General features: G+C 38.2%; 1 protein-coding gene across 1 annotated transcript; it reads right to left on the bottom strand.

Moving 5' to 3' along the window:
• Window positions 1–29,943: 29,943 nt before the first annotated feature.
• Window positions 29,944–65,900, bottom strand: mgat4c (mgat4 family member C). The gene is made up of 4 exons (XM_038307397.1): window positions 65,784–65,900; window positions 38,878–39,029; window positions 38,166–38,313; window positions 29,944–31,416 (listed from the first exon to the last, which is right to left on the bottom strand). The coding sequence occupies exons 2-4, from the start codon at window positions 39,004–39,006 to the stop codon at window positions 30,260–30,262; spliced, it is 1,434 nt and encodes a 477-aa protein (XP_038163325.1). The 5' UTR covers window positions 39,007–39,029; window positions 65,784–65,900; the 3' UTR covers window positions 29,944–30,259.
• Between the last annotated feature and the right edge of the window lie 6,189 nt (window positions 65,901–72,089).

Here is a 72,089-nt window from a genome sequence, read left to right as displayed (position 1 = left end):
CATGATCTTGGTGTTGATGTCTGGTGTGATTACTTATTTCACTTGCCTATATCCGCTCAGTTCTCTTTACCATTCATCTGATCCACCTGCTTCAGCCTCCATTTAACCAGCCTTCAGACCAGACATCAGTGCCAGATAATACAAATCTTTGTAAACCAAACTACTGTATAGTTCAACCAAGATTATTAATCTAATCTGTGTAGAAAGCAAAATATAAGAGTTACTGCCACAGAATGATTCTAATCTTGAAATTTTGGATCCTATTGCAAAACATAAATGGTGAAAAAAATTGGAAACAGGAGACACTGAGCATTTGGCTGGTGAAGTAAAGCATGACTGAATATTGAGCAAGGCATAACACATTTTTAGAAATTAAAATTTTCTGTGTAAAATGTTATTTTCCACACTGATAAACCACATTTTCTCCATGTCTTCAGAGATGCCACTGACCTTTCCATTAAAAAAAACCACTCTATGGTTGAGAAAAGAATTTAATACTTTGTTCATTTATTTGGATTCCTTACAGTTATTTAATAAATTACTAAATATTCAGAGAATCCAACAAGGACAGCTGCAGTTTATGTATGGGTGATCAGGTATTCTATAAAAGAGAGCAGGAAGGTGAAAAATGAGATAGAATGGGTTTCAAAAAGTATTAGTTAGTTATTGGTGCTAGTTATTTTTCATTTTGGCTGTTCACTTAAATTCCATAAATATATTCTACCTAGAACAAGTTCTGAAGTGACTTGTCAATGTCTGATCAAATGATTAAACATAGTATGTATTTTTTTCTGACTAGGTGTAAAATTCCGCACATGTGAAAATACATCCATACATGACTGCTTACCTTCCATCTGCCCAAAATGATGATTGAACGCCTGATATGCTTTCATCCTCACCCTAAGCCATTTTCATCCCAGGGTTGGCAGTTAAGAATACATCCCTTTCATTTCTCATCACAGGGCTGGTTCAACACCCAATGGCTCCGGCTGGCTCAGGCGTCTGGGCACCCATTGTGACTGGCTTCTCATCAAGCTTAGAGCCGCAGAATACTGAGGGGCCCCCTCCATCATTGGTAGACACACAATCACAGGTTGCTGGCCACGTTATTAGGAGTCATTCATCTTCGGTGTCTGGCTCATTTTACCTGGCCTTCATTTTTTCTTCAGCTTCAGTACTTTTAATTCCTCGTACTTTAGAAGCTGTTTTTAAGCCCCTTTTATAACGCCACCATTTGCTCCCCCTCAGCCTGTACACCTTGCTAATGCAGGCTGGGTTCCATCAGCTTCACAAACGATACAGGACATAATAGACCCAATCAAAGGCTATTGATAGACTCTGATGCTGCGCTGACGGCATGCTGTGTTTGCACCAGAGGAAATGAGGTCTCCCTTCTTTGGAAGAACTTGAACAGGTCACGCTTATTATTCGTTTGATTGGCAGCAGCTCTTCAGGAGAAAGAGAGTAAATGTGTGAGAATTAAAATCCCCCCATAGAGACGAGCTCCAAGCCACAAGAAAGCAGGTCGGATCAAAAAAAAAAAAACGAGGAACTCCAAATTTCAGCAAAGTATCAGGAGGGTTCCCCTCTGGAGAACAGATGTGCTGCCAGCTCTGTGGCATCCACCGCTATTGATTGGCCAATACCTCCCTGCTGTGCAACGAGCTGTTCCTCTTATATGGGACGTTGTTTTTCCTTTCTTTTTTTCTCCTCCACTGTAAACCTGACACTTTCTACCCTAAATGTGTGCATTCGTCACGGTTTTGGAGGAGCAGAGTATTCATATAGGCCACTTTCCATTTTGTTCTGGATGACTTTGAAGGACAGAAGATGGTTGGGGGGGGGGCTGGAACGAAACCATCAAGGGCTTCGAAGTGGCTCAGTGTGAAGCTCTACATTATCAAATGTAGTTATAATTAAGCATGGAGCCAATCCATACTGTTTCTGCACTCAACTTGTGTTTTAAAGGAAAAATGTGGGTCCTATTTTTTTATTTTAAGCTATAAAGTAACAGAAATAATTTGGTTTCATACCTTAAGATCTTTTTAGTTGGTAAATTTCTTGTCATTCTGTATTATTCACAGCACTTGAGTTACAAATGTAACACAGTTATGTTCAGAAAATGATCAAAACAGCTAAAAAACTGAGTAAAGCTCAGATATTTCATAGTAGCTTGTTAATGTATTCCATTTATATTATTAATTTCAAATCAAACAAACTAACAGTTCTTGCTCACCTGGAACCAAGATTATGTTCCCTTACAGAAGTGGTCAATTTATGTTTAATGGCTGCCTACATGAGCCAGGGTAGTTTTTCTCTGCAACCACGATATATAAAGACAGCATCCAAACTGCTTATTTTAATCAATTAATACTGTAATAAATTCAAATTCAAACCAGGATTTAAAAAGGCAGCAGACAATAGTGTTTTAGTCTCCTCTTTTTGTTTGAGCTTTAACCAACATAGGTGATTGTGTGTTGTTGAGTAGGTTTTTGTATGTGAGTGATCATATGTATAGAAATCTATGTTTTGATGTTGATGTAAATGCAATCTTGCAGCCTGGGTATGTTTGTCAGTTATCAAGTTTAGAAACTGAATAGAATGCTGCCATGCCGTTCATCATTGCTGGTGGTGGCCATCTTAGGACAATGTTTTATGTTTTTTTGTCTCGGCTTGGCCCCGTTGCGTAGCCTGGTCTCCTGATGTCATCTTAGTTTATCCATTTTTCTCCAGTGCTTATGCATTTTAATGCATTTCCGAGTTATCATTCATTTTTCACTGTAAAAGCGTTTTTGATTGCATTTAAGATCTCTGCATCAGTTTTTATTAATGTTTATCTGCTGCTATTTTAAAGACAATTTAAAAAAAACCCAACTGGATTAACCCACCAGGCCATAACTTGTACAGTCCTTAAAGACTCTTTGAACAGATTCTTAGACCCCCTTTTTCACCCTTTCATTAGCTTTTCATGTATCTTGTACTTTACCCATGGAAGCACTTAGACATTGTACACTTGATGTTGCCGTAGGTGCAGTGCTCTTCAAAAATACAGGGGGAAAAACTCAATACAACCAGTGGGAATGCATTACAAAGAGAAGGTACAACTGACACCACAAAAGCATTGTACACAATCATGATGAATAGTTGGTGTATTTGTGGCAGCTAAACAGATTTAAATGGATGGCTACAGACATAAAAGGTGAGAGTATGTTCACCCGTTGCATACAGAAAGAAGAAAATGGGGAATATAGCCTGTCTGTAAACACCCAAAAAAATTATTTGCTTTAATAAATTAAAGCTAATAGCTTTATATACTATGTGTTGTCCTTTTACAATCGATTAACTTGGCAAGTGTTGGAAACAGAAGTAAAAATTCCTTCTTTGTGCTTGTGATCTTTGCCGATAAACTTACGATAAACTTAAAGTATACCACTCATTTTTGTATGCCGTTTTAAGTCACAGAATAAGGAGTAACAACAAAATGTTAAACTAAATCTTGCCATTTAAAACTTCTTAGCAATTAAATAAAAGTACAGCAGAACCTATTTGGCAAAGGCTCGTTTGATGCCACCCCTCATTTTGAGTCCTTCACCATGGTCCATAGTCACGGTCCACGCAATTTACAAAAATTTGCTGGTACACGAACTCTCTCATTGGCGGGGACAGCGGGGTTGTGTCACTTTTGGCACAATTTGGTTTAATACAGAGAGTATAAACCAAGCTTAACCACTTAATGAGATGAATATGTCTGACATGTGAGAAGCATCCCCCTCAGTAACATTCCAGAGCCTCCGTGCCTTACAGAAGGCATGTTTTTAGCTCAGCATTTGTAAAAATAAAACTTTTGACTACATAATTCATATTTCATAATTCACAAACTATATACTTCTTTCTAACCTGGCATAAGCTAGACTAATACTGTATAGAATTCAAATTGAACTACAGCCGATCTGGGAAGTATCCTGTAGAAAGTGTTTGCTAAAGGTAGAGACATTCGGTACAATTCTGCGGACCGATCGGTACCTGCCTCCCTTGTCAAGTTTCAAGCATATCACAGCAGCAGTAGAATTTTGATTTTTTTTTTTTACAACTAGTTAGGAGTTAAATGATAAATAAAACTCTTAAAAATCTGGTTGCACAGGAACTTGCAACTATCTTTCCATCCCTTTTGCTCATTTAAAAAAACAATAATTAGAGGTTATTCCAGCTAAAACTGATGTAGGTATCCGTACCACGGCAGTCATGTTTGTTTAGCTTCAGTCTTCCGCCTCTGGTTGTTTACTGGTCTGAAAACATTTCGGTATTGAGGCAAACATCTCTGCTGCCTCATGGCAAGATGTATTTTCGGGAATTTGTGAATTTACAAATCTTGCAACAATTCATCTTGCTTTAAAGGAAAACTGCTTCCTGCTAGCTACAGTTTTACCTTATTTTCAAGGTTTTTTCATACTTTTGCCTCATAGTAATGTGTTCAGCATATTTCAGTTCAGTTTGTTTATATAATGCCAATTCACAACACATGTCATCTCAAGGCACTTTACAATTCAACCAGATCATACAATCAAATTGATTCAAAGTTTTCTATACATTAAAAACCAGTTGATTGTTTCAACTGATTGACTCGAAGGCAATCCCTCACAATAAGCATGCTTTTAGCGACAGTGGAGAGGAAAAACTCCCTTTTAGCAGGAAGAAACCTCCAGCAGAACCAGGCTCAGCGTGAGACTCCATTACATGACAGTGGAAGTTCATCTGGCTATGTTTTTGTTCCAAAAGCTTGGCATCCAAATATAAACCCCTATGGAACTAATGCTAGTACAAGAAAAATGTCACAAGTTACCCATTTGCAAAACGTCTCGCCATGCTTACACTTGACCTTGGGTCTCAAACTCTAGTCCTTGAGCGCTGGTGTTCTTCAACTTTTAGATACATCTCTCCTTAAAGACACCGGTACCAAACAGCTGTGTGTTTTGCAGGATCCTGTAGGAAACAGCTTTATGCTAAAGGGTTAGTCATTTGAGTAAAGTGTGATGGAACAAAGATACACGTTGCAGAGTGGCCCTTACGGGTATCACGTTTGAATCCACTTCATTATGCAGGTTTTCTGTCTACACCTGTGAATATTCACTCACCTTAACACAATGAGTAGTTTCAAATGTCATATTCTGACTGTCTGATGAATTCAAACTATTTAAGAAGTTATGTATATGGAGTCAATTTTGTTCCATAATTGTTACAACCAAAGAACACGTTTAAAAACAGGAATTTGAAAATAAATTGTAATCCACAAATAAACAGAAAAAATATATAAATTAAAAAGGTTCTCTGAGTAACTTCACTAAATTTAGATTTTATTTTTTTAATAATATTTAGGTTTGTTTTCCCCAAAAAAGTCTTTTGTTTAATATTTTAGTTTTTTTCTAATTAAATTGAATTTAATGATAATTTTATATTTATTCTTTTTTTTCAAATGTTTTTTTTTTAGCTTCATTTTTAAATTGATCTCTCTTAGCATCTGGAGGCGGGCTTTCCTCTATAATGAGGAGCGAAGACTATTGGTCTGCATGGACATCAGCAACATTCTTTTTTTTAATTATTAATGTGTGTCCAGATGGATGAGAGTTTGATCTGTAAAACTCAGTTTAAAAAGAATACAATTTATAAAACTCAATCGGAAAAAAGAAAAAGAAAACTTTCAAAATATCAAATCCATTTAAAAAATTTGAAATACTAAAATCTAAAAATTTGAATGAAAGATAACAGCTGTGAAAATATCACACAAGTTACACTCAAAACAGTTTTTCAATCAAGAACCTTTTAATAGTTTTGTTGCTGAATTTTAAATATTCATTGACAAAATGTGCTCTTTGCTGGAACAAAAGGGGACAAAATGTACTTACCGGTAATACATTCATGAGGTATTAAAGATTACTCACTTATCATTAGATCATTAAGAATACAAATGAAAAATAGATGATCTCAAAGGAAATGTAATATACACTGTCTTGAAACAGTAGAACTTCTGTTCTCTTCTTCCTGATAGATAAACTATAGAAAGCAAAGGTGAATCAGCAGCAGCTGTTACACGATATGACAGGACTTAATCCACAAAATGTGCTTCATTATCTCAGCACATTTCAAAGGTGCTGACAGCTATAAGCAATCAAACCTTGCAGCATATATAATGAAGCTGGGCCAAAGGGCTGACAGAGACTGAGTAATGGAGAAAGAGAGGAAATATTAGACATCTTAACTAGGAGTTCAATTTGCTTTACTTGGATTAGCTAGAAATCTGTTGAGGAGCGAAACTCTTCTGATGAACTGGTAAAGAGTAGCTGCAGAACTCAATATCTTAAGCAAGAAGAGGATAAATGCTGAATAGAAAATAGGCACCTCTTATCAGGAAGTAGGATTTAACCTTGGTGCATCCAAATTTGTGTTGTATTAAAGCAATCAGGGCACAAGGTCGCAAAGGTTTGTACACAATTTCAAATTCACACACGTCACTTAAGATTTTTTTAGAATTTGTAATTTTGTTTATGAAAAACATAAGTTTAAAAGCTACATAATAATTGCTGCTTTCATTCTGAGGTAAAATGTATTACATTCTTGATTAATAACAATGAGGTAGCTTTTTCTGCATTTTAATGTTTAATTTATTTAGATGAACAACCTGTATATACAGTATTTAACCACATATATTAATTGCAACTACAATCCCATCTCAAATGAAAAAAGAATAAGATATAAATTGTGTTTTTTTGTGTGTTCAGTGTGTTTAGTGTGTAGTAGATCAGTCCCTTAACTTTATCTGTTACTTATTGGTCATTTGGTCTCACATTGTTATACTATTGATATTATATCTAACTGATCAAATTTTGAGTTGAGGTTTTATATGAACTGTTTAAGCTTTTTGTATGTTTTTAATGTCAAACCAAATGTGATTTAAGCTGTGACATGTTGTGAGACAGCTTGAAGTTGGTACTTAAAAATTCATCACATCTGTTTTGAGTGTGGGTACTTTCTAGATTCCCCTTTACTGATCTCTGCCATGTCAGTCTGTTCTGTCTGTTATTTGCACTTTACACTCAGCAAAGGAGCATCATTAATGTATGTCTGAGAAGCAGGTGGACTGCTGAGTCTGAACTTTGCTGTAACTGTATAGGTAACGATGCTCTCCTTGCGTTTGGCTGTTTCATCCTTGGGCTGAGCAAATTTTGTTTAAAGGGTTTTGAAGTTTCAAGTTCGCCAGGATGTTGAAATTCTTTAACATTTCTAAGACACTTCAGCCATGTATGGAATGATAGTATTTTTCTCTTTTCCCTTTGTTCAGTCCAGCCAGGTTTTCTCCCACATCTCTGCTGCACTGACAGAGAAACAGAGCTGTGTATTCATTAGTCCAATGTGCTGTAAGGTTTTTTTAATATGGCTTTATGCCCAAGGCAGCCTGGCCTGGGGGCACCATGAGGCGCAAAGACATTAAAAGGTTCACCGTCTGCTATCCTGAACATTTTTATTTATTTATGCTTACTTACAAGGAAATGGGAGTTCCTTTTGGTGTACACAAACACAGCAAGAATATATTGCTACACAGCTGTCTAAATACTAGGAAGTCTAAAGTTGCACAAAGGCAGAAGTTGTCATGATATTGGTGCTGATGACTGGCCTGATTTCTCATTTTACTCACCTGCTTATCTCCACCCACGTCTCATTACCGTTCATCTGATCTACCTGCTCCAGCCTCTATTTAACCAGCCTTCAACAAGTGATCAGTGCTATATTATTTAAGCCTTTGGTGAGAGTTCTCTAGCATACCTGATTGTTTCTGATTGCCTGATCCTGACCCATTCTGCCTCTGGACCTCTGAGGTTGCCTATTCCTGTTGTGATCTGTTTGCCTGGCCTGACATCAGACTCCTACTGGATTCTGCCTGTTACCGAACCTGGAACTGATTCCTGATACGTGCTGGATTACCATTCGGTACCTCTTCGCATTTCTGATCTCCTGGCTCTGACTCCTGAGCTTGAAACCTTATTTGGCTTCCCACTCTGGATTATCCTGCCTCATTTCATCTGCTCAGTTCTGATAACCTGCCTGTTCTTCAACATTCGGGACTTCAGCAGCTGGGACTCTCTGGGTGGCGCCCAGAATGGCAAGCGATTATAAACTGATAACTGGTTACACTTTCTGTACCAGAGATGTAGCAAGCCGTACTGGCTGTGTGTCAGAACAACAAATGAAAGTGGGAATCAAACTGAAATCAAGGTCAAACAGATAACTCTACACACCTATAGAATAAATTCACCACAATTTTGATTGGGAATATGAGTTAACTAACAAGGGGTTTCAATCCTCCAGCTTCTTATGGGCATCTGAAAGTCCTGGAACGCAGAGAAATATTCTGCAACAGTCTGTTTTGTAGCAATTTGTTTCTGACGTCAGCCACCAGGTCCCACAAGACAAGAGTATCACAGAAAAGAGAAAAAAGAAAACATGGGAAAGTTGCTTTGTTCTCAAAGCACTGTGGGGGCAAAGCAAAGGAGCGTCTTGTGCAGTGTTGTTTTTGACAGCTATCTTGGATTTAGTCTTAGTTTTAGTCTTCAGGATGAAAACTATTATTAGTTTTAGTTTTTGTCATTACTATATGCGATAACTACTGTACAGTCGGTTATAGTCGACTAAAACTCAAAATGGTGCTCTAGTTTAGAAACTAAATAGAATGCTGCCATGCAGTTCATCATTGCTGTTGGCAGAAAACTTTGATTCCTAGAATTAAAAAAGATGTTTTTATGAATTATTGCTCTACTTTATGCAAGAGTGTTTTACAAATGTTGTGAAAATAGCATGTCTAGTTCAACACATCATTTTGGTTATTATAGCAGACAGACAACATCAAAATGTACAATAAGGGAATGTTTTTGACATATAAGGATTATATATTCAAAGATCCATATACCTTTTCATCTGGGTCTTTATCCAAAAATAAACTGAATACAGTAAAAGGTTTGCTTTGAATACAATGTAGGGATTCCCTTTGGTAAAAATTAAAGAAGGTTTAGCATAACCTCTTGTGAGCTGGAAGAAATAAAATCCTGATAGACAAACAGATTTTTATGCTTGGCAGAGGATGATTAGCCACATATAGTTTATTAAGTAGCAAGGGCAGGAAGAGACATACTGTTGAGAGCGAACCATCAGTGTGGAGTGTAAAGTGGAGCCTTTTTCTTTAGTCTTGTCTCAGCAACGATTAATTTGTTCATCATCATCAAAGATCAAAGTTTATCTCATCAGTTTTCGTTATCGTCATTAAAAAAAAAGAAGCATCAACAAAATAATTTTGTCATCGTTGACGAAAACCAAACTGGTATTGTGATATTGTCCTGGGCTGGGGGAGGGTTGCAGTTGCTCGAGTGACTCAACAGCCAGGAAACTTTAATCCTCCTTACCCGATAATCATGTGAATATGAGTACTAGCATTGGTTCTCCATGTCGAAAATTATTATCATGGTTTATGGCTCAACGCTACCCTCTCCTGAGCTTTAACTGCCTGACGCTTCAACCAAGCTAATCAATTTCAGACTAGATATTCTTTAACATCATTAGTGTTTTCATTACAGAAAATTTAGCTAGTTCAAAAAGTTTTCTGACTCTAACATCACCACATCGAGATGGGTTTTTTGTTAGATATTAATCAGGTAGGATATTCGTGTTAAAAATAAGCCTGTTATTCAGAACCACCTCGTATGTCCTGCTGCATGATTTTAATGCAAAATTACATAAAATCAATATCACATTATTAACTATTTCCATTTCCATACAAACAACAAACACAACCACAACACTAATAATACGTACCATAGGTATTGGGAAATAATCAGGGTATGATAGTCTGATGCTTGGGATTCTGTGTTCTTATGGGTCTGTCCTCTGTTTCTGTCCTTCTGAATCTTGAGCCATGAATGACCTATTGTTCCTCTTTGTAAACCCTAACTGAGACATATTTTATGATTTTCTTCGTCCTCATCTCAACTGACATCCCCAGGGATTTGGTGAGGAAGTGGTGGAGCTCAGCTGATGGGAACCCACCAGGACAATTTAGATTTCTTTAGTAGCTCCTGCGATTCATCATATTTTTTTGCTGTATTACAGTAAGTGTTGATGTAAGTTTGACAGACACATCTTTCTGACATTTATGAAAATAAACATCCCTTACTGGTAAAATATGGAATGCAATGTTTAACTGCATTCTAAGTGAGGGGTGGCAACCCTAAATATAGATTAGTTTAAACACTAATTTCATTTCAAACTCTCCGAGTCAATGTTGGTTCTCAGGCATAACATGCATATCAAACTGTGATATAACTATATATATTTATTCATTATAGTTTTCACTAATTTGCATGTATCTTCTATGTGCACATAGTAGCTTAGTTTGGTTGAGTTTAACTTGTTCAGTTAATAATTTTTAAGTAAAATATGTTTGACTACAAGTTGAATAATTTTTGTTCATATACATTATTTGTATTTTGAATGGGAGTGGTGAATTTATTCCATATGTGTGCAGAATTGACTGTTGACCATGTTTTTAGCTTGAATCACATTTCATTTTGTTCTCCTAACATGTAACCGGTTGGGCATGTAGTCACAGAACATATGACAGTCTGATAGCTACTTGAATAAATAACAAAAGTTAAAACAACTTTTAATTGCACAACAGCTCCAAACAAGAGATGAAGAATTTGCACGATTTTGGATGAAATCACCAATCTTATTTGTCCTAATCAACCCTTAAATGCATTTTCCTTTCAAATGTAGGACCATTAAAAAAGAAATAGGCCTTCTTATTGTAATTGTAATAAAAAAAATCCTTAAAACCAAACACAAATTTAACTTCTTTTTGTGCCCTATGTTAATACTGGTAAAACTGGCGCAGCTTTTTACTTCACGATTGTTTTAAAGCACATCTTGCCAAATAAAAGTCTTAGGTTTTATTCCTATCTATATGTAAAATCATTTCCTTTATTTCTATATGTTTATGATACGTTAAAGGATACAAATACTTATTTTAAGAAGGCTTGGGTTTGGGTGTTGGGTGGGTCATGGCCCCATTTAGACTGTATCAAATCAGATTTAAAACTAGCTTAATATTGATTTTATCCTGTCATTGTCTGACATGTGCTGACACCAGAACTTTCTGCTTCTGAGATGAGTTTCACAGGTGAAGGTGTACTTAGTGTTTCTGATGGACCGCTGGTCACACTTGGCTGAGTTGGTAGGGATCTGTCAGGAACACTAAAGAGGGACAATGATTGACATTTACTCAACTGGCTCCTCTTCCTTTGTTGAAGCAGTAAGCAGGTACATTTGATGGCCCTGAACTACACACTCATTTACTGGTTTCAGTTGATATTTGTTAAAATTTCTGGTTTCTTTTTTCTCTGCAAGGGAAATAATCCCATTCAGTTTTCGCATGATTTTGAGAATTGAAGTTCATTCTGAAGTCAGCTACAACCACGAACCAGGAGACAAGTTTAAAGGTCTCTTCTTAATAAGGAAAAACAAACATTTTTTAAAGGGAAGGTGGAACTGGGAACAAGGAGACACTTTTGGATCTTCTGCAAAGTGGAGGAGATGAAGGTAACCTGGTAAAGGGAAAACTATTTGTTCTATGGTTTGGTTTACTTTCTATATACATCTACCTTGATGAAGCCAGCTTGAGGCAACTTGCCTCATCCAGGAATCAAGCTTTTGGAGGAAGCAAATCATTTGTTAACTTCGACTCAACTGGATTTTTTCCGAAAAAAAGATTAATGTTTGATTAACCTTTTACATTGCATAAGGAAATTATAAACAGCACTTCACTTTCTCACATTTAGTGATGGAAAAGCCTTAATCCAAATGCTATTACATTTCAATTTTTCTTTAAAATTCTACATACAAGACACCAATGCGTCTACGTTACTTAAAGGTGCGTGGTCACACTATTTGACTTTTTTTTTTATCTATACAACAGTAGCTCACTCTAAATACAAAGATTGCAGCATTCCTACTGGATATTATTTGTTATTTTCAGTTTTATGGTTTGTTTTTGTTTAATTTTGTATTAAATACAGTCCTTTATGTTTATTCATTTAACAAGGTAGGGGTGATACTGCGCATGTGCTTGGGGGTAAATCTGGAGATCTGAACATTGTTGTTCAATGAAGCGGAAACTGTAGAGGCATCCATGTGTTGCTGTTAAGTTCTTTGATCTGTGATTAAATGTCCTTCTTAATGCTTATACTAAAGATAGCAATGATATTATTAGTCTCTCTAGATTAAGAGTATAGACAATATAATGGATAGACAGACAGACGGAGGGAAGGATGGACAGAGGGCCGGGCATACACTGTACCATATTTTCAATCACTGCACGCAGCTACAGCTCACACTGTACTGTAACAGCAGGGTTTCGTCGTACAGTGTGTTCACAGCTCAAGATACATATGCAGCGTGACACTCTGATATGATCTACCTGCTCAAACTTTACGTCTAAACACCACGTCAGACTCAGCTCCACAATGAGATGGCGCAACTCGGACTCGTCTATCCAGAAGCCAAACCAGTAGAAGAGGAATATGAAGCTCACTATAGTGAAACGCGCTGCCTTGGCAATTTGTGCAATTTTATGCTGAAAGAAAGACATGGCTGAGCAAATGTGGCTACTATGGTCTGTTAATTTTGCAGAAAGAACTCCATTTCACTCGCACCCCCCGCTATGCTTCTGTGTTTTCGTCTGAGGAAGGTGAAGAACCCTTGTTTGGGCATGCCCACTGAGCGATTTTCCCATGAAAGCCGACTGAATTTCAAACATGTTTGACTTTCTTCCGACCTTACGATTCCTGATTGGGAGGTGGTCGTGAGAGGCTGATCACCCCTCGTTAGTTCCTGTACGCTACATGACGCAGGATCAAGCTGAAAGTCGGCCCAATCGAAAAATTCTCTTACAACTAGAGAATCGGCCCAAAAAGGGCAAAAATTTGTAGTGTATGCCCGGCTTTACACCCTGAATGTCTCTGTACATTGCTGCATTAATCTTACACACTATTCTGCATTATTTTACCCCTGAGCCCATAGCACAACTGAAAATGGTGGTAGCAAGAGCATGATGTTGCTACCACCATGCTTCACTTTAGGGATAGTGTTGTTTTGGTGAAGCAATGAAACATGAAGCCCGACATTCACACCAGAGAGATCAATCTGTGTCTCATTAGACCAGAGGATTTTGTTCCTCATGACCTGAGAGTCCTTCTGCTGTCTTCTGGCAAACAGACAATCTGCCAGATGCCTTTTTTTAAGGAGTGACTTTTTTAAAGTTTCTTTATCCTTCCCAAGCTTTGTGTCAAGGGCAATCCTGTCTCAGAGGTCTCCAACTCTTTTGACTACATGCTTGGTGTTTTGCTCTGACATGCACTGTCAACTATGAGACCTTTTATAGACTGCTGTTTGGGTTTCCTAATCATGTTTAATTCGCTCAATTTACCACAAGTGAAATCTATTTAAGGTGTGCAAACATTTCAAGGACAGCCAGTAGAAACAGGATGCATCTTAGCTCAATTAGATTTTCATGGTAAAGGCTGTGAATAAATATGGTAATGCAGTTTCATAGTTTTCTGTTTTGAGTAAATGTATAACAATCTTTTAAAAAGTACTTTTCACTATATCATGATGAGGCTAAGAATCATGGCAAAATAAGAATTAGAAGAATCAGAATAAGGCTGCATAACAACGATATGTGATGAAGTGCATGACAGTAAATACTTTCTTGTTTCACCTAATTTCATTTATCTTCTGAATTCCTCATTTAGGCATCTATAAAGACATAATATCATCAATTCTATCACTGCTGTTATCCGGGGCAACCTGAGAGCCAGACACATGCTTGTTACGAGCACAGGAACCAAGGTCATCAATAGCCAAAGGCCTTTTCACTAAAGCTAAGAGACACTTGTTTTTGAAATACAGTAAACTCCCTACAGCTTCCCAATCCTACTGGGCAGAGATCCAGAATCCTCAGTAGTTGTAAATTAGAGGGTTTGTGGGGGACAGAACAATATTTTATAGAATTCAAAGTAAAGGTTTCAGCATTTAGTTTAATATTCATAGATTATAATCTTCTCTCAATATTCACTTTAATGTTCTCACACTGGAGAGTGACGTTCCTCGGTCCACTCTACAGAGCAACTATTGGTTCTTCTTCCTTTTCTTTATCTTCTGTTCAACAGGGAGTTGTTGTAATTCATGTCTGTTGTAAACGGTCTATTCGAATATTAAGTTAACTTAAAGGTAAAGAAGAGGATGTTCTTTTTCCAGGTGGATCTTCTAAATAATTAGTCCTCCTAATTCTCAATCATTCTGGTGATATGTTTACGTAAGGCTGTACCACGTGTTCGTCCCCATCTTCACTTCCTGTGGTGAGTCTGGCAATGTGGAAAAATTGCAAATCTTCTTTTGGAAAGCAAGGTTGCATGAGCGATGCAAACAGCAACTTTTAAACAGCATGCAGGAGGAAAATGTGCTTGTTTGCTCATGCAAACGGGAGTAATGCCCATTCGGCCGCCTCGTCATGGAAATGTTTGACTTTTCATGAGCCTGTAGGAAAGCTAATCATGTGACTGCTGCATCTGCTGTCTGGTTGGTGATTATGGGGCCCACCACATTCTATTAATTTCTGCTTCTAGTATCACAGATTAGCATGCAATGTCTTTCTACCAGCATAGTCACAGGCATTACCACAGTGCATCGTTTCTATCTGAACCTCTGCACCACGTTAGATGTGGCTCATCGCAGTGGGTGCTTTATGGCGCCCTCTTCCCATTGCAGCGGGCACTTTATTGTGCCCTTCATCCACCGTGGCATGTTGCGTCCTTGGGTCAGCATGGCTTGCGAGTCGAGTCTTGGCTCATCATGTCCCCAACTCATGTCCTCAACTCATTGCTGCACATGCAGTGTGTCCTCTGCTCATTTCCTCAGGTTATCATTGCGTGGAGCTTGTCTCAGCTCAATGTGGCGGGCACAAAGCACTCAGCTCATCACGTCAGTGTTTATGACAGGTCTGCGCCACAGCTTATCCCCACAGTTATCACCACATAGTTATTTTCAAGTCTCAGATGCTCTCCTTGCTTGGTCACCTCAAATGTGCCATGCACATCATCCCCTGGGTCCCTCTTTCATTTCCAGGTTGTTTGATTTGGCAAATTCTGTTACCTTCCTCCTTGACTAGGTTACACTGTATGAGGGCTACCGTTCTGACCATTTCTTTTGGTCTAGACTGCTTCTCTATTGGAACGGAAAAATATTTTTTTTACGATTACATTATTCTGTCTGCAGCCATGCTTCAATTTTTATGGAAATACTGCCCGATCCATAGGTTTTGGGGGGTTCTTTCAAAATAGTTGGTTCGCATATTCATGGCCTACTCCCTCCATCAATTCACAATTCTTTGCTCTGTTAGGTTTACCCAGTAGTTGTGGCTTGACCTCCGTCATGTTATTCATTCAGAATAGGGGCAGCCACAACAGCAGCTGTTTGTGGTGTCTCCGTGGCTTATCTAAGCATTCATCCATCCTTGCAGCCAAACCCTCTCTCAGCCTTTGGGGTAAATTAACTGCAAATACTAGTGGTTGCACTATGTCTGATTTTGACTCAGGTGACTCTGATTCAACCCACCTCCATCTCCTTCTCCACCATCGTAGCTAAGCTCCATCTGGCTTTTCCATGGTGCTTTTTCAACCCCGTCCCTATGAGACTGTAATTCCTCCCAGAGTCTTATTGTATTCCCCCGTTGCATCTCAACTGTCAGAAGACTGACATTTTGGTGGTTCTGCCCGAGGTTTCTGCCAGTGTTTAATTCCCAAGGGGGGAGTTTTTTCTCTCCACTGTTGCTTTATGCTTGCTCATCATGGACAGGTTCATGCAAACCTGTATTTTTCCAAGCTGGACATCTATCTTTCAGGTCCCCGAGTGAAGCACTAGTATCAGCTCACATACTGTAATGTATCTCACCAAAACAGCTGAAGCAGATTGCCTAGGATAACATTCCTGTTCTCATACAACTGCTTACGCATAGTAAAGCGAAATTCAGCGCCAATGTTTGCTGCAGAGGTCTGAGCGTCAAAGTCTTAAAATGATAGTATCATTAAAATTCTTCTAATTGTCTCTTTCTCTTCATGTGAGTTATTCAGGTTGAAATGGTTAAACAATACAATACTGTACAAGTATGAGTTTTTTTTAAATAAATTCTTCTCATCAGGGTCTCCCTAAATATAGCAGCTTTACCACCTGACATGGTTGGTTTTGTCTTAGCAGGAAGTACATAGCAGTTTTAATGATGTCTGAATTCCACTTAGGAGAACATCCTGCTGTTTTTTATGCTGCTTTATTATAAAGATTTACTGGAGGACTGAGAGGAAATTAGCCACTTTTAAGTTCATCCCTTTTTAAAGCTATAATTTTTCATGCTGTGAAACATAAAATTTTTGCTGTGAAAAATGTCAGTTATCCTTGTCAATCCAGATCTTATGGCACCTTGAATGTTGTGAGAGTGAAAGTGAGTTTTATCACATCAGAACACTGCAGAACACGACATGATGTTGTGACCTATGCCTGCTAATCCCCCAGCGGCAGATTGATCTCCCTGATTCGACAGTAAATACTGTCATTTTGTCTGAATATCAAAAAGTTTTTTTTTTTTTCAAGACCAAGGATCAACCAACCCTGCTTTTATTATTTATTTTTTTTTTGCTCGTACCATATGACTGTATGGTTCAGTCTGCCTTGACTCAGACCTTGAACTTGTGGATCCAAATGCGACACTGCTGGAATATCGTTATGCAGTGTGTTAATGAGTCCTTGGTCGTCTCTGAGTGTGTTTTTTAAACCTTCTATGTGTTTGAAAACAAAACAGCTTTAACCAGTGGCTTGTCTATTATTTAACAGCAGCATTGGTTCTAAATTAATACCATTGTAAGGTGTTTATAAACTCAAACAATTTATACCGATACATATAGACCTGAAATGGTTAGAAACATTGTAAATTGGAGGTACCTATTTCCTTTTAAACAGATTGCAAATGTCATAAATGTATAGTTATATCTCTAAAAAAATCCTCAAATGCAAAATGGATAGCAACAGGTTGGAAGCTTCAAAAGACTTAATGCAGGCATGTCCAAAGTCAGTCCTCAAGGGTTGCTATCCTAACCCCTGAATCCCTTAATTACTATATAGAGTGGGGACTCTATACATGGCTTTATAGTGAACTCAGTTAACTGACAGTTTGGACAGATGATCACTACTTTTAGCTCACCATTGGAAACAACAATATGCCTCCCAGCACGGTGCATGCACCATCTTTGTTATGTGTCACCGCTGTCATACATTGGACCAGTCACAAAAAATCCCATGATGCTGTTCGAGGAGAGCTCTCACATAGAAATCTGGGATATATCTGCTTGTCTTGTGACCATTAATGATCACTACTTTTTGAGGTGCATTGTGGGAAATTTCATGTCCGCTACTTTTTTATCCACTCAACGTTTTGGACACTCATTTAAAATGGCGGAACCTCTATATTGTGCTCTAAATAGTAATGCCAATGTTTCTTGGCTTTAGCACAGTTGATTCTGATAAAAGCAGTTCAGGAAAAGCCTGTTAATCACCTATTAATGGAAATCAGCTGTTCTTAAGCATGGAAACCTCTAATACCTGAAGGGCAGAGACTGTCACGAGATCAGAGTAACAGAAAGAACACAAACAAAATGACCAAAGATAATTCTACCATCTACTTTCTGTTATAATGGAGGAACATCTGTAGTCTTTGTCCAGTGAGAGGAAAGAGAAACAAACCAAAGAAAGAAAAAAGGAGTAATAACTGGTAGAAAAAGAGTCCGCAATAACAAAGCGTTGGCCAGGTGGACACAATTTATGAAGAGGCAGAGCTTTGAAATAGACAAAGAAGTTTCTGGCTTTCTGTTGGACAGGTAAGTTAACTGATTATTTAACAAAAAGTCAGGGTAGTCCAGTAAGTAGCCTGCCCTCCCAGAAGAGGTGAGAAGTTGCCTAGACTTAATGTGCTCCGATGCATCAAATATCAGCTGCTTTTGTTCTTCAAAGAGGTCAGACCAGCTACTGTAACCAGCTTGAGATTCTTTCTTCCAGTCCTGTTTTCAGACAAATGTTCCGCATGTTTCATTGGTAATTCTAGCTAATATGACAAGAGTGATGGAGGTTGATGTCACCCCTCCATTCAGAAGAGTAGAATGTCCCACATGCTTGATGGGTATGCACCAGTTTGTCGTCCCTCTACTAATGGGAAAAACACCAACCTTCCAGAGGAAGTACCCCAAATCTGCAGTTAGCTGAAATTGCTTTGATCAAACCACCAAAGTTAAGACTTTATTGGGGTAGGATACTTCAGGCCCTACAGGTTGCTGTTTACAGATCATTTCCTTTTAATCTGTTTGAGCTTGATCAGAATTGGCTAAGAAATTGTCACTACATGCATGCTCGTTGTGAGGGATTATTTTAGAGTCAATGATTCAATGCAATCAACTGGTTTTCTGTTGATAGAAAACTTTGAACAAATCTTAATGTATAATCCCAGCTGAATGATGTGTAAAGCACCTTTTTACATACAGTATGTTTTGAAATGCGGTTATATAAATAAACTGAAATGCATTCATCCCACTGTTCTTGTTTTTACTGTCAAACAGTTTAGAAAGCATATATTTCACAATTTGCTTTACAGTTATGGGCTGCATGGTGGTGCAGTTACCTTAAAGATCCTGAGTTCCAGTTGTAGCCTTGGGTCTTTCAATTTGTTCTCCCCATGAATGCATGTCTTCTCTGTATATAATAATACTACTGCCTCTCGGAATTCCAATAACATCACTGTTAGGTTAATTGGTCTCTCTAAATTTCCTTTAAATTCTTCCAATACCTACTGGAGACAGGTAACACCTTGCTTTTCCCCCATGATTCAAGGACAAACAGATAGACTGTAGTTTCAGTATTTTCTGTTCCTAAAGATGTTATATCTAGGATTGAAAAATAAGGTATAAAACACAGATATTTATTATAGCTATATAGCTGTGACAAAACACTTTAGATTTACAGGAATCAAAAGTTTTAAATATGTTGGACATTTTTCTTTAGGCTGAGCACTTACATAATATAAGCGTTACGCACAAATTTAAACACCTACTCACCACATCCAACTTTATGTGCATTTACAGAGTGTGGGTATAGAATATAATACCTGTAGCAGATAAACAGCCTTATCAACAACACTACTGTAGTTGTCTGACAGAGCACTTTAAGAGAAAATATGACCCCTCTGTTGGCAAATACACAAACAGCATCCAGCTTTAAGCAATACAGCATCCCTAAAGCAATATTCTCACTTCTTTATTAAGTATGCAGGGAGAAAAAAAGCAGAAGGCATATGAATACTGACATAAATAATGTATGAATTTTGCTTTTAGCTACAGTAAGATGTAATTCATGTAGGCTGCAGGTTTAAAAAAAATTGAAAGGCCATAAATCTGTTTTCATCATATTTTAAAAGTAGATCTTTGCAACTCTTATCAGGACTTTAAAGGGATCCTCAATAGTTTGAACTCATTTAAATTTTCCAAATACATTTAAAAATGTCATTTAGGATACATAAAAAAACTCATAATCACTTCATGAAATTATCCTTTGTTAAGCAGTTGGAGGTCAGATTTTTTTCACCAGTGCAATGCATGCTGGGTTTATGACGGGGTTAGGTTTTATTGGACTGAAAGTAAATAAACACAGGAAAGTTAACATTGCCAGAGTTGTTTAGGCCTTTTCATTGTGTTGCTTTTGACAGGTGTAAATTTAGAAAATGCCACATTGTGTTACTGCCTCAATTTATGAGCTTTTATACGTGAGATATCTGTTGAATCAAACACATGTCATCGCTTTGTAATCTCCTGTCTATTATATTAGCCTGGGCTAACACCATTAGCAGAAGCTAACACGAAGACAATCAATTTTGAAGATAATAAACAACTTTCTAATATGACACTGAAGAATCTTTCAGTCATTGTAAGTCATTGTTCCGATATATCTGGGTCATCGTCAACTTCATTAAGTTTTTTTTTATTTCTACACTGTTATCAGTTTTTTGAAAAGCTCTGATTTAAACTGAAGAGATTATCATTATTTACTGGTGTTTTGGACCTGGTATACATCATTTACCTACAATGCGACATGCAAACAACATGGAATCGGCTGTGCAACGAATATTTAATCTAAATTTATTCAAACTAAACTTACAGTATATTTACTGAATTGCATTTTTATTGAAAGTAAATATTTCTAAAAAAAAGTCTGTTGTTACAACTTATCATAGATCCCTTTAACGTTGAGATCAAACATTGGAAGGCAAAGACAGCAGGATAACATTTCTGATTTAAGGTCATGTAAACTGTGTTTATGCTCTTTGCCAGGCATTCAAGGCAACATTCTGGAGTTGACACAAATTCAATATGTTGTGCTCCCTTGAGCTCACTCGAGCAAAGCTGAACCTTCACAGTCAATGCAAGGCAAAGTCAGCATTCATTTGTTTTAATATAATTTCACTTGAAATACATTACTTAAAAAAAAAACATTTGAAAACGATAGGCGTAAAAAAAAATTACCGGTATGTCAAACAGTACCAGTCAGCAAACAAAAGGAAAGCAAAAGAGACACAGGAACAACTTCATTGACTTTACACTAAATGGTAGAGGAGTAAGCCTCCACACGCAGCGCCAGTCAGGGGCTGATATGCATTCACACCAGCAGTCAGGGTTAATAAACTGCAATATTGGTTCCAGTAGGGATTGTTGGACAGAATTAAAACAGTTTTTGAAAATTGCATCCTTTTATTCAAGTACTAAACATATATTTCCTTAAGTACATATTCATTTATTTTTGTAACAAAAAATTTTGTTATAACATTAGTTATTTAAACACATGACTTTTTAAATAATCTTAATTTAATTAATATAACCGTGAATCTCATTAATTTGAGCTTTTTAATGACAGCTGAAAAGTTTGTCGAGGTTACAACTTTTTATAATAATAAAAAAAAGGGTTCAGACCTTTAACTTTAATCTACTATTTCTCTTATCTCTTGGGGAATTCAATGAATCTTGCAGTAGTTTTTTCTTTGTTTTATTGATTCATCTAAAAAATTACATAGCAAATTGAAAAAGTGTTGTATCTGAAAAAACAACGAAGAAAATACGCTTTCTAACATATTTGAAAATAAAATTGGCTTTGCAAAAAGTATTTAATATTTAAAAATGTCACTTACTGTAGCAGATTCTGGGCAGTGCTCATTCATAAACAAAGACATTTTTACATTGTAAATGTTAAATGCAAATAGCGACCTACTTTTTTGTATTATTAATGCTTTGTGTTGGTTGGTATAATTTAGTAAACGAGCATTACTCTTATTACTAAATTAGTTGAGAATTATTTTCATAATCATTTATATTTTAATTATAAACTGTATTTGTCTCTTCAATAGTAGGCTACACTATAAAGAATATTTTACCTCTGCCACTAACTCATCCCAATTATTTCAGCCTGTGACCCCGAAAATAACAATGATACTGAATGGAGACCTCCTGAAAACACATCTATTTATTACAATCTATATTAATTTCTTTTTATGAAGTGAAGTACTTTTATCCAATGTTATGGATTAAAAAAGAAAAGAGTATTGTTTAAATCACCTTTTTAAATGTGTTTTTAACTTTGGGACATTTAAATGTTTAATTGTAGATTTTACACTGTCATTGAATATCTAATTGTGAATCATGTATTGGAAGAGTAGATTAATAAATGTTAAATTTTTTTATTTCATTGGACATTCACATGTACTGTATGTATTTTGGCCCTCCATATATCTCAGGAATCCCTTTACAATGATTGTGAAAACCATTTCATTCTGTGATTGTGTGTGTATACATCCCACTAATATTAGGTTTTTAAACCATTTTAAACCTTTTATATGTGACTGGGATAAATGCACTGTATGAATATCTAATTCCGCTGAAAGTTTCATTCATCCAGCTGTTGAGTTCTGAAAAAACTAAAAAACAAATCTTACTTGTTCTATACATTTAGTTTAACGCACCAGTGTGTTGTTTTGGTATATAGCGTGCTCACCTTGATTCCTAGAAAATGTACTTTAAGTCACTGTGGCCTGACAGGGCAATCTTTTCCCCCTTTAATCTTATTCTTTCTTTCTGTAATAATTTTTTCCCTCCATGCTGCAGGTTTTAGATCTCTTATTTCACAGTGATGGTAAACTACTTCACTTCACAGTTGAAAGCTGAGCTGGTGTTTTAACAATGTTCATCTAAAGACAAGTTTAAACCTTGGAGATTTTTGGTTTGTCCCTTAAGATCCTTCATTTAAGCCCAATGGAGGCGTTTGCGTTTGACGGCCACATTGACCAATACAACTACAGCTACTATTCACATACCAATAGAAATACCTCTTCACTTGTCACTCTAGGAGAAAGCCCGCCCCAGACATGAAGAGAATGTGATATAGAAAACAAAATTTGAAAAGAATGCAGTATATGTATATATATATATATATATATATATATATATATATATATATATATATATATATATATATATATATATATATATATATATATATATATATATATATATATATATATTAGGGCTGAAACAATTAATCGGATTAATTGGGATTAATCAGTTATTAAAATAATGGTTAACAAATTTAAAGTAATTGATATAATCATCAGCAATTATACCAAATTGTAAAAGAATCTAGATAAAGTGTTTTTTCTGTTAGTAGGTCTATCCAGAAATGCTCCAGTGGAAAAGTTTTAGTTTCACCTGGTTTAATTTCATGAAAAGTCTTTTTTGAGGAACTGTTGGCTAACCAATTATTAATCAATTCAACGAAAAAAATAATCAACAGATTAATTCATGTGAAATATAGCTGTTAGCTGTTGCCCTAATATATATCTTTATGTAGTTTCTGGATTTCATTTTTTCACATTCATATTTACAAAATATGTTTGTTTTCCAAATTTCTATTTACAAAATGTTTTTCTTTGCGTATGATAATAATTGAACAAAATCCACTCCTTAAAAATCCACATAAAATGAAATCCAATATTAGGCTACATTTCCTGTTTTTAAAAATCACCAAAGTTATATTTTGTTTCATTGTTCCAACATTGAAAAAGACGACTTTAAATGCATTATTAAAAGTCCTTTTTGACATTCATGCCGATGTTGAGTGGATGTAAATATCTAACGGCGCTGTGCAAACCTGATAAATCATAGAACGGGACATATAAACCGAGCTATCTCACTGACTAAAATGCTCTGTTCGTTCATGTACCTTAAACCTGCACCACTGGAAGACAGCTCACATTTTAAATAACTCAGAACCAGACACCAATCGTCACATCAATCAGCTTTCAGGACTGATCCTTTAAAGAGAGATGTAGGTCAGCATGAAGTGTGTATCGAAAAGTCTTCTTCTCACAGAGGTTTGTCGATGCAGTTTTATTCCTGACAATCACATCTGGAGAGAGCAATTTAAAATGCTCAGCTGATTCGTGCACATGGGAGGCTCCGAGCCCTCCAAACATGCCGCTGGTAGCAGAGAGTGCTGTGCACAGCAGTTTGCTGACATGCACTTGAAGAACTTATTCATCCTTTGTTGTTATCCCCAAGATGTAAATCTGTCTACTAAATCTGCAGCATGCAGCTACTTTTTGTTGGCATCTTAACTCAGAAATGATCAAGATGATAATTCTTCTTTCTGGAATATCAGGAAGAAGGAATGCTCTCTTTGGAGACAAGGTGCATGACTGTTTTTATTTCCAGGCGACACCTTTTGCAGTCCGTCCACAGTGACATTGTGTGTTCTTAGTTTCTAAGCAGGTGCAATGTGCAGATTTGGCAGCACTATGTATTAAAACACCACCCGGTTTAGACTTTTTTCAGCCTCTTAACATTAACTTCATGGAAAGAAGCTGATCTGAGCAAGTTATAGCATCCTTCACTAAAATAAATGATGACATTTCAGGGGAAATGCTGAGGAAAAACAATAAGCTCTGTCAGGAGGTGAAGTGCATTCTAATTTCATTTCAGGGATTTTGGAGTGGGTTGGGTTTGTTTGCTGAGGAAGCATTTTGAGGCAGTGGTTCAAGTCAATTTGTAAAAGGTCTCGATCCTAAAACTCCGGAGCGAGACCTTGAGGGAAAACATGGAACAGGTGGCTATCGCAGCAGCAGGAACAAGGCCCTACAAACCTGTCACTGCATGTTTAATGGAGGCTTCTTTCCGACACGTGCTCCTGAAGAATGCCAGTGTCATGTAAACATTTGCCTCTCTATTGCTTCAAGTCATCTCGGTTTAGAGGCTAATCAATCACCAAATATTGCTCAAGAATGAGCTCTGGTTTAACAAACATGGAAAATGTTTTGGTTACTTTCTGGGCAATAATCACAGAACAGGCCTTCTATGATGTTGAGTTCCACTTCAGCTTTTAAAAAAAATGTTATTATGTTTTGGCATTTAACTTGAAAGCATTTCATTGAAATCATAAAGTTTAGATAAAAAGAGGGTTTTAACCAGTGGCGGCTGGGCAATAAAGGGCGCTAGGTTGCAGCCCAACGTTCCCCACAATGATCTTGACAAAGCAAAAAAATACAAAACAAATCAAAATTAGATTATAAAATCTAAATATTTCGAAATATATTTTTTAGAAGTGCAAGATAAATAGTTAATCTTCAATGACAAGTAAGGCTGTTTTGTTTTTTGTCAAATTGGTGACGTATTTCCGCCCTAGGGCGCAAAAATCATTGGCCATAGACTCTCATTAAGAGGCTGACAGGAACTGTCTTCACAGTTGTAGTGTGGCTGATTGACAGGTTGAGTGGCGGAAGTGAAGTCCCTTAAAGGAAACTTACCAAGAGAAGCTGGAAGTGAAACTGTTTGGACCTGATCAGTCGAACATCTAAATCAATCAGCAGACAAAAGACAGATGGAGAGGGTACACTTTTTCTTTTTCCAGGATCTGGCTTAGCTACAAGGCTTGGCTAAGCGCATGTAGCTAACGCTTTATTCTGCTGCCTTGCCTGCCTCCTTTTTCAAACCTCAGGATCTGACCCAGCATGGATAAAGACAGGTAGGACTGATTTAAAGCAATTTTTAGAAAAGGCAGAGAAGAATGGACATTCTGGGATTCACATGGAAAATAATATAATATAGTGTATTCTTTGTAGATATTTGTTAATTTGCATAGCTGCTCTTAAATAAACACATTCTTAGAAAACAAAATTTTTATGTATATTAAAATCTCCATTCTCCATTATTAAACAGGTGAATTATTTTTTTTAGGTTTGTGACTCCATATTGGACCATAGAAAACACAGATATGCCATCACAAAGCCTCGGAAGGGCAACATTTATGTACAAAAAGTAAACCTGTAGATGAAATTATGTATAATGAAATAATTTTTTGTTGTTGCCATTCATATAAATATACCGGTTTGATAACTTAATATACGTTTGATTGGTTTTTGGTATACATCTTTTTTGAATTCATAACACCCCCCCCCTCCCCCCCCGGAGAAGCCGCCACTTGATTAAACACTTTTAAAACAATATATTTCTAGCATGAAATGTGTATTGGTTGGACGTTTTTTTGTTTTTATTAAGTTCAAGAGGAAAATACGATCTTAAAGGGGAAAATAATCTTGAAAGTAAACTAAATATATTAGAATATTAGATTGACAGCTGAACAAAATTCACTCTGTCAAAACCCATTTTGCCAAAACTTCTAAGTATTTATCTTCTCATTTAAAATCATACTCCATATTCCTTCCTTTATTTTAAGAAACAGCTACTCATGTTGAATATATTGCTAAATGGGGCTGTCAGTTCAGAAAAATATCACTTTAAATGAACCGAATCAGCATGGACTGATGCTGGAGGCTCAGTGGGTAACTCCCTCTTCAAGACATTTTTAGAGATTCAAAAAAAAAGCCAAGCTGGATTTTTGTAGCTGAATTAGTTGCTGTGTGCCTCTGCTCTGCTGGGAGAAAAAAAAAAAACTACTTCTATTGGTTAAATTAATATGTTAGTTTGTCACAGTTTTTATAGGGTTTGGAGGTTCTTCCCACAGTTTATTTAATGTAGTTTTATTGACAAAAGAACTGCAGCTCTTCCTTTTCTGTTCAAATAAAATATCTAAACAATTTTCCTGAGTGAACTTTATTATAAAAAGCTTGAGATGAATCACTTATTGATTTGATTTAATAACTGAAATCATATTGTGTGACTCTCCAGTAGTACAAAGTGTTTATCATAAGAGCACATGATTGCAGGTGATTAAAAATGTTCTGAAACCCATTATGGAAACACATCTTTAGGTTTTCCTGCCCTGGCTAAAGAAAAGCTTTACTATAGCCTGATGCAGTCACTCCCATTTTTCACCAGGTGCAGTGATGGTTGATGGGTTAGAGCAGATAAAGAGTAGTTAATGGGTGCGTTGCAAAGTGATCTCCAAAGATTTTAGCCCAGTTGTTAATACGGTGCAATCGTGTCACAGAGTGCTCGATTAAAATGTGGGTTTGGTATTATTTTTCAGTCTAACAGCAGCCCCAAGTCTAAAAGCAGTTCTGAATTGCAGCGGTACTGCAAACTGATGCATTTTTCACCCTTACTGTGAGAAGATGAAGGTAGATACAAACAGAAAGGACCTTCTCTGTTCATCTAGAATAAAATAAAAATTATCGCAACCCATCACCTATAAGATGGGTTGGACTCACAAACAGTAGAGTGGTTTCTTACAATGAAATCATTCCATTTAGTGCTACTGGTGTTAGCATCCTTTTAAGCCCTATCCTCTGAGCCGTGCTCACAGCTTGGTTGGGACGTATTTAGAAGCTGCTTCAATGGCCTCCATCTGGCATTCTGAATTTCAGTGGCACTGCCTGTAGATGGCGCTGTACTGTTTAAATCAGTTAATTTCACTTGGTGCTGAGGTGCAACGTAGGCTAAAATGGACGATTGAAACAACATCTGGATGGACGCTTGAGGTAAATAGCATTTTTTTAAATCATAATCAACAGGATTCTGGTGTTTTTGGTATATGTATAAGAGTAAATTTGGTCCCACACTAAGTAAGAAGTCAGAGTGGGACCGAATGTACACTTAAAGTGTTACTTTAACACTGCAACATTTATTGTGTACTTTTGAATTGTAATTCTATAAATGTTCAGTCTACAAATCTTTTGTATGCTTAGTGATATTCTTTCTAAATGACTTTGAATAGAACCTCTGCTGTTCTTTTACTATACTTCCAACTTCATAGGTACAACCCCCTGTAACCCTGAGAGATATGTGACAGATAATGGATGGATGGGTTACCCCAGATAACAGCACAATAAGACAGTTATGGTAGTATCAGTGCATAATACAGAGTATGCAGTGTCGGGGCTCAGAACGTAGGACCCAGAATTCAAGAAGACAGAACAGATTTTGAAACAAGCGTTTATTGAAAACGGCATGCACCTGCTCGTCAGCTGGGGTGGGTTCACTGGATTCTCAGCAGAAATGGAGACTCAGGTCTGTGACTTCAGAACTCGAGCATGAAATCCACCAACCTGGCAAAGGTCCTTCTGAGCCCAGAAGAAGGAGTGAAGTCCAGAGGACCGGCACTCCGTAGCTTGTTACTGAAACGGAACCAGAGATCCAGGAGAGAAAGAGGAGCTGTGACCAGCAGCAACCAGAAGAGGCAGAGGAACCGAAGGATCTAGAAGGATCCAAGCAGTGGTCAGAAGACAGGTCCAAGGTCAGCAACAGATGACAGTCCAGAAAACAGGACCGGCAAAACAAAGCAGGAGCGGCCAAAACTCAGAATTCTGGGAGGCAGACACAGGTAAGGAACAGGCAGAACTAAACACAACAAGGTACACTAGAATTAGAAGCTGGGAACAGGTGGCTCTGATTAGAGGTAACGAGTGCAGGGCAGAGCAAAATCGATGAGAGAAAAAAGATTCAAACCCAGCCTTTGGTGCGAAGATCATGACACGCAGATATGTTGCTATTTAGGATGAATCATTTTTTTTATTTAAAGTTCAAAAGCTTCCAGCAATTTTTGACAAACAGAAATTGAATGTAGGTTTCCAGGTCAGTTTATGGTCATTTCTAACCCCTCTGGGGTATTCCTTGGTCTTCATAATGCTGTTTGTTCATTAAGCTTCTCTAACTAGCTTCTGAAGTCTTCGCCAGATAGCTGTATGCAGACATTAAGTTACACATAGGTTTATGCTTTATTCTATCCTGGGACAGTGGAGTAAAAAGGGGTGAATAGAAATGCACATCACATTTTTAGATTTACATTTATTCAGAAGTTTTGGAAGGATGGTATATCAACCTGTTGGTCATTCCTCCTTACAGCCAAATAGTGCATTTGTCCTCTAATTGTGGGTGAGTTGCATTATATGAGCATTCATATTCATTACGTTTATTTAAAAAGACAGATAAAATACACTCGGATTTGAGGGCATAGTGTAAGAAAATCTGAAGGTTAGGTTCTGTGAAGGCTTTCAGACATGCTATTTGAGGCATAACAAATGTTAGCTTTGTTCTGGAATACCGTACAACCAGGTCTGTAAACAGCGTCTCTGTACGGGAAGAGCCGAGCAATTTCTTTTTTACAAAAGCAGCTGCAGGTGGTGTGAGATGAGAATCAAGATCACAGAGGGGCAACCACAGAACAGCTGCAACAGTGAAAGGCGTGAGAGCACAACATCAGGGGGAGAACCAATTGAGATCTATAGCTCCAGGGAAGATGTTGTGCTGCTGTAGAAAGTGAGGCAAACACAGACCAATTTACTAGGAGGGAATACTGTTTCTCTAAAAAAAAAAAAAACACAACAACACATAGGAGTAGACCTGGCCCATTCTTCACTCTGCCATCCAATCTCAGCTCGGAAAGATGACTGAAATCATACACAGTTTTGCTGTTAGGAGGGAAAAAAATCCAATGAGTCACAAAAACAACCAATAATGGTGATAGAATAGGAGAAATTTGGCCTGATGTTGTGGAATATTAATAAAAATAACATTTTAGGAAGAAACAGACAAGCTACACATCTAGATCCTCACTTGGTGTAATATCCTGATCATATCCAGGTGATAAATCATACTGTTTAAAGGCTGTTTATTTCTCATAAAATGGTGCTTTATTTGTAAGGAAAACACATTTGTTAATGGAGCAGAGGAGAGGGACATATGAGCAACACAAAAAGCCCCAAACTATCAAGACTTTTCTGCCAATGTCCAACACCTTTTGCAACCACAGACCTTGGTTTGGTGTCACTTTCCATAAAAAGGAATGAAGTTTGAAGAAACAAATTTATGGCTAATCTAGAGTGATTCATTTTACTGACAGGTGGCTCATTTTCCACGAGAAAATGGTCCACTACCTCAATAACCTGGCAACCTCTTTCGATGGTAGTCCAAAGATTGGTCACCAACACGCCATGCCTCAACCAGGATTTGTTGTAAGTGAGCCAAAGTGAACAGTCTGAAACAAGCTAATCCCATAGGTGTCCACAGGCGTTGATGTAGAGCTTAGTGCCAGACACGTTGCCAATTTTTCCACAGGCTGCCCATAATCATCATATTTTCTCCATCCTAATGTTTCTAGCACTGGCAGAGAGGATTTGACAATTTTCTCCTATAGGCTCAGCCTTCTTTCTAGTCCACTTAACTAGATTTTTCAAACATGAAACCTTTCTAGGTGAATTAACCAAATTAACCATAAACGTTATTGTCAAAGTGAATGTTCATGAAAAAAGATACAAGGCCCAAATTCCTCACTTTTACAGCTAAGTTTATTTACTTTAATAAGGTACTGGTCAATAATTTTTTTTATACAAATACAACAATATATGGAATAAGCTATGATTATTTAATAGACTGAGGTCAGGTCAAATGTCCTTGAGAATGCCTGTGAAAATGGTCCACTAAAGTTACAGCATTTTAGTATAAAAACACAAACTGATTTGGCAAGAAAAATAAATCAATACATACAAAATGAATAAATTTAACCTAGAAAACACATTAATAATAATATAAATGATAAAAACTGCCTGTATGGGTCACTAAGAGGGGAGGTTGTACAGTTCTCATTGGCTGGGGGGTTGTGTAGTCCATAAACTGATACTTCTGATAATGAGCCATTCTTTTTGGCTTGCTGTCACCACGATGCGAATGCATTCAATGTCAAAAGAAATCTTGTGATCCACATCTTGAACTTCGATGTTTCCATTTTTAAACTCCCCTAACGTGATGTAAGAAGAGCACTGTTTTCCTTTTTTAGTCCCAACTAATTTTTCCCCTACTTCCAGAGCTCCGTGGTGAAGAAAGTCGTTCTGACGGTCATCAGACCCAGTAGCAATCTTAATTTTGCTAACTTTGGCCGATTTGTTAAAGACTATGACAAAGAAATCTCCAGTAGAGGGAGGCTTTCCCCAAAAGTATTCATCCACCGTGCTGTAGGCTTTGGTTGCGTCATAGTTCTCAAAGACATTTATGTTTGTGTAAATATTGGCAGGGGGGTTGTCAGGAATGTCAATGGAGTCTTCCTCAAAGTCGTCGTCCTTCAGTTTGTTCTCCACTCCTTTATAGGAGGAGTAATAACCCATGTGCTGGAAGAGCGAGGGTTTGAAGCGAATCACATCCTTTTGAGCCAGCAGTCCCCTGAAGTGGATGAGGAGCCAATCACAAGGCATTTCCTGGTAGAACATGAGGAGAAAATGAGCCAGGCGAGGCAGGTCTCTGGAGTGGTAGAGCTTACCGATGTAGCCCAGCTTCGAGAACTCCATCATCACCCAGTAGGAGCCTTCTCTGGAGGTGATCACCTTTTTCAGCGCTGTCAGAAAATTCCTGGAGCAGCGCACGTCGTCCTCCAACATCATGTAGAAGTGTGACAGGTTTGTGCAGAAGTTCAGGAGGAAAGCATAGTCCACGTTCTGCTTGGAACGGAAACGGACTCTGTCGTCCGGGTCATTGTAGTTCCTCTTTAAGCCGTCCAGAGAGGGGTAGAACTCCTCTGGGGCCTGGATGACCAACAGCCGTCCCGCTATAATGTGGTGAGCAAACTTCCTGGTGATTTCCTGAACCACATTCTCACACCAGACCAGATCAAAGTCAGCAAGATGGACCACAACCACAATCTCCTTCAGCTCCTCATAGCTTGATTGGTCAAAGATGGATTTGATGGTCTCCAGAAGGTAGTTTCCTCTTTTTCTTTTAACTGACGACAATCCAATAGTCAGAAACTCTGTGAAGATATTAGAAAAACATATTTTAATAAATCAAGCGAATGTATTGAAATTCTGTTACTCATAACACATGGCATTTGTAAAATATTACTGAATTTTCAATGGTGAGGACTAAGAAAAAAGTTTTAAGTTATTTGTTAAGTAAAAGATTGTTTCATTTGTTTTTGCAGGTCTCCCTGAAACTTGGGAGACTCCTTGTTACCAAACTAAAGTTTATTTTTTAACTCTTCATTAGAGCATAGGGTCTTTGTGTGCAGACGCTATAAGATTACCATCATGGTAAAGACCAAGAATACCACATAAAAGGTTAAGCAGCATTAGATTTAGCTAGTCATTTTCTGAGAAATTTATAACTAAATAAAGTATATGTTTTAAGCAGCTTTCACAGATAAAACAATAACAAAGCGCTCTACATAAACCAATAAAAAGGCAGTTTAACTAGTAATTGTAAATTAAGACAAATGAAATAAATTCACAATAAAAATAAACTTTCAACAATGGGTCTGTTTAAAAAATAAAACTTTACCTCCTTAAGAGTCTACAGAGTTAACTGAATGTAGCTGCAGAGGTAGACTATTCCACAGCCTTTGTGCCATGGACTGAGAGGCTCGATCCATCTATGCTTTCAGTCTGGTTTATAAAACTAACAGAATCTAAGCGTCAGAATAGAGAAAATGAGAGGAGGTATATTTTGTAAAAATAAATACATAAGTAATGTGTGGCGTGAATCTTTAGTGCTTGATGTGCTATATGGACATTTTAAAGTAGATCCTTATCTCTACTGGTAGCCAGAGCATTACAGTAATCTAACAGCAATGATAAAAATACATAAATTATGTTTCTAAATCAGTTTGGGAGACGGCGCAACAAAATGTTCTTTAGGAGACAGATTTCATATGCGAGTGAAAGCTTAAAGATTTGAATAATGCACCTAGCTTTCAGACGCTGGATTTTGGAGTTAAAAGAAGTGAAGCAAGATTCTGATCGATTTATAACAAAGTGCAGGAGATACTTTAATTATTGTCTCAGTTTTTCTGGAGCTCAAAACAAAGTAATTGCTGGAAAGCCAATCGCCAATCCTGAATAAACAGTGAAACAGAGTGGACAGACTGTCCAGCTGATGAGGCTCAAAAGACATATATAGTTTAATGTCATCTGCATAAATGTTACAAAATCATTAAATGATTTAATAACACCGGCTAAAAGAAGTATATGAAATCAATCCTCGTTACTCTCTCTCAGTTGGAGATTTTCTACCATGTTCATAGTTCATTGAGATTATTATTGGTTCCCATTAATCACTCCTAAAGGCCTATTAGGGGACCTAATTCAACTTTAAATAAGTAAAAAAATAAGTTCATGGTTAGGTGAGTGTCTGAAAGGTGCATAAATCTTATTTTTTTCTCCACCACCAGGCATTTTGTATAAACTGGCCGACAAACTCTCATATGGTCACAGCTTTGTAAACAAAAAAGTTCTAGAAGTATCCTCTTTTTTTCCTTATACACAAACTTTACCGTCTCTATTTAAAGAGAAAATGCTTTCTTGTGGTAATTATTTCATTCAAGCAATACTTTGAGTCTTTTTTTAATGGTCCTGTCATGAAGTGTTACTTTCACATCCTCAATGAAACCAGTTATAAGAATTGCATGGTTTTACCATGGGAAGAAAATGACTTAAAAAATCGGCAACACCTTACAGTACATGTTTCTTAAAGGCACACTATGCAACATTTTTCAATTAATTAATGTGTTCCATAACGTTTTGGATGATTAAATGAGTCATTTCAGGTTGAACAAAGGTATTCTCGGCCGCCCTGGTGGTCTGAGGGGGAAATACCGCACTTGCAATTGCAGGAGCCCTCGGCCCGCACCCACAGGCTCAGAAGTCTCGTGAGAGTCGGTCTTGCTTTACGGCGAGAACTGCTACACGCCCCAGTTAAAAGCATGCTCGTTGCTAGCACAGTGGCGATCTTTGTGCAGTTATCATGGCGGAACCAGTGTGAAAACAGCAAAAGCCCATGTTGGAGCAGGCAAGAAAGAGGAAAAGGGCTCCGGACAGAGAGAGGAGTCGTACACGGGTGAACATCGGGCAAGCTTTTTCCGAATGGCGAGAGCTAAAATAAAAAGACGGCTGCAAGGCTGACGCGGACCTCGCGTTTCTGCTGATGCGATTGTAAGTAACATTGGAATGGATTCTCTCTCTCTGTGTGCATGTTCATACTTTCACTGTGTTAGTCATTGGTTGCGTTCGCCTGTCTGCTAAGCTCAAAACAACCGCGCCTGGCTTGACGGAGAAACCAGGAGAACAGCTGAGCATATTTACGACAGTGCACTTTTACTTTCGCCCTCTGGGGGGAGCCTCGCTGGAAAATCAACACCGGTTGCATAGTATACCTTTAATTGTTAATTGCTGTGTTGTAAATGTTAACCTCCATAAGCTGGCCAGTTAAGGATTATAGAAGCAACAGGACATTGGCAAGTGCATTATGGATAGATGTATATCTACATAAAAGGAAGGAACCAGTGGGAGAACAGAATAACCAAAACAGGGCACTGTTTTGGTTATTTGGAAAAAAACAATGGAAAGTGACAGGCAACATGGAAAAAGGGAATCATGAAAACAAAACTGAAAACCAGTTCCAATAGGTGAGGTTCCAAAGAGTCCTATGGGTCAGAAGGCTGACAGTGGTAATGCAGGACGCTTAGGATTGAGGTAAAGTATGATGACCCATGGAATCGTGTCTGGAATTCGACTAAGGAGCATGAGGAACCCACAGAGTCTAACCAATGGGATTGCATGACACAAAAAAAAACTGAATGCTGGAACAAATAGAGGAGTTAGGAAGCCAGCCACTGGTGGGTCTTTGTCCAAGGCCCCAGAAACTGGGGTACAAGGCAGTAGCATAATTTTGAGGTAAGGAGTAATACACTGAAGATGCATTCAACAGGCCGGGGGAATGTGCCTCAGTTACTGATTTTTCAGCTAAGCCAGAAAGCTGCCTCACTGAAATGTTGGAAGCTAACTGAGGGCGTTTCAGAGCAGGTTCAATCAAACTTTGCTAGAAGGAGTGTTGGGCTTAGAGGGAACAAGCACATTACACATGGCATACTACGGACTACCAGATAGCAAGATGGTGTTTTTCTCCGTGGAGGCAGAAAAGAGCCTTAACTCCACAAGCCACTTTCCGAGTTGGAGTTGTGAACAATTTTCAATTAAGAATGACGATCAGAGCTTCAACTCATTTTTTTTATGCACTGCACAGAAAAAGATGCTGTGTTTTTCTTTGCCTGCCAACAAAAGCCCAAACATCTGCGATCCATAGCAAAATGATAGACTTTAAATTGTTTGAAATTAAGCACCCCTTCACAGACAGACCCATAGCAAAATTTGCTTCATCATGTCTTTGCACCTTCATATTATTCTAACACATACCCATATGCTCTGGAGAAAAAAAGTGTTGAAATCCTTGCATCGATAAAGGAGCATATATTTTATTAAGATTTCTATTTAGTGCGCTGTTGAAGTGGTGTTTTTTTCACTTTACAGAAGCTATATCTTGCCTGGGGTTCTGTTCAGCTATGACACTATGTTTAAAGGGATAGTTCGGGATTTTTGACATGAATCTGTATGGCATCCCCATCACCAGTGTCATGCAATCACACTGACTTACCCCTGGCAGCGTCCTGTGAGCAAAGTTCTCGTCCAGCTTTGGTCAAGCCGAAAGTAGTCCGGCAGGTTTGCTAGACCCAGCGAAATAAAACGTTTCTCTTCCCAAAACATTATGTGTTCAAAAGAGTGATATTTTTGCATCCCAAAAACATTGTAGTGGAAAAAGTCACACGTCGTTATCACTTGGTCCTATTTTCTCTCTGTTCGTATCAGTGCGCGCCATGACCTGACAGCTAGGGCCTACTAACCTGACAACAGCCAGATGCATGGGGGGGAGGTCTACCTGTTTGATTCGCGATTGTTTACTCCTGGGGAAGATGTCTGACTACGAGAGCGACGAGGAAAACATCGACTTCCACTTAGAGCCAAAGGGATATCTTTATGAACCCGAGTACACTGACGATGAACTTCGACAAATGGAGTTAGATCGGGCAGAAAGAGAGAGGGTGGACAGAGAAGTGATGGAAGCTGAAGCCGGAGCCGCAGGAGCCTCAGCTGGAGCTGCGATATCCAGGGTGGCCGACAAATCATGGTGCACTTGTTTCAAGTGCGAATTAATGCAGACAGAGGTGGATGCTACTGTTGCCACGAGTGGGATTTAGTAATGCCCGAGATACAGAACCTTTCCATTGATGAGGATGTCGGAGTTGCAGCAGCTGCTGTCTGCATCACTGAAAGCACTGAAATGAGCTGGAAAAGTTGAGCTCGCTGTCAGAATGACGGCGAGAGAAAATAGGACCAATTGATAACGACGTGTGACTTTTTCCACTACAATGTTTTTGGGATGCAAAAATATCACTCTTTTGAACACATAATGTTTTGGGAAGAGAAACGTTTTATTTCGCTGGGTCTAGCAAACCTGCCGGACTACTTTCGGCTTGACCAAAGCTGGATGAGAACTCTGCTCACAGGACGCTGCCAGGGGTAAGTCAGTGTGATTGCATGACACTGGTGATGGGGATGCCATACAGATTCATGTCAAAAATCCCGAACTATCCCTTTAAGGGGGTATTGGCGAGATTGCTACTAGCAAATCCATGTTTTCATTCAATATGGACGATATTCTTGCTCTGGCATTTTAGTGGTTGACTGTATTTCTTCTATCACTTTTGCTCTTTTTCTCCTTCTAGACTCAATCCTGGCTAAGAGCTCATCAGACTATGTTTCTCAAGTCAAAACTTAATGGAATTTGTTGGGTTTCATTAGATTCCTCAAACCTATTAACCATTTTATCTGTATGGTATAATTGAATCAACTCTATCAAGTGCCTTGAGAGGTCATGTGTAAAATATTGCACTAAATAAATACCATGATTTGCTTTAGATATTATGTAATTGTTCTGTATACCGTTTTAATTTCAATACTCCGGCACTAGCAGGTTGTTTCAGTGGCTTCTACTGTTTTCTGAGAATTCTTTTTTTTTTTTTAAATAGACAATAAGCTGGTTTGTGTGTTCTTGTTTGCTATTCGTTGCTCTGTTTCTCTTATTGTTTAACGTGGCTATTTTGTTTAGACACTGTTGCCATTCCTTTATAGTGTACTGTATGTAAGAGTTTAGCTCATAGCTCTAGGTAACTCTACTGGCTCGCTACCAAATCCTAGGGATACTAGCCAGGAGAAACCATTACAACTATTATGTCCACCGTCATGGGAATGTGAGTTTCCTTAACAAGATATATTAAATCACAATGCAACTTGGCAATAAAAAGCATAGGGGATGTTAATTATGCTCACTAAATTGGAATAACAAAGGACATGCACATTAACATGGGAAGTTAATTTTTCGTCTACCTAGGACAAAAAGAGCATCCATGTCATTATTATCACAGTTTTTCCCTTTTTTCTGTTTTTTCTTCTTTTTGTTAAGCATGGTACAGTAAGAGCTAATTTTGAATCAATCTTACTCAAACCTAACTGGACAGTTTTTCTTTTTTTTGATAATTCACTTTACTGACTCTATAGCTATATAAATATCTATGCTGGTGTATTTTTAGGCCACTGAAGGACATAGGGACCGCTTTTCATCATTTTGCTTCATTGTGTCTCTATTCTCCAATTTGGCATTATAAGTTCAACCTCTTACTTTATGTTCTATCTTTTTTTTCTCCTCATGGTAGCTTTATCAGGTCTGCTCATATTTAGTTTTAACACCATCCTGGAGAGAAATATCAGCTGGGCTCCTGCCATTATCACCTTCACTTGAAGATGATAGAGTTTGTTTATCTGTTTTTTTAGTGTTTAGTCCTGTTTTTGCCCTATACATAGCTCTGGGCTCAACTTTTACTGTGACTAACTGTATGTACTAACTCTCTTACCTCAAAAACTGACTTTTCTTTGCTAGACATAGCCAACTGTGGCACTAGATACTGTTATCTTTTCAAATATAGAAAGTATTCATGGATCAGTGCCCCATATTCCCTTTGTCTGTCTTCTTCTGTCTTCCTGAACCTCAGTCAGCCTTGGAAAAAAGGCTGCTGATACTAATCCTGGCTCTGCTGAAGTTGATTTGCCATTAAATGTAAGTTGTTCTCCACTTTGGCTGGCTGAATGCTCGGTCTGAAGGATTGTTGTAAAGTCAACAACAGAATGCAAGTGAATCTCTACTGTGGCCACATGCTCATTAAGGAGGAATCCTGCAAAGTAAATGACTAGGTGCAATCAAAAGTTTCTAAACTGATCAGATTGAATTGTCTCTATAAAGTGCTTTCAGAGAACGAGTTGTAAATTGGTATTATATAAATAAACTGAACTGAATTGAGTCATGAGTGTAGCTGTTTGTTTCCATTTGCCTTTTTATTCTCAATATAATGAAAATCATCTCACCGTGGGACAGTAATTCTCTTTGATTCCATAAAAGGGGTGAACCCATTTCTTCCATTGACTACATGAACATTGATTTTCCATCTTAACAACCCTTATCAGTAGGAGTTATAATTGGAGCATGATTCAGTTGAGGTGGGCTCTTCGCTGAGTTTAATACAAAGACAAAAAAATCCCTTTGAATTATTTATTTTTTTGTACTTTTTCCTGATGGGTCAATGTGAAGTTCTTGTTAGCGGGAAACCATAAAACTTACTCTTGCGGTTCAGAGGCGTCCCAGCGAGATAGCGGTATGTGACATTAATGGTGCCGGAGAAGTTACTGAGGTCTCTGAAGGTGTGAGCATATCGCTCTGAGCTTGGTGGATGGACCGAAGCTTCCCTGAGCTGCCTTTTATCTCCTTCCTGGAACATGAAAAGCACATTACAACAGAAGAGGAAAAAAAAAAAAAAGGGCACACCAAAAAGAAACACCCAAATGAAAGCTTGTATTAAGACTTTGAATAATTTAAAAATAAGAAAAAAAGGCACATTTCTTTTTTTTTTTTTATGCTAAAGAAAATGTGTATGGACACAGATGAGTTAACCGCTTAGTGTTTGAGGACAACAGAAAAACCCTGAAGCCTCCAGAGGCATGTTGCAGAATTCAGCAATGAGACATAAAAAAGGCACCAGCGGGTCCAATATGCAAACTGCCTCTTAATAATTGAGATAACGAACATAGATTGTGTGATCATGCGGGCATGAATAAAAGATAAATCATCTAGATGATTTCCACTTGGGTCGAAATCATGAACATTTCAAAATCAACCAATTATAAAAGTAAAGCATGGGAACCAGAATAAAAGACATTTGGGTCAGAAACTTTTTTGATCTGTTTAGACTTCAGCAAAGAAGGTAGCTATCAAATTTTGTTGTAATGCGAGTTCTGACAAATGGATAAAATGAAGTGCAATGGATTTTACTAACCAGGACGTAGCCATCTTCCATGTAGAGGTTCAGAAAGAGGAGGAAGGTAATGAGGAAGCCGAGGAAGGGGATGGTGGTACGTTTCCTCAGACACCTCATCTTGTCCAGGGATTTCCACACCAGCCTCATTCTCACACTGCCACTTGGATCTTCTGCAGACATGTAGAATAAAAACACATTTATGCTGCTTAAAGAGGAAAAATCTGAAACACAGTATTTAAGGATATTTTCATTTCAAGCTTTAAGAAAAAATATTGTAGGATTAAACCAAGAGCAATCTGTGTAACTGTCCATAAGAAATGAGAAAATCATTGATTCCTCTGCAATCCTCTAATGAGTGGTGATAAAGGAAGGAGTGTGGGAAACATGGAGCAAACTGTTTGGTAAAGCAAGCGAGAAATATCCTAAAGGCATTTCAGAACATGAAGAACTGTGAGATTTCATCAAAGAAGAACAGAAAAACAGAGGTGGTTTGATAGTTATTTGTTTTTAACTCCCATCCAATGCTGCAACACTATGGAGTAAATTTTGTTCCATTAATAATAAAAAAGCATTTTGTAAATGGAAATTTGCAACAACAAAAAAAATACATGCTTGAATGAAACTGAAAAAATTCTTGATAAAGAATTTTTAGGAGTAAATTTGCTGTTTTATATAACTTTGCTGTTTAAGAACCTTCTAAAAAGTAGAGGAGGCCAAGTCTGAAGCCATTCTATGGGTCGGTTAATCACTAATAATGGTCATTTAATGGTTGATAACATCTGGGTGATTTAATTCACTTTATACTTATACTATATATACTAATAAATACTGTATGGAGTGAAATAATTGTATGAATTCTTTGGGGGTTACCAGTTAGTGGCGTTGTTAATTTTGGGAACCCATGTACTAATACTTTCACCGATATTATTCTGCATTATAATAAAGAGATATTCTGCAAGTTTTACAGAAAAGATCTATAAAAAATAGCCTTTTTTATTTAACTTTTTATGACTAAAACACCATTTGATGAGCAGACTGACACCTCAGTAGTTCAGAGCCGATGCATCTATAAGCCTGTAGCCTATTTTATTTTGGGTCGGAAGTTGCCACGCTGTGCACCTGATGTGACATCAAGTGTGTCCATGTTGAAAATGTATGGTCTTACCACACCATAACCATTTTAAAAAGCACTTAAAAACAGCCAATGAAACAAAGTGCTGTGTATAGCTACAGACAACAAGAAAAGCAAACAGTCTAAAAGAAAAATGAAACAATGCACATAAACGATTAAAACAAACAATGAAACCTGTTTATAACAAGTAATATCAAAAAATAAGGTTAGTTGAAAATGTTGAACAATAATAACCCTAACCAATATCCAATTGAGTTTTAAAGGAACTGAATGAAGGAGCCTTTCTTATGTGAATTACAACATTCAACTATTAGATATGCTATTAAACTGTAAAAGCATTTTTAAATAGTTAATTGTCCCATTAAATAAGAATACATTTAAAATTCTAAAATCAATAATTAAATGTTATTTTAGTTTTAATTTTTATTCTTATTCAATATTATTAGGTGCAACTTGCAATTATAAATGCACATCCAAATAAGTAAATGTCCAATTATTTGATAAGAAATAAATGTAAAACTCTAGTTAAATAATTGAATGTTATTTAAAATATGCATTATTTTTTTATATTATGTAATTTAAGATATGCAATGAACAATTAATAATTAAATGTTCAATTCAATGTTAAAAATCGGATATCACAAAAAAATCGGAATTGAGCATCGAGGCCTGCAGTGTGAACGTAGCCTATGTGTCGACAGATTCTTCAGCAGGAGCAAGGGAAGAGTTAGAATTAACCCAACAACCATTCAGACAACCACTACTCCCATTGTTAATATGAGATTCATAGGAGGTAAATTGTAGCAAACAGATCAGAGACATAACACACATACCAGTTTTTCCAGATTTCGGCTGTATGGCAATGTTCACAGAGCAGCAAACAGAGAAAAAGCTTGAATAACAGCTGCAGATGTGACTAAAAAAAACAACACTGCTTGCCTTTTGTTTTTTTTCCAACAATTAAGCATCTGAACGTGCTTTTGTTGCTCAGCCTCAGAGAAGCCTAATAGAATACAAACTGGCTCTACATTCAGTTCGATGGCCACACTCACATCGATCAGTCCCACTAAGACTCAGCGGCGCTGGGGATTTGGCTTGTCAATACCTTTTTGTGCGCACTTGAAAACTGCATTTAATGTGTCCATCCTCAACAGACTGCTCTGTGTAGGTAGAAAACAAATGAGGACTAATGTGGGTGGTCCCTTTATAGCAAAGATCTACGATGAATAATATCTGCTAGGTAAAGGAACACACAAAAATGTGTGCTTTATTCAGTGATCACCTACATTTGTTACTCTGTTTAAAGGGATACTTCTTTTAAAAATGTCACCATGTGTTAAAAACTAAGATCAAATCTGGTGAGGCAGTTTTCTCACTGTCAAGATGGAGATGTATCAGCCGTAACCTTAGAGGAGCCGTTACTGCAGCAGGTCAGTCTGAAAAGTGTTAGAAGGGCTGCAGCTGTTTTAGTTTCATCATTCTTCAGAGAGAGATGGATAAATATCTTTCCAGGGCAGCATGTCTCAGCAAATTCCACAATTGGACAGACTGAAAAATGTAATGAGAAACTCCAGGAATGGCCGGGTCTGTATACATGACGGCCAACCCATTTTTCTTTTGAAAATAATGAAAAATATATAAGAAATAGATAAAAACAATTGGGAAACAAGCCATTTCCCAACAACAACTAAGAAAACAAGGAACATAAAATGAAAAAGAACTCAATTTTTTTGTATCGGTATTTTATTATTTGATTTTCCAAAAAAAATGGAAAACAAAAAGACAAACTGTTTTCCTTTATCGGAAAGTTTAAGCCAAGATGAAAATTTGAAATCACAAATGACGATAGTGTTTAATTCTTTATTTTGGATTTACTCTCCATGATTTGGTTAGTTCATGGGGATGTTCAGTGATTGGTTGGAAAGTAAAACCAATAAACACAAACCATTCCAAAATGTAAAAAATGCATGTAAAGGACTTTGGATGACTTTGGTCTCATCGCAGGAAACACATGAACAGAAAGATGCCTTTAGCCAAAGTTAAGTGGGTAGCACTGCTCCAATGCAGCAAGAAGTTTCTGGGTTTGATTCCTGGCCTGGGGTCTTTCTACATGGAGTCTGCATGTTCTCCCTAAGCATGCATGGGTTCTCTCCGGGTACTCCAGCTTCCTCCCATAGTCCAAAAACATGACTGTTAGGTTAAAGAATTGTTGTTTGTCTCTTTGTTGCGCTGGGATGGAACAGCGACCTATACAGGTTGTACCTCGCCTCTCGTCCATTGTCGGCTGGAGATACAGTAGGCACCCCCACCCCTCGTGACCCCGGCAGGGAAAAGCGTGATGGAAAATGGATGGATGGGTTTGTATCAGGACAGAAGCCATCGTGAAATAGGCACTGCTGCTGTTTAACAAGTGACCTCAGGCTGCTAGATTGTTTGTCCTGTCTCCTGAACGACGGTGCGGCCCAAGGATGTCTTTAATTATTTGTGTTATCTCTATGCCACTGCAATGTACTTTAACTCTTTTTCTCTTCTCATGTACAGCACTTTAAATTATCTTTCCATTGAAATTCGCTACAGAAATAGACTAGCAGCTCTCGGGTGGCACCGTGAAATGGGCGGCACCCACAGTGGAAGAGCTTGACAGCTTGACATTGAAGGCAAGTATCTTTCTTCCAGAGTAGAAAGAAAATAAGTAATATTTGATAACAAATAAAGGTAATAAAGTGCTAAAGTCAAAATTTCATCATATATTAAGCACATTGAAAGGCTTAAAAAGGCATATGGTATAAACCCTTTAAATCAGGGATGTCAAACTGGTTCCAGAAAGGGCAGTGTGGCTGCAGGTTTTCTTTCCAACCAAGCAATAGCACACTAGACTCCAGTCATCTCATCAAGTCATCATTTTCAGATTGGACTCAGTTGATGAGATGACTGGAGTCTGGTGTGCTATTGCTTGGTTGGAAAGAAAACCTGCAGCCACACTGCCCTTTCTGGAACCAGTTTGACACCCCGATTTTAAATACTTCAACTACTAGAACATGGTAAGGACGATTACTTTCTATTTTCTCCTCTTATGTAAAAGTTTAAAAATGGAAGGCAGTCTTCTTACTTTTTTCTCACACTTGTTTGTTGACACAGTCCTCACCTTGCCTACAAATTGCAGAGCTCTGCAGGAGTGCGGAATGATGATGAAAAAATTCATTAGGAATGTTGTGGAGGAAACTGTGCTGATAGCTGCAGCCAGCAGAGTCCTCCTGACACCAGCGCTCAGGTAGCACTCGCTTCTTCTCACCGCCTGTCTCATCTTGTTTAGCGAGAGCTCTGCAGCAGCGTTCTCTCTTAGGAGACACCCTGCCCACTTTTAGACGCTTGGCACACAATTTAACTAAAATAATCTGTGCTTCATGTTGAGACAAGAGCCAATCTCATAGATTGCAGTCCTAGATGTCTATCTTAATGAAACAAGACAAAGATATGTGCCTCCCCATTTAATAATACAGCATGGGCTCCGAGCAGGAAGAGCATGAGACGATTATACAGCCAGAGGCACAGCTGGGGAGAGATGCTTGTTTCTGCTACCTTCGATTTAACAGCCGCTGAGATGCAGGGCGGAACATCCACAACATTATAATGCCCACTTTACATTCTAGAAATATGCTTAAAAAAGAGAAAATTACACTGATTAAGATCAAAGGGTGATGGTCTGGGCTAGTTGTAGCTCATTAAGAAGATTCTTTTTCACATGTTTAATATTGTGCTCTAAATTTAGAGATGCACCACAATGTTTTTATTTTATATATACTTTATTGCTTCACCAAGGAGGTTATGTTTTTGGTCGTGTTTGCTGATTTGTTAGTTAGAAGGTTTACTTGAAAATTTATGAACAGATTTTAATGAAATTTTTACCAGAGGTGTGCCTCATGCCAAGCAACAGTCCATACCCCTCCTCCCCAACACATTATTTTCTTCTAGGTAAGAACATGGGGGATAGGTCACCGAAAGTTGCTCGTTGTTTAAGACATATAAACAATATGTATGTAACCCCAGTTATCGCTTAAAGTTTTTTCTGTTTTTTCTCTCCTTTACATAAATAACCTTAACATTGTAAGATATCAACATTTGCTAGCAACTGTTACAATTTGGCTGACAACACAAATGTCAACTCCAATACGGGTGACAATTGTGTTACATTTTGACAAATAAATTGTCAAAATATTAATGAAATATATTGCGTGATAAAGAACAACTGCTAAGATGGGTAGCAGTTGGTGCCAAAGTATCAACAGCTGCTAGAAAATTGCTTCACCTCCATTTATAGCATCACAACAACAACAGGATTACTGTAATCCATCCATTTTCTTCCGCTCATCCGGGGCCTGGTCGTGGAGGCAGCAGTCTAAGCAGAGATGCCCAGACTACTCTATCTACATACACCTCCTCCTCCAGCTGCTCTGGGGGGACCCTGAGGCGACACCAGACCAGCTCAGAGATATAGTCCCTTCAGTGTGTCTTGGGCCTTCCAGGACACACTGGAGTGACACACTGGAAGCTTTCCTCCCAATAGGATATGGTGGAACACCTCCCCAGGGAGGCGACCAAGAGTCATTCGGAACAGATACCCGAGCCACCTCAGCCGGCTCCTTTTGGAGGAGCAACGACTCTACTCCGAGCTCCTCCAGGTTATCTGAGCTCCTCTCCCAATCTCATTTCGGCGACCTGTATTCGCAATCTTGTCCTTTCAGTCATTACCCAGATCTCATGACCATAGGTGAGAGTGGGAACATAGATCAATCGGCAAATTGAGAGCTTTGTCCCCCGACTCAGCTCCCTCTTCACTACGACAGTCCGACACAGCGACCACATCACTGCAGATGCCGCACCGATCCATCTATCGATCTCACGCTCCATTATTACTGTACTTTGGGTTGTAATTGCTGCAGGCTAACTTACCTTCAATCAATATTCCCATTCACGAACAACAGCCTTACTTGTGGTGTTGTAGCACTAGCGAAATTGACTGGCAAGTGGTCAACCATTAGGTTCTTCTTGCCAACATCCACATAAGCACTTCGTTATCACATTTAGGTTTTTTCTTTTTTTAGTTTTGCTTAACACTAGAACTACCACACAGCGACAAAAGTCATCTGGGCTTAGTCCCCTGCAGTCTGCCACGCCAAGCTAAAATCATGTTTCTTATTAAAATTCAACCAGGAGAACCGCCCAAGTCGGTTTGAAACACTACCCTTCCCACAGGTATGAGAATGATCATAGGCTAAGTATTGATTGAAAGTATTCAATCAATACTTTCAACTTTTTGGTTTAGAGTGAATGTTTGATGAGCTGTTCCATTGAGCTGTTCCATAAGATTTCAAGGATAATTTCATTATTAATCTTACTATTTCTTTCTTAAATAGTTCCTTCATCAGCCCCTGGGTATAACTCTTATTTTTTATATATACGTTTTTGCCATATTATTTTATAATATGGCAAAAACGCTGGCATACGTTGGATAAGTGAAGGGTCAGTTTTGTATAAGTTATGAGCATGCTGAAGTACGCTGAAGTAAGCTGAAACACGCTGACACACGTCAACACATGGCAAGAACGCTGAGAAATTCCAAGCATGCTTAAAATTTCTCAAAGTATGCCTGCGTATGCTCATACATTGGTCATAAGTTACAGGTAAGTTATCTGATCATTAACATATGTTAAGTGTAAGTTACTCATAAGTCGTGGCGTCTATCTTATCCAAAACCTATGAGTAACATGTGCATAACCTATCAAGAACTTATCTCCAACGCATATCAACATATTTTACTTGTTCCAGATGACCGCTGAACGTGTTTCTAACTTACAGCTATATATTGGCGTATTGGCAGCGTTTTGGTATGAAAGGGGGTTCAAAGGAGCAAACCATCAGTTCTCCTCCAGACTTCATCCCATCATAGGGTGAGCAAGAAGGTGAGTGTGATGGATCCTTCCTGTGTGCACGCCCATTGCCAACAAACTTCCTAGCAGACATGATGCTGAATCTGCTGCATCTGCAAACCTTCTTTTTCTTTCTTTATTTTTTTTTCTTTTGGCGGGCGGTAAACAGCAGCTAGGTTAATACCGCAATCAAATATATCTTTTTATTCAGGCTGGGCACCTCCTGGTGCATGGCTGCTCCCCTCAGGACACTGGCATGTGACATTTTATGGGCATGAGGCCGCCGTGCATTATGCAGAAGTTAGGCCGTCATTGGACATAAGTTCTGGATTTGTTATGAGTAATCACAAATCTAACTAAATAAAAAAAAATGCATAAAAAGTTCAGCGTATGCCAGAGTTTAAGAAGATTCTGGGATTTCAGGTATATGCTGGCTAAATTGGCAGATTGTGATGTGTAATGAAGGTTAGCAGGGCAGGTCAGTTTTAATTCAATCCTAGCTAGGTTCCATGATATCATTAACATGAGGTATAAGTCTTTCATTTCCAATTTAAGTTTGTCCTTCCAAACTGTACAGTTCCCCTGCATCGGAAAACAAACAATATGTCCCAATAAATCAGGCTGACCAATTAGAATGGCACACTGAAGCAAATTCATACCTTATCTATTCCATCTGGTTTCCAAATAGTAGTTTTTGACAGTGTTTGTTCAAACCAGACATGCAGACTTATTCTGTCCAACAGCTTATGTTTTACTTCTGCTCCTAATATAATTTCCTGTTTCTAATTATAATTTGCAAAGGTAAATCTAATTAAGCCAAGCCCAAGCTATTTCCATTTTGTTTTGTAAGCATGGTTGCCCCAATAGATTAAATATGAAAGTTAGAAATTTTGCTTTAAAGCTTTGATATAATGAAAGCAGGTTTGGAAGAAAAAGCTGGTGATGTTTCTTAGGAAGGTGTCATTTTTGGTGAGTTACTTTGGGCTTTGATTCCTTCCATATGAATCCTGAGCATAATCTGTTCCATATGGTAACTTAATTTATTGGTATTTCTATCAGTATCGACTAAAAAGAAGAGACTAGGAGAGGTAAATGTTTATTTTGATTATCTAAATTATTTTATGCTAGCCTTTAGAAGCCTGGAAACTGGCGGCCCCGTGCTTCCCCCCGCCTGCCTGGTAAGACAGACGGGGGGGTTCAGATGCTCCGTCCCTGGCTGGCTCCCTGCCCCCATCCGCCGGGGTTCCCGGACCAGCCCCGAAGCAGACAGCTCGGTTCGAAGGCCCGGTCCAGTTCAGGTAGAAATTCTCTAGAGAAGACATCACCTGCTCGGATCCTAGCGGTGCCGTGGGGTCTGGAAATTGCACCAAGTTGAAAATCTTCCTCATCAGTCAAAAACATCAAAGCAGACTGAGAGTTATGTTGCTGCCAACACATGAGGACCAGAGGGAGTTTAAATGATAAACAAGGGAAATAATGTGGAGGCTACCCAAGAAAGGAGATGAATTCCTGTTCCTTTGTTGCAGTAGGATAATTAGCTGCACAGACTTTATTACTCCGAAATAAATTTATGTCAATTAAACAGTGTTCATATTGTGAAGCAATCCTGTTGAGCATTTTAAAACTGTATCCAAAAGATTATTTTAGATTTTCTTATCTAAAAGTGAAGCTACAGTCAATAATATGGAACAGCTAATCTGCTTTGATTTGCTAATGGAGATGCTACTGTAGCGTTAGAATCCTCAGCAGCAAACAATTAAAACACTTTCATATATCAGGCTTAAAATAATGTTTTACACTGACTTCATTTCAATCTGAAAAACTCACAGGGAGAGAAAAGACAATTAGAAGAAATTTATTGATATAATTACTTAGCCTTTAGCGCTCAGACCTCGGCAGGAAACATGGCACTGAATTTGATTGATATTCATGAACAGGGGTAAAGAACAGGGCTGTGTCCCCCCAGGCCTGAAACTGGTGGTGGAGTGGAGATAGAGGAAGTTGGTCAGTCTGTAGACTGCTGGTTAGGGAGACGGTATGCTGAGCTGACACTGGAGCTTCACTCAGGTACCTGAAAGATGGAAGTATGATGAGCAAGTATGAAGCGACAGTGGAGAGGAAAAACTCCCCATTGGTGAGAAACCTCTGACAGAGCCAGGCTCAACATAGTGGTCTTCTGCAGGACCGGTTTAGATGAGACGTGGAATACAGTAAGAGTCTGGGAGGAATGAGACGAATGAAGTTTTAGCTACGATGGTGGAGGAGGGGCTGGAGGTGGGTTGAAACTGGATCATCTGAATGAAGTCACACAGCGCAACCACAGCCTGCGCACTAGGTAGCAGATGAGTTGCGGATCGAAGGCCTTTTAAGATGAACTTTGGATGTTGATTGGGTTTCATGGAGGCGTGATTGGCTGTGTCATAAGCGGATGAAGGCGAGTAATCAGTTTATTCAGGAAGCTTTCTCAATTCCTGGAGAGGTGGCGAAACATCTTTAAATCTTGGAAACCAAGTCCAGTGTATATTTTTTGAATTTTTACGGAATGACTATGACCTGGATGACTGAGAACCTTCATCAACCTCCACCTAGGCTCCATTTTCCCAAATGACGAAACTGTTTGCCGTCAAGGTTTCATTATGAAATATTGCTGCATTTTATTATTGAGCATTGTTTATTTTTGAGACAGTTTGCCATAAAATCTCGTTATACTCCTGTATTTACTGCAACCTGTATTTTTATTGTTGCTGTATTTGTTATTGTGACCCTTCTCACACTCCTTCTCTCCCTTGCTTTTCTAGTATTTCCACAGATACACAATAGTCCTCAGGAATTTCCTCAATGTCGTCCAGGCTGTGAATATTAGATGACTGTTCCAGGAATCAGCTTTTTCCCCTGAAACATCCTCCTCTCTTAATGCTGAAATCTGATGGAGGCAGACTTCAAATGGAAAACAAGGGGCTCCTCTGGGCAGGAAGGCAATTATGTGGTCTGGCCTGGTGTGTAACCTAACGCCAAGCTTTCAATATGAGACACTGGACACAAAATAAAACACAAGACCTGGTTCCCTCCCTTTTTGTAATGCCTCCATAGCTGCAGAGCAGCAGCAGTCCTCCTGCACAGCAATAATAAAGTTTTCTTTTTTCTTTCTTTTTTATAAGAGGCATGAAAGAAATCCAAAGAGCAAAGGTAAACAGAGAAGGGCATGACTGAGCTGAGCTGTCTGACAAATACTGTTGTTGTTTACATCTTGGCTTCCAAAGCTGCATCCTTTATAGAGCTGCACAACAAGCGTAAAACCTCCTTTACAACAGGGATTCCCAAATACCTCAGCCTGTTATGCCACAATAAAAATGCCATAGATGGCCAAAAAACACTCATTGTTTATTAAAATCTTAATATATATAATTTAAAATTAACATGTAATTATTTATCTTCTCATTTTAAAGTTATTTTTTTATTATTTAATGGAACATTTTCTATTGAGCATTTTTATTAGATAATGCGTGTTTGGATGTATGCTTTAAATAGCATTAACTATTTAAATAAAAATTTTTAAATGTATACTTAATTGTACATTTTATTATTTCAAGGTATATCTAAACATTAGATTGTGTATTAAATAAGTAAATGATTTAAATAACATATAACTTAGACTTTTCATTTTATTTATTAAATAATTGGTAGTCTAATTATTTAAAGGGGAACTTCGTTTTTTTTTTACCTTGGCACATTGGCCCTTGATTTTACGTTACTACATCATGTTCTACTCACCCGTATGAGTTTTGTGTCATTTGGAGCCGTTCTGAAGATATTCGGTTAGGTTATATCCAAGTAACGTCTTCCTTTGGGCAACAAGCTGAAGACACAAACTATTCATAATGTTTTCTTTATGGTACACCAGCATTCATAACATGTAGGCGAATTACTGTCCCCCAGACATCCGCGGTTATATATTTTATATTTATATCTTTTAAAAACAAAGCGACCAATGTAAAAAAATTGCGTTCCCCTTTAAGTGCCCTGAGATGGACTGGCGACCTGTCCAGGGTGGACCCCGCCTCTTGCCCATAGACAGCTGGAGAGGCACCAGCCCCCCGTGACCCCAATTGGGTTTAAGCGTGTCAGAAAATGGATGGATGGATGGATAATTATTTAAGTGTGCATTTGCAATTTTCAAGGTGAACCACATATTTGACTCATTTATAAAAAATGTATAAAATACATTTTTACATCATGTTTAATCTTTACATTTAGATTTCTTTTCTATTTATCTATCAGTTTTAGGTATAAATGAATAAGATTTAATTATTTATGTTTGAATTTTAAATGTTAAATTATCCAGTAGGACATCTATTTATTTAATTTTGAATCTTATGAATTAATGTTATAGCTATTTTTTTATTATTTATTCAAGGGAGCGGTGGCCTAGCGGTTAGGACATAGAGCTTGGAAACCTGAGGTTCTGATTTTAAAGCCCCACTCCCACAGACTGCCACTCTGGGTCCCTGAGCAAGACCCTTAACCGACACTGCTCTCCACGCGCCCCACAATGGCAGCCCACTGCTCCCCAAGGGGATGTGTTAAATGGAATAATTTTTTAGATTACCTTATTTTGTTTATTTATTTTTACATTTATGCATTTTGGGATATATTCTGGCCCTCCATATACTTAGGGATGCAACTTGCAACCCCCAAACAGGTATCTCTATAAAACGGCGCAGCCAGGATTCTCTTGAGGGCCCGCAAATTTGCCCATATTACACCTATTCTGCATGACCTTCACTGGCTTCCCATCACCTGCAGAGTTCAATACAAAATCGCGCTCATCACCCATCAGTGTTTAAACGGATCCTCACCGGATTATCTGAAGGACCTTCTCACTCCACATTCATCCACCAGATCTCTTCGATCACAAGACTGCAACTTCCTTCACCTTCCTCGCTCCAGATTAAGGTCCATGGGAGATCGGGCCTTCGCTGTCGCTGCCCCCCGTCTCTGGAACTCTCTCCCAGATCATCTGAGAGCTCCACAACCATTGAATGATTTTAAAAGAGGCTTGAAGACTTTTTTATTTAAGCAAGCCTATTCTGCCTCCACATGATTTTTATGTTGTTTATTTTTATCTTTGATTTTATTGACCACATGATTTTTATGTTGTTTATTTTTATCTTTGATTTTATTGACCACATGATTTTTATGGTTGATTTTTATCTTTGATTTTATTTGCACTGTGTAGCACTTTGAGATTTTTCTTAATGAAAAGTGCGGTACAAAATTGGATTTATTATTATTATTATTATTATCTCGCGACCCTCCGGGGGGGGCCGTCCCCCTCTTTGGCAACCTTAGGTTTACATCACCCTAGCCTAAATGTGACAAGAAAAAAAGTAGTTTCAACACCTTTTATTAAAACTATTCAGGATTAAATTCATTCATTCATTCCAAAAGAAAACCTGGAATCCGATGGATGAAAATGAAATTATAATGTGGGCTTAAGGTACATGCAGTTCCTCTATGTTTTATTCATAAATCATAATAACCTGCCTAAAATAATGAAACGCTTTTCTCACCCGCTTTAATGGAATCTTTTTAGCCTGCAATGCTGGACACATTTTTAGAATGAGCAGTCGCATGCCTTTAATGGGAAAACCTAAATGGCAAAGGCATGGAAAAGAAAAGTACAGAGGAAAAAAAAAAAGATTAATAAAAAGGAGTGCAGAAAGCAATTCTCCCACATTTCATCTTGTTATCTGTTTTACATTATTTCCCCTAGGTACCCTGCACCTTGCAGATATACGGCTCTACACAAATAATCAATTAAGCCTGCAGATTTGCAAGGATTCAGCAGTTGCTTTGTGTCAGGCCTTCAGCCACTTTCAATGGATTTTCTTTCTTGATAAAATGCTCAGTACAACGCAAGCTTTTGTTGATAACAAATGCTGCATGGAGCAGAATAATGAATCCTTTTATTATAAAATGGCTGTTTTGTTATTAATTGGAGTTGGTCAAACTGTTTAGCGATTTCTACATTCTTATATCGTGCCTGACAAAGAACTTTGTCATTTACAAACAACTGGGCCACCGTTCAACATACAGAGGTGATTCTAATTAACTAGGTTCAATTGGGAATCGAATGTTCAAGCCTTATCAAAAAAAAAATCCAAGCCTGGAAGCTGTTAGTGCAAGATCCGTGTAATTCCTATCAACGCTGCAAAACAATGAATCCTGTTTGAAGTGGATGACCTGTCATCTCCACAAAGATAATCATCCAAAGGGAGTCCTTATGGCATGAGTGAACAGCAAACTTTCTTTTCATGTGATCTGCCAAGTAGTTTTCAGATCATTAAGGAGTCCCAGATGTGCCGTGTATTACCGGTCCCAGCTGCATCAATCTCTGGAGGCCAGACGGCTGCGGTGAGTATCCAAACAGATGTACCGCCCCACCACAACAGCAGCACCGCTGCCCTCCCCTCCATTGTCTCCCTGCACCGCGCCTGTCATCGCTGTCAACAGCTTGAAGCTCACACACTCTAATAGGAGGAGGAGGTGCAGAGAAGGGTGTGTGTGTGTGTGAGTAATGCGCTCCCTACAGACACACTGTCCAAGTGTTCGCCTTTCCTTTTTCCACTGCCACAACCAACTGCCTTTGCTACCTTCTCTGGGGCCCTCATGGGAAACATGGGATGTGACAATGGCCCTCTCAGATGTTCTCCCACAAGGAACCAGATAAAACCTCAGAGCTTAAAAAAACCCTGTAAGGTCCTTGACACTCCACTGCCAAACAGCCTTTTCTTTGTGAAATTTGGTCTGTGTGTCCATGCCTTATTATTTTTTTTAGCTCAGATCAGTGACAGGAACAATGCCTTGTTCCAGTTCCAGGATATGTTGGAGACATCCACAGAGACTCGTTGGCTCAAGTGATGCATGCTACTGCAATGAACTCTTGTAAAATATTGAGCAAGTATGATTTTATCCAAGCTTCACAGCAAACAATCATCAGCCAGAACAAACAAACATTCTAGCACCCTCTCTGAATGCTACAATCGGGGATATCCAGTGATCAATGTCAATACAGAGTTTTCTCTGATTTGACATATTTTTATGCTTGTTTTATGCTTGTTTTGTTTTTATGTTTGTTTTAATTCTTTCCGGCCAACGGGAGGAAAAATTCAAATCCTAACACTTCATCCAAGCTTTTTTATTTTTCTTTCAAATGTTCTCAAACAATTGCCTCTGCTAATTTTTCTTGAGCTCCTACTTTGGGATGTTGACAGTGACACTTCAACGTTCTTCCACAAAGAAGGAGTTAAATAAAACAGAAAGGCGCTGCTGCCAACTCTTCAGCAAAGAGATCTGCTATTGGATGTTCTGAAAGTTATTAGAGCAACTCATTACCTGATTTTGATTTTTGGTATGATTTTGATATGGTTTAGATTCAAGTATTCAATTATATTTAACTAAACCAAAACTACATAAATAAATTTTTTCGTGTTTAAAATCAGCTTATCTCTTAAAGGGGAATGCCGTTTTTTTTTACATTGGGCCCTTGATTTTACGTTATTACATCATGTTCTACTCACCAATATTAGTTTGGTCTCATTTGGAGCTGTTCTGAAGATATTCGGTTTGGTTATATCCAAGTAAAGTCTAACCGCGGATATAAATATAAACGCCGATGTCTGTGGGACAGTGATTCACCTAAATATTATAAATGCTGACGTACCATAAATGATAAATTATGAACAGTTTAGGTTGTGCTTTCAAGTCGTTTGCCTATAGGAAGACGTTACTGGATATAACCAAACTGAATATCTTCAGAACAGCTCCAAATGACACAAAACCCATATGGGTGAGTAGAACATGATGGAATAAAGTAAAATCAAGGGCCCAATGTAAAAAAAATGGCGTTCCCCTTCAACTGTCATCAGCCGAAAGTTTGTGGTGCCTCCAAATTTGCAGCCTCATGATGCCACAATAAGGCAACTGTACTCCATTATAACAGCTTTATATCACAGGCTAGACCCTCAAAAGGATTAGAGAAAGGCAGCTGATCTAATTTAGGCATGAAATCATAGGTAATTTAGGTATAGCCAGTTGACAGCTTTAAGTTACCAGCTGTACAAAAAGTTGACGAGGCTGTGTATGAACTAATTAAAAGGAGGGTACATTTTAAAGCAATTGTTTTAAAGAAAAAAAAATATCTGTTTACATCCTGCTTTTAATCCAGGGGAATCAAACAGAGCTTTGTCTGATTTTGTATTGGGAAACAGTCACTAATTTCTCTCAGACTGCAGGTGGTGTTTGGGAGGCACTCGCAGCAGCACTCACTGCTCGCTGAAGACTGGAAACTCAGAGGGATCAGTGTTCTCCCCTTGTCAAAAAGTTAACAGCACAAAAATCGACTAGATTTGTCTCTAGTCACTTTTTGAAAAAGAAATATATACAAAAAGTGCATAACGATCCCTGGCAGTCCAATGATAAAAATCCCATTTCGTGTTTAAGCTCTAACAATAAGAGCAACTCTGAAGTTTAATTTTGTGAAAAAGCCTCTTAGCACAGCTGGTACATGCTGCTTGAATTTATTCTCTAAATACATCATGGAATTTTCAAGCCGATTAATGGACAACCAGAACACTAGAATCTAGCACTCTTTTTTTTATTTGTGTTTACTTCTAAAGTCAAATTGTACTAGTGAACAAGACTACATGAAGAGTTTTCTTCACATCCGCCATATTTTCCAAGACCTGTCTTCTGTCTGTTTGGGTAAAGGTAAAGGGAACAGAGACTCTAAGATTTTAATAATGCACCTGTACACAAGTTTGTTCCTTTTCTCTTTTTACAAAGATGCTACCAACTGTCTTTGTTTCTTATTTGGATCCTAAAAGAGAAATTTAAGCTTCAAAAATGGCACTTTTAGTAAAAGCTGGGAAGTCTCCAACACTCTGTCGACCTCAAATAGCCTTTGCCTTGTAAATATCTCTAATTTCCATTATTACTAACTTATTATTTTCTATAGGTTTGAACAGAGAAGAGAAGAGCAAAGCCTTGCTTGTTCCTTGTTCTTTTTAGTTCAACTAATTAATGAATGTCCTAGCAAACCAGATAAAATGCATTCTCACACATTGCACCAATACTTTTCATCTTGGCCATGCCAAAACTGGGCGTGTCTTTAAAAACTTTAGATGCAAAGTGTTCTCTTCAGATATATTTTTCCCTGTCTGAATCAGAAGATATCTTTTCTGTATTCTTACAGATAAAACTGTGACTTTCATATTTTCTCTGTGTCTTTTCCAAAGGGGTCAAGATGGATTGATGGGGTTGGAAGAATCTGACAGTGATATTGCCTTTAAAATGCCAAGTAAGGTGGTCACACACCCTTCTAATGTAGCGATGACAACCCATCTGTGTGATTAGCTGGCCAGCAGTTTAAATCCCAAAACACACTGGGATCATATATTTTATGCATTAGCACACCCTGAACAATTTGACTGAAGTTTATTGAGAAAGACTAGATCACTGCCTTTTAGCCATGGTGACAATGTCAAAGTTGATAAGGGGGTAAAAAACACTGATATGTTTTTCCCTTTGCAAACAAAAATGTTGGAAACTTATTTTATGTGTAGCAAAATTTCCTGACTATGCCTTATTTAGTGTTATGCTAATTATTGATGTGTGTACCACAAATAGGAGGTCAGATTTCTGCTAATAGGTCACACCCCTAATAATGATATGAGCAGTTTTAATTAAAACATGCTTAAAACGACTCTCCAGGCGCATTTTTAAATGTTCTATGCACAGACTCAATTTCATGAGGACCCCAATATATCACAAGCATGAGTCTATGCTCCCCCTCTGCGCCCCTGGCTTCTTGCAGAGCACAGCAATTAGCCTGAAAATGCTTAGCTAAAGTTATTAGTCACACTAAGAAAGAAAAAAAAAACCTCTCAAAAGGCAGGATTTCCTTAAAATAACCAATCGCAGGCTGTTTATTTTCAAGGGCAATAGTCAAGTCAACTACTGTGTAGCCTGTTCAAGTTTCACTTATTTATATGGTCAGTATATTTATGCAGTGCAAGTGCAATAACCCAAAGTAAACTACTTCGTAGTCTTCTCTTTGCAGCTCTCTACTGTGCAGATATCTTTATAACTAAGGCAAACATATTCCAGGACATTACAACTTTTTTCTTTTATGCTTTTTTGTACTTTAAACACTCTTTTTATATTGCATGTTGTATTTTTATCTTTAATGGTGTCTTTCCTTAACTCTTTGTACTCTAATCTACTGGAACCAGAATTTCCCTGAAAGAGTAATCCAAAGGGATAAATAAAGTGAAGTCTTAGTCTAAAGTCAGAAGGTAGTCATGAGCCACAGAAACAGGTCCATAGGAGATAATCTAGAGGAGCATAAAAAGCAAGAGAGCAGTGAAGGTATATGGATTCACTGTAGTGATATATTTAGGGCCTTGTGGTGTTCAATCTGTAAGCACAAGTTTTTCAAAATTCAGAGTAGTTTCTTTGCATGTGTTTAAAATAAAAGTGCTTCTTAAAGTCTTTATATGGTGTGAACCCTAATGGCAGAATTCTATTCAATTCAATTTAGTTTTTTTTATATAGCGCCAATTCTCAACACATGTCATCACAAGGCAATTTACAGAGATAATTCAACCAGATCATACCGTCAAATTTATTCTTTTCTTTTTCTATCTAAGGAAAACAGGAAATAGTTGATTGCATCGACTCAATGACTTGAAGGCAATCCCTCACACTAAGCATACTTGTAGCAACAGTGGAGAGAAAAAACTCTTTTAACAGGAAGAAACCTCCAGCAGAACCAGACTCAGTGTCAGCGGCCATCTGCTGAGGCCAACTGGGTTTAAACGAGACAGAATCAGACAGAAAAAGAAGCATAGATACAAAAGGCAACTGTCAACCAGCTCCACAAGCAGCCCAGTCCAGGAAACACACAGCCAGGCAGACGAGCTCCGAGCCAGCTGCCATGTCAGAGGATGAAAGAGAGCACATACAGTTAGTCACAGTCAGAGAAACAGGACGACTCTGAAAAACAGCCACAGCCAAACAGGAACAGACCAGATGAAGCTACTATGAGAAAAAGCAGAGAGAGCAGAACGTTAGAGATTGAACTAACAGATTCTGCAGAGTGGGAGAATAGAGATAGAATGAAGCAGAATGATGAAAAAGGGGTCCCTATGTCCTCCAGCAGTCTAAGCCTATAGCAGCATAACTATAGAGATAGATCAGGATAACCTGAGCCACTTTAACTAGAAGCTTTATCAAAAAGGAAAGTTTTAAGCCTAGCCTTAAAAGTAGACAGGGTGTCTGCCTCACGGACTAAAACTGGTAGTTGGTTCCACAGGAGAGGAGCCTGATAACTAAAAGATCTGCCTCCCATTCTACTTTTAGAAATTCTAGGAACCACTAGTAAACCTGCAGATTGAGAGCGAAGTGCTCTGTTAGGAACATAAGGAACAATCAGATCTCTGATATAAGATGGAGCTTGGCCATTTAAGGCTTTATATGTGAGAAGGAGGATTTTCAATTCTATTCTTGATTTTTTTTTTTTTCACAGTGTCCTGTCTGGCAATGTGGAAATAAGAATAATTGTTTTCATGCCAAAAAGAGCCCAACAGATTTTACTTTCACAAGTGGAGCAGTAAGGCTATTGCCCTATTGTTCCACTTGTTTCATGCATATAAAATGCTTAATTATAATTATGCAGGGAGTTTTACAGATTATATGGACACTGCAATGTAAATAGAAGAGAAGAGGAAAAACAGAAGAAGAAAAAAAAGAGAGAAAAGATTAAAGAGAGAGGTAGATAGAAAGGAGACGACAAGACATTTTCAGTTTGCTTCATCACCTGCAACGAGATGCAAGAAGAACAGCACAACCAAATTCTATTCTGGATTTAACAGGAAGCCAATGAAGAGAAGCCAGGATAGGAGAGATATGATCTGTCATTTTCATTTTCATCAGAACTCTGGCTGCAGCATTTTGGATCAGCTGAAGGCTTTTAACTACAGTTTGTGGACTTCCTGATAGTAAAGAATTACAATAGTCCAGCCTTCAAGTAACAAATGCATGGACTAGTTTCTCAGCATCACCGCTGGACTGTTGGGATCCTCAGGCTTGCCCACCAGAGGGCGCTGAGGATCCTCTTCTGCTCTCTTTGTCTTTTTCTCTTAGGGCTGGAGTCACTGTCAGGTTCTGGAGATTACCCTCTGCCTCCAGCAGAGTGCGCCGTGGGTCCTCCTGAGCTGAGCCTCCCACACACCTGTGGCTGATCTACTCATCAGGAGGACCACAGTATTTAAGCTGCCTTCAGACCTAGATTCCACGCCGAAGGGAGGAACGTTGGTCGTTTGGTGCATGGCGCGTGTTTTGAAGCTGCTCTGCTTGTGGAGAAATGTCCTGGGCCGTGAGTAGTGAGGAAACAGGAAGCGATTCTTGTGGGATGGAAGAGGGAAATAGTGACAATGAAGGTTGGAAGATAGCAGCATCAAAAAATGAGAAAAAGCGGAAAAAACAGAGATCAGTTAAAGGGGAATCTAGTTCAGAACAATCCAGTGATGATCAATCCATACATTCCACAGCACAACAAAATGAATTCAAAGTCATATTCAAAGTCGTTAATCAGGCAGACTCTTTTACAAACTGGAATCCGGTTCACTTAACAAAAACCATCAATAAACTTGTTGGAGAAGTCAGAGGTGCCAGAATTCTGTACAGTGGAGACCTGCTAATTAACTGCAGAGACAGCGCCCAGCAAGGCAAAGCAATACGTATTAACAAAATTGACGGGATAAGAGTTCAGTGCAGCCTAATGGAGAACAAAAAGATCAGCAGGGGAGTCATTGGAGGAGTTCCTCTGAAAATTTCTGAAAAAGAGATTCTGGAAAACATAAGCGGTGCAAAAGTAAAAGAAGTAAAACGGTTAAAAACAACAAGAAACGGAGAAAGATCTGACAGTTTATCTGTACTAATTAAATTCGAGGAAGAGCAATTACCAAGCAAAGTATTCATCGGTTACATCAGTTACAATGTCAAAATCTACAATCCACCACCATTGAGATGTTTCAAATGTCAAAAATTCGGACACATTGCAGCAGTTTGTAAAGGGAAACAGAGGTGTGGAAGGTGTGCAGGAGAACATGAATATGGTAAATGTGGAAAAGAAGCTAAAATAAAATGCTGTAATTGTGGTGGAGAACATACTGCTGCTTATCGCGGCTGTGAAGCAAGCAAAAGGTCTGAAGAAATAAAAAAAATGAAATTTGAGCTTGGAATAACTTATGCTGAAGCTGCAAAAAGGATCCCATCTCAGTCAGAAAAACCCAAACCTACAGTTCAACACACGGCAAATTTCAAACCTCTAGAGAAATCTCCAAAAATTGATGAAGACTCACTAATTGTTAAAAAGACAAATTTTGTTCTTTTCATGGTGGAAGTGATTAATTGTACTGCTCAGACGACAAAAAAAACAGAAAAAATCAAAATAATAGTGAAGGCTGCAGAAAAATATCTGGATGTTAAAGATATGAACTGGGAGATGGTTGGAAGCATGATGGAAAGACCAATGGGACCATCAGAAACTGGCAGAGGTACGATGACCTAGAGTAAATTAAAATTATACGGGCAAATGTAATTTAGTATAATTTAGTATTATGTGGGTTTAAGTTACACAGGTTATTTTATTGTATTTTTTTTTTTTTTTTTTTTTTTTTTTTTTTTTTTTTTTTTTTTTTTTTTTTTTTTTTTTTTTTTTTTTTTTTTTTTTTTTTTTTTTTTGGGGGGGGTGAATCGTTTCCTGTTTCCTTGCTTTACTCCATATCAGTTGGTGGCGGTAATGCACATTTCACAAGTTTGCCAACCGCCATAAAATCTCATAAGAAGAAGAAGATTCCACGCCGCAGTGTTGATCTTAGTTGGTTAGCTTCCTGAGCCTCTGTGACAGATGAATCTTGGTTATCTCTAGTGTGAGATCAGATTCTAATGCTTCCTTGTTTCTGCCTCACAGGAATCCTGTCTCTTCGTGAAAGCTCTGGATTGAGCTGTCTCTCTGGCAACCTGTCTCTGGCCTGCAGCTCTGGGAGAGTTGCATCTCAGGAAACCAGTCACAAGCCTGAACCTCAAGGAGAGCTTAACCTGCTAAACTGCCCTGGTGAGCCGACCCAAAGATTCCTACGCGGTTGTAACCTGACGACTTCTATGTGGAGTTTCCCTAGAGGTTCCCATGTGGATTTTCCCCTGATGTTCCCTGCTGAGAGCTGGAAGCTCAGCCTGAAGAATCCTTCGAGTTAATCCCCAGTTGTTCTCTGCTGTGAGCTGGAAACTCAGATCATGGACTGCCATGCTAAGCAAGAAGCTAGATGCTTAACCTTTCTTGAACTCTGTTAACAAACCTTCTCCCGTTCCCTGCACATTCTCCAGTGAACCTGCTCCCCCAGGCCTGAACCAGAACCTGAATTATTTCCATGTGCTTGTGACAATAAACATTGTTAACCTTTCAACCAGTTTCCTTCTCCGTGGTGTTCTGCATACTTGGGTCACTTTAGAGAACCCATCATGACATGGACAGGAGATTTGTTTTTTTTGCAATATTCCTCAGATGAAAGAAGGAAATTCTAGAAACCTCTTTGATCTGGGATGTAAATGACAGGTCCTGATCAAAAACAACACCAAGATTTTTTACTTTATTATCTGAGATAAATTTAATCCCATCCAAATGAAGTGAGTGACTAATCAGGTTATATTTCAAAGACTCTGGTCCAAAGGCTATGACTTATGTTTTGTCTGCATTCAGGACAAGAATCTTCTCCTTCCCTCTTCTCCAAATTCATGATTTATACAAAGCCTGCAATGTCATGTTGTCGAGGGCATCATCTTTGCAACTTCAATAATTTTTTTCTCTCTCATTCATGTGAGACCCTGGTACATAATCTCTCAAAGTAAAGCAAGTTATTTTAGTAGTACTGACAAAGGTTTTATTAACTCTTATGAGTCAAGAAAGATCCCTGGAAGTTGATGTTTAATTACCTGTAGAGTTGTTCCAGTTATGATGTTGATAAAAAAGACAAGGATGATGAAAAATCCGTGTATCATTCGTTCTTTCTATTTTCAATTGCCAATCAAAAAACAAAAAATAAAAAATTGACTGGTTATTTTGTTATTTGTTTTTTATGGTTAAACCAAAAACGAAAAAAGGATTTGTTTTTCATATATCAATTCTAAGCTCAGATCAAGAATACGAAATGGAAAAACGGACAGCAACGCAGAATTTGTTTTTAATATTTAATCGGTACAGTTTACGTGACCCGGAAATAGCTCTTTGCGCAGCAGTTGGGGTAATGAAGTGGCTACCATGGCGACGCTAGAACCACACACTATGTTGATCGAGAAGCTGTTTGTTGTTGCTAGTTAAAAGTACAGTGCACAGAAAAGTTTCAAGAAAAAAGTTATACCTGGAAAATCCTGCAAATTTTCTCCGTTGTCATGTCCTCCTCAAGAGTCACACGCTTGGATCCTCGAAATAAAACGTAACTGTCCATGGCTGATAGGTCCGACTGCCTTATCTGGTGCAGTTTGATCGAACGTGGTGGGAGTAAGCCAATTGTTTTTTTAGCTAACGCTCCACCAAACTTCCGGGTCATGTAAACTGTACCGATTAAATATTAAAATCAAATTCTGCGTTGCTGTCCGTTTTTCCATTTCGTATTCTTGATCTGAGCTTAGAATTGAAATATGAAAAACCAATCCTTTTTTCGTTTTTGGTTTAACGATAAAAAACAAAAAACAAAATAACCAGTCAATTTTTGATTTTTTGTTTTTTGATTGACAATTGAAAATAGAAAGAACGAATGATACACGGATTATGAAAGACCTGATCTGAATTGGCCTGTCTACGGCCCTTCGTAGCAGTTAGCGCTTTGACCCAGATTATTGTGCTGCTAACGGTGCATCTGGGAGGAAAATTGATGGAAGGCTGAGATAATGCCTGCATATTTCCAATTTTAAACACACTAAGAATATGCTCACCTCTGGTAAACAGGCACACACACACATATGGTCTCATACTCTTCCCCAGTGTGCTGTTGGCTGGTGATAAAATAATTTTATACCCACACCTCAGACGCAAGACGATTAGTATTTGAATATTGTAAACTCCTCTATTTTGTTATATTACAGCAGGCTAATGAACAGTGTGTCTCTCTGTACCCAGGCTCCTTACTGTCCACCGTCATGTGTCATAAACATATGCTGTTATGATGCTCGCCTGAAGCCATTTTCTACTTTAGAAACACAGACCCATGTGAATTAGCAGACAACATCCTGTCATCATCATCTTGCTATTCTATAAATTAAAAAAACTGAGCAGTAGCTGTAGGCAAGGGAGAGAATGGACAACACAAGAGAAAAATGGCCATTGAGGAATGGGCCGAAAACAGATTTCCTTTTCCACTCGTTCTGTCTCCATTTGGAAGCCGGGGAAAGGGCTGAGGAGACTTTGGCTCTGCCTTGAAAGCACTTAAAAAGCCAAGGTCACCTTCTGGTCAAATCTGTGAAATGAGAAAATAGCTGAAGGGGCAAGAGGCCGGTGGCAGATAACATGAGAATGCACTATCTTCCCCCTCCATATTTTGTAAAGAGGAGAAAGGGGTACTGGCAGGGTTTTCAAAAGACTAGAGCTTAAATAATAATACTTTGCATACAATAAGATGGCCCAGTTTCAACCAGTATGACATTGCATACATCCAAGCGCTCTTAAGAAATGAGGCATTCGGTCAAGCAGAGAGTGGGCAGCCAAAGAGCTGGACATGAACCGACAAAGCTGGTTCTTGAATGGAATAGCTCTTGCACTCCAGTAAAGCTGAAAGAAATTGTAGCATCAACTGAAACGCATAGGCAGCAAGGGATAAGTGGGAAGGGTAGTCAACTTGGGATTGGAAATTTTTTATTTCTAACTACCCCATCTGTACATGTCGCTGTAGGTGCCCCTGTTCAAGACATTGTAAGAGAGTCGGACTGGGTGAATGTTACTCTATGAAGAGGTCGGTTAGACTCCGAAATCCCTTCATCCATTTACATAAAATTAGTCTCCTTTGAAAATCCAAACTTAGTATTTGGGATGGTCAGAAAAGCATCAAAATATGTAGTCAAACTGTGGCCTAGACTGTTAACCATTGCCATTAATCTAAACGCAAGCATGTAGAGCCATGATTTTAGGCAATAACAAGATCTCAGGACATTAAAACCTGATATTTCTTATACAGCAGATAAAAAATGACTCTGGAAACACAATTGGCGTGACTTTTAAAGGGACATTGCGTAAAAAATTTTAATTAGAGAAAATAAGTATTGCTTTAAAGAATACATATTCTATGATAGTCTCTTAATATCAAATCAAAAATTAAAGCATCCTTATTGCTTAGAATTAGTAGTTTATAACTACATAGGGGGAGATGCACCCAACGGGAGACGCCATTTGGCATCGTCATTTTTGATCACAGTAGCCAAAAGGGACAAACTTCAGTATCAGAATGAGAATCTATTTTATTTCCAAGCAGGTTCGTACTTACAAGGAATTTGACTGGGTGTTGATGGTGCAGACAAATTAGATATGTAAACAAATTTGTTCAGCCTAACTTGTTTTACCTGTATCTAAAAAGATGTAGTCAGTGGAGGAGGAGTACCTTCTACTTTCTGTTATAATGGAGAAACATCTGTTCTTTTTGTCCAGTGAGAGATAAGAGAAACAACAAAAAAATAATTATAATAATGATAACCATAACTGGGTGAAAATGACATTGCAGTTTTTAGGATTTACCAGGTGGAGACACTTGAGGGACTGGGGCTTCAAAATGTTTACAAAGGTTTCAGACTTGCTGCCTGACTTGTGAGCTAATTTATCATAACAGTGAAGTTTATTGTGCATTGTGTTAGAAGCAAGGCAGTGAAGTCCATCAACTAGTCTGTACCCCAGCCGAGATGGCCAGTTTCTTTGTTAGCCTCCACTGGATGAACTCCTTTACAAAAGTTATCAGTTGCTGCTATTTTCCATAAAAGTCATATAAGGAACTCTGTTTTCAAACAGGTTTTCTATGTGTTTCATAACTTATTTTAGCTGAAATTCAGACATCCCAAGTTGCAAAAACTAATTTCCGGGAGGTGCTCATCGACTGAGTGGTTACCTGAGTGGTAACTAGGTGACTGTCAGAGAGTGAACCGAAACTTATTGGCCTATTTTTCTGAATAATTCCATCAGCTCGCTCTCTGACAACCAGTCTCCTGGAACGCTCATTGAACAGAGCATCGCTTTGGACAGATACGCATAGGTTTCACGAGCAACCGCCTCCCAACACCCCACTCTCTCTTGTTGTCCCTGAGCAATCGCAGTAGTTCTAATCCATAGTAGAGTATTGCTTGTTAATTGTTCACTTGATGAGTCAAAACTGCCTTTAATCTGTTTGTGACTATTAAAAAGTTGGAATTTATTCATTATTTACACTTTACACTTACACAGGGAGTGTTGACCTAGTGGTTAGAGCAGTGCGCTCGTGCTCTGAGAGGGTTGCAAGTGCCCGGTTCGATCCACACAGCCTCCACTCTGAGCTCCTGAACAAAACCCTTAACCCCACACTGCTCTCCGGGCGCCACACAATGGAAGTCCACTGCTCCCCAAGGGGATGGGTCAAATGCAGACAGTGAATTTCTCTATTGTGGGACAATACAGGGATTTACAAAACCAAGCGTGTTCAAGGGGAGTGGAGGTCTAGTGGGTACGGCATTGCGCTTGGAATACTGAGGTTCTGAGTTCAAGCCCCACTCTCACAAACTGCCACTCTGGTTCCCTGAGCAAAGACCCTTAACCGAAACCTGCTCCCCGGGCGCTGCAGAATGCTGCCCACTGCTCCCCAAGAGGATAGATCAAATGCACAGTGTGAATTTATTTTCTCTATACTTGCGACAGTGCTGAAAAAAATAAAAAATACAGTAATATTTTCTCCACAACCTTTAAGAGGGAGATGATGCATAGCTTCATCCGCGGTCAACTCAGAGAAAAAGAAGACAATAAATTAAAAAAAGTTATAAAATCATTAATCCTGAGAAAATCAATGCATTTTTTCTACAGCTGTAGCTCCAGGAAGAGAAGCTATATTTCTTCTTCTGCTCATGATCCGACCGGACGCTTTGTTTATCAGCTACGATCAAGCCAATTTGCTGATAGATATCTGGGCTGTGTATGGACGCCAAGGAAAGCAGACTACAGTTATGAGCTACACCTTGTTTCTGTTCCATTAACAGAATCATGTTTAAATAATTGAACAGAAATTGTCTGAAAAGGGACACCTATGGTTTGTTTCAGGAGCTTATAGTAGGTTGGAAGATAAATCAAAGAAAACCAAAAGAATAACCACCAAATAGTTCATTTAGTTACAGTATTACCCAATAGTACTATATGGCAACTCTCAATGTAAATGGGAATCACCTACATTTTTAATCAGCATATACATAATTTTGAAACACAACATAAACTGTTTTAAAAAAAAGAGTATTAAAAAACTTTAAATAACATGGATTCATTTTTAGAATCTGTATATAGGAAATATTGACGTTGTGGTTGCTGTAGCCAATCAACTGTACCATCCGAGAGTTGTGAAATCAAAGCATAAATATACAGACTGCAGAAATGCTCAGCATTTAAATCTAGACATCTGTAATCTTTAAAGGATTTCTACTTCAAAAGTAACCTTCACTGTCTTACAGATCACAGTATTCTTCTCCTGCAAGCAAAAAAACAACAACAAAAAACAATAATCTAGCAAAGATTGAGACGAGCAGCACAATACCTCAACAGTGGAGCCCATGTTTTCTGCCTCACCAGTCTCGAATAACAAACTACTCTTGGAAGCAGCTATCCACTGATCCATTGACTACCTATCCTTTTGCTGGACCGATTGGGAACATATCCTCTACCTCTGCATCCCCTGAATTTTCTCTAGTCTCGTGTCATGAATATTTGATGAGGGAGGGATGTGAGGGAAGGCCAATCACTAAAAGACATTTATCTCCGATATCCCCTGACTCTGCAACTCATGCCAAGCTTCTCTTTTGGTAATCAAAAACAAACCTTTCATTAACGAAAAGGCCCTATAGAGAAAATCGTTGATATCACAGTAATAAACCTGCTTAAAATTAGCTTGACAGCATGCTCTGAATGGTTTGAGTTCCAGAGATAAGACACATTGCTTTTTTATTATCTGTATTTGAAATTTTGGCTAAACACTGCAGCATATTGTTGGCAAATCCATCCTGCCTGTATGTCTGTATCTGACCTCTGACGAGTCACAAGCAGCACATGGTGGATATTCATTAGTTATTCTGGAACTTGTGTCTGTAATCATCGAACCATAGCAGCCTTGTTTGTGCAGGAGAAACAATGTGGGTTGTTTAACAAATTTCAGGACTCATATCAGAGACCTTGAATTTCCATCTTTAGCCTATTATATACCTTGGTTAGGCTGAGCACTATGGGATTTGTGATGAGAAATATGGGTTTAAAGGACCACTGAAAACTAAATTACCCAGTTTCCTTTTCTGTAACCTTATATTAGCGTTGCAGCAGAATCATTTTTCATTCTAATGTAAGTGCCTAAGTATTTTTTCTGGCAAAGTTGTAAAGCTTCTGCACCAGAACAAAGTTTAAGTTAAAGGTAGAGTGAAGGGTTTTCGCTACTTTTTGAAAAGACCCACCGTCTCCACTTAAAAAACTAAATGCACATGCGAACACCTATTAAACATTTGTGAGAGCATGCATGACCATGATAGAGGTAGATAACTTTTAGTAGCAGATATGTGAAATGGATCTCTCCAAATAGCATGCTAAACTTTACCTGTCGAGTAGAAAACTTTGCTACAGAGGCATCAGTGGGAAGCCCGATTTGTGGTTTCAGTGCACGCCATCGCACAAAAGAATCTCCCAAAAACCATCTGGTCTTGTTTCTCTCTTTTGAGGCCTTTCTCTTCTTCTCATACACTTCATAGACGCTTTTTCTGTTACGACCCTCGACCATTTTCAAAGAACTAAGCTTCAATGACTGTCTTAAACATATATGGCTAAAAGTGCGCAAAAGAAAATCCACCTGGAAAAGGAAAACTTGCCAAACAGTTCATAAAGTGTTTGGCAGGAAAAGACTTTACCAAGATCTACTTGTCAGAATATATTATTCAGCCAACCAAACATTTGGGAAAATTATTCCAATTAGGGCTGCACCGATCCACTTTTTTCACCTCCTATACAATACCAATATTTGAAGTTTAATGTCGGCCGATACCGATTCGATATCGATACCCAAAACATTACTGAATTATTACCTAAAAAATTGTTTTATTGTGTGAAAAAAAACCAAAACAAACAGGGATAATTCTTCTGTGCATATGATTTGACTTCCCTTTTCTAAAGAAAAATAGGAAACAATCCAAATATAAATATTATTACTCATTTATTTAACAACTGTGCACAAAATCTTAAAACAAAAGTTCTCTGATTTGGTCAAATGTAAAAAGTGTCATTATCATTATCAAGTATCATCTCTGTGATTTTTTTGGCCTGTATACTGTTACATGGAAAAATTTGACTTCTTTCCTTTGCTTCCATCAAAGTTAGCTGCTTCCCACTGCTTCCTTTTTGTTTGCCGAGTCCAATAATCTCAGTATGTTCCTTGTTATGAAACTTCTGCAGGTGTTTCATTAAGTTGGTGGTGTTACAGTTTGAAGATTTAACACCGCCCCTCGGAACATTTTTCCCACAAATATTGCACATAGCCAAAGGGGTAGTAGGGTCAGAGAGCGTGAAAAACCTCCACACCGCAGATCCTTTTGCTCGCTCCATCATAAACAATATGGCCGTGTTGTGCTGTTGCGCTGCCGCATGACAGCAGAGCGTAGCATAGAGTTAGAGGGAATAGATCGGCCCCTATATCGAGTCAACTGTCACCGATACCGATCTAGTTTATTTTTTTATATATCTGGACCGATACCGATAAAAATATGGGATCAGTGCATCCCTAATTACAATGTATTAGATTGTGGCCTTTAAGCAAATATTAAATCTGAAATTAGATGTATGGAAAAAATAGGTTTCTCCAATAAAAACCTATCACAACATTTTGCAAGGCAATAAATTCAAAATAACCGGCTTTGAAAAAAAAACTGTAATTGAACTCTGGATTTCTAATGAGATTGGAATGGTAAGATGCCAATATAAGATCATTACATTTAAATTATTAAATAAAACAATGTACTTCAAACAAAATATACCTAAATATGTATTTTTATTAGTTCTAATCCTTAAACCCTGCTGCAGTTGGGGCGCCATTGAGGGCTGCCCCCTTGCACGGGTGAGGCATAAATGCAATTTCACAGTGTGCAGTGTTCACTTGGGTGTGCTGTGTCACAATGACAATGGGAGTTGGAGGAGTTTCCCAAAGGGCTTAAAAAAAAAAAAAAAAAAAAAAAAAAAAAGTTCATACAAATGACATCATCTTTCAGTGTAGAGGTCATCTATGACACAGTGAACCCTTTCTGAATATAGAGCCAAAGGGGCTCCTCTGTCTTCGAAACAGAAGTTTTCTGCAATTACACTCGAGGTGGATCCGCTGCTGTCAGTGTGAGATGCTGACAAAGGATGCCCTTTGCCTTTGAAGCGCTTCATCTTGCCTCAGGTAAAAGAGTCCATAACTTGGCAAAAGGAAAAATTTTTGTTTAGTTCTCCGCCTCAGGCAGGCTTTCAAACCAAGCGAGTGTCTCTGATGTTGAAATATACACATTACACATCCAAAACACTACGTCAAAGAATAAAAGGAGGCAGAAACATCCCTACTCATTTCATCAAAGTGCAACTCCTTCACTCCATCAGGAGAGGATGTTGCACATTTCCTTCTACCTTTTCAGAAAGCAAATCAGAATCCACTAAAAGCTTGTTTGCTTGCATTATTAATGCCTTTGGAATGAAAGAAGTAGCCAAGAGTAAGCCTTGAATCCAAATACTCATCAACCTGGGAAATAATAATCCTGAACATCTGGTGGATTGATACGAGTCTTTATATTCAACGTGTATTTTCTGTTAGTATGAATTTACATCCGGTTCGAGCTCATGATCACTGATTTTAATGAATCAAACACATTAACTACTTTATTTGTCAGGTGAGAGTGGGGATATCAGTCTAGATTTAAACAGCTTTCAACTCTGTATTAGACGCTGTTGTGGTTTTTTGTTCTGAGTAAGCCCGGCACATCAGCACTGGATCCACCTTTGGCTCATTTCCGAACAAATTCCAAGCTTTCTCTAAAATGAATATGTATTGGCTTTGCAGCAAATCCATTTGCAAGACTGAATGATAATGAGGAGAAAGTGCTTTTAAGAAAAAAAGCCAATTAATCTCATGTAAACCGGCAGCTCAATGCTTCTAATGAGATGCCATTTTAATAAGCCGGTGTGTAGTACAACAAAGCCATTTGGTAAACACTATAGTTGATTTGTTTGACGACATGCAGGCATTGGAAAGAATTGGATAGGAGTTTGCCTTTCTCTGAAAAAGTGAAAACTTATCTGAGCTTGATGTACAGAAAGTGTGCAATTTAACTCGTGACATGTGAACATTACGTGAACTATCTACTTCATTCTGTATACCCAAGATTAGATCTTATAACGCTCACATCACCACCCTAGCTAGTGAATGCATGGTCTCTCGCACAGCAAAGAGGTAAAAAACATGGGAATACTTAGTTTGATATCTCGCATCAGATCATTTTATGGTTTCACCTTTTAAAACAGAAAGAGTGGCACCAATAGTCTGCGCCGTTCTCGAGCCCCCTGCTTTATTTGGCACAGTGTTCATGAAACTGATTTGCTGCTCAAATGGTATGCTATGCTTGTTTATAATGGTCAACCTTTGCCAAACATCAAACAAAGTTATATTTAAGGAGCTGAATGTTTAAGCAATCTTCACGTCTCCCTCTACCACCTTTAACGCCTATACTGGGCAACATGCTCACCAAGACTCTCCCTTTCCATAGGAAGAAATGCTCAAACAAGAGAAAGAAGAGTGCAGTGGTCTTGGTGAGAACATTTAAAGTGTTAAGAAGGACTGATCCCTGTAACGGACCCACTGTTGCAGAATTACAGCATTTTTTGTCATCCCTAATCCCCCACCCCCTACCCTTTTTTTTAAACTGCATTAACATACTCATTGGGTCCTATTGTTTTGTCTCACAATGCTATTGGGTTCCACATTTATATACAAGGCCTGCCCTCAGGTAAAGAAGTCACACAACTTCTAGATTTATGCTTGATCGTCATCCCCTCGATTTACTGGACAGGAAGAAAAACAGTCTAACTTTAATCTGCCTTTTTTGTATACTAAATTTTAAACACTTGATTGTTTTAACACCGAATTTTAAACACTGAATTTTTTTACACATTGAATTCCTTAGACTGAATTTATATCTGGTAAAAATTTTCCTGCAAAAAAAAACAGCAATTCAATTTGCCTGCCACGTTTATAATACAATGCTATAAACGTGGCTTATAACACAAATCATTACAGATTTGTGTTATAAGCCACGTTTATAATACAATGCTATAAACGTGGCTTATAACACAAATCTGTAATGATTTGTGGAGCCTGTAATTCGTTTACAGCAAAATACAAGTTCACCATAAAATCCCGGCATTGGTACATGTACATCTTCTGGCACACCATCACCCTCGCTGTGGTCAATGCCTGGCTCCTCTACAAACGGCACTGTCAAGCTCTCGCGATGCCAAAGAAAGATATTCTAAACATGAGAAAGTTCCAGGCACAGCTAGCATCAGCTAGCATCTCATCCTGGTAAGAATCTATCTCTGCTAATTGTCCTGCGATATCTTTATGCATTTTTGACATGTGCATGAATTGATTATTAATAGTAATATTGATTCTTTTCTTTTCAAATCAAACGGACACAACACTCACAACTCTGAAGAGAGGATGTCCATCATCAGGCAGTGGGGTCCCAGACACAGCAGGGAGTCCTTTGACTGCTAGGAAGAGACCATCCTCAGATGCTGGGAGTCCAAATTGTCCCTCCAAGAAATCTTGTGTACATCCCTCACTAAACAATTACCTCACTGGACATTTCCCCATGAAGGTCAAGAGAAGATGCTACAGACATTGCAGTAAAGGGTATACGAATACCCGGTGCAGCAAGTGCGATATGTTTTTCAGAGGACCGGAACTGTTTTTGGGAATATAATTTTAAATAAAAAGTTCTCTTTGCTGGAATAAAAAATAAAAAATCTGTCCATAACAACATGACAGATTATTTTTCATGATATACTGTTCTGGGACAAAAGCAAAACCCTGCAAATGAATCCGTAGTTCTGTATTGTTGTTCAGACAATGAGTAGAAATACAGGAAATACTACAACATTTCTGTAAAAAGTTATGAAAACATAACATTTTTGAAAACACTTTTATAGGGAGGGAGTGTTGGCTTGTTCCATATAGACTTATTGGAGCCATCCGAAGACCTCAGGCTATCCAACACTTTATTAACCAGGAAAACCTCCAAGTGTTGGCTCACACTTACCAAACTAGTGAGGTTTTATACTTCGAATATTAAAGGCTTGGATTCGACTTTGTGAGTGTTTGGTTTTTTTCTAGCTCTTTCCTGCAGGATGGTAATTTTTTAGTTTTCCCTATATATTTGCAAAGGGCATGACTTTAAGTCTTGGTACTTCAATCTAATCTACAATGTCCAGCAAATACTTTTTCAAGTGTTGATTGAACTATTGTGTAATGCACCTGTCCTGTTTGTTCTTGTTTATAGATATCCTAATCACCTACAGTATATCTCAGCTTAAATAGCAGGTAAGACTCCTAAAATATGACAAATTTTCAAAGAATTAGGGACTTTAAAAGAATAACAAGAAATAATATCACCTAGCATTTCAAATTTTAATGACATACAAAAAAATGTGAGCTGATCTTTTTGCTAACATAAAATATCAAACACTGCACCCAGTTAGTGTTCTGGGCTTCTGTTGGTTCATGTTTCAGTTGATTCACAGTCAAGCAATGTTGGTTTTATCATTATGATCTCATATGATATCA

The sequence above is a fragment of the Cyprinodon tularosa genome, unplaced genomic scaffold, assembly GCF_016077235.1.
Source record: "Cyprinodon tularosa strain WSP-4 unplaced genomic scaffold, ASM1607723v1 ctg609, whole genome shotgun sequence".
Taxonomy (NCBI): Eukaryota; Metazoa; Chordata; class Actinopteri; order Cyprinodontiformes; family Cyprinodontidae; genus Cyprinodon; species Cyprinodon tularosa.
The sequence above is the reverse complement of the archived record's forward strand: the minus strand, read 5'-3'. Positions and strand labels throughout refer to the sequence as shown.

Excerpts from the sequence above, each read along its gene's own strand:
- mgat4c (XM_038307397.1), bottom strand. The coding sequence starts at position 39,006 with ATGAGGCTGGTGTGGAAATCCCTGGACAAGATGAGGTGTCTGAGGAAA. Across the intron at positions 38,314-38,877 it reads TGGAAGATGGCTACGTCCTG|GAAGGAGATAAAAGGCAGCT; the intron begins GTTAGTAAAATC and ends TTCATGTTCCAG. Across the intron at positions 31,417-38,165 it reads GACGCCTCTGAACCGCAAGA|AGTTTCTGACTATTGGATTG; the intron begins GTAAGTTTTATG and ends ATATCTTCACAG.